General features: G+C 44.2%; 2 pseudogenes across 1 annotated transcript; both read right to left on the bottom strand.

The window, feature by feature from the left end:
* Window positions 1-25,437: 25,437 nt before the first annotated feature.
* On the bottom strand, window positions 25,438-26,947 carry LOC148007165 (sperm motility kinase Y pseudogene; annotated as a pseudogene).
* A 7,480-nt stretch (window positions 26,948-34,427) lies between these two features.
* Window positions 34,428-39,058, bottom strand: LOC148007166 (sperm motility kinase Y pseudogene; annotated as a pseudogene). Its single transcript, XR_015654592.1, has 3 exons — window positions 37,486-39,058; window positions 35,266-36,775; window positions 34,428-35,149 (listed from the first exon to the last, which is right to left on the bottom strand). The product of XR_015654592.1 is annotated as a sperm motility kinase Y pseudogene (transcript).
* Window positions 39,059-72,089: the final 33,031 nt, after the last annotated feature.

Below are 72,089 nucleotides of genomic sequence, written 5' to 3' on the forward strand. Positions count from 1 at the left end.
CCTCTGTTATACTGAGGTATAGGACTTCAATGAAAAAGAGAAAATGGGGCAAATAGAAATGCAAAATGTATAGTTTACAGAGAAAAAGACACTGGGAAGATTAATATTATAGCCAATGCCTAGGCCAGAAGAGAGCCTGCAATTACTTAGGAGATTAGAACCTTAATAAGACGCCATGTCTCCTCAGGTGATGACATCACTCAATTAACCTCGTAATCTGTGGTAGAAAGTGACTTACTTAGGGTTTTCCTGCTATTAACAGACACCATGACCAATGCAAATCTTATAAGAAGAACACTGCTTTGGGTTTGGCTTACAAGTTCAGCAGTTTGGTTCATTATCATCAAGGTGGGAGCATGGCAGCATCTAGGCAGACATGGTACAGGAGTTGCTGGGTGTTCTACATCATCATCTGAAGGCCGCAACTAGAAAATTGATTTTCATGCAGCTAGGACAAGAAACATAAGGGTAACATCAACAGTGACACACTTCCTCAATCAAGGCTACACCTATCCAATGAGGGCTCATCTGCAAATAGTCCCACTCCCTGGGCTCAGCATATTCAAATCAACACAGGAACATTAGGCATTTTCAGTTCCTGAAATCACCTGTGATCAGAAGCTGCTGCTACTGTGGGTCATGGGGCCCAGCGCTTTCCAGAAATCAGGCATCTTCTCATGTACTCTCATCACTCACTGGGAGTAAGGAAGCTCAGCAAAGGACTGCTGTGTGGGCTGAGACAGCTGAGAAAGTCTGCTTGGGAAGGTGTGTCAATCTTCATCTCCACATGGAGATAGCATGGGGGTTACCTGACCTTACCTGACCAGTTTCCATGTTTGGTACCCCTGGATCATATTCATTGTCAGGTAGGAAAGTGTTATTTGGCACCCAATGTCATGTTGTGCTTATCATGTACCCAAAGTTGATAGATGACTTAAGAATGTAGGCTTGAAAGGTATCCAGTTTCTAATCTGGGAAGGAGAACAGCAGGCCTGAGAGGAACAGGCCTCATGTGCAGAGGGATGTACCATCTGTACATGGTTGGGAGAAGCTCAGAGAAGGTTAGTCAAACCTGTCTATCCAGTAGAGGTTAGTTAACTGTGGAAACTATCACTAACAATAAAGGTAACTTTGAACTCTGAGGAAGAGAAGGTTTGTTGCCATTGTTTGTGGACCATGCTTCAGAGGTGATGAGACACAGAGAAGCTGTGTCTTGGGTTCATGCCAGGAAGCATGCTAGCTGAGCACTTCACATCTTAAGTTGTGTATGTCGTCAGGGCCCTTACACAAAGGTGATCTAGTGACAGTGTCTTGATTTGTTTGTAGCAATCACATGAATTTAAATTTCCTACTTGTTCTTGTTCTTAAAAACTCACTGATTAGTTTTAGCTGAGACTCCTGGGAGACTTTTCTCTCACATGCTGTAAGTTTTAAAGATTTGGTGATTAACATAAATAACTATTCATAGGTCAACACAGGGCCCACACTGACCTCACCTTGCTATCTGGAACTGTTACTCCTGAGCCAAGGGTCTCAAGGGTCTCTGCCTCAGAAAGAAATGTGGAAAAGTGATTTCATAATCTATTCACATTCCTTGTGTCATCCAGAATATCTGCTAGAATGAGAGGATCCTTCCCTGCTCAGGACAATGTAGATACTGCTTCCCCAGGAGGAAAGAAAGGGCCATGTCCTCCCTCCGTGGGACAGTCCCTGGTGTTCACTGTAATGTCACCCAACAGTCTCACCTTGAATCTGCTGTTCCACTTGAGCCTGGAGCCTCCCTTTTATTCTGGGAGATAAACAGGAATCTCCAGCTAGGAACAGTGGTCCAAACATGAGGTTAAGTGAAGGCAGTGAGAATGATGTATACACACTAAGTGTTTCTGATTGAATGATTCTGAACTTAATGTACTTCCTACTTGAGTCATCTGTAAGTGACATGTAAGCTTTGTATTAAAATGTACCTTTAGGTCCACGATTTCATGGTAGGACAATGCCCTACTTGCTTTTAAAGATATCCTAAAAACTGGATAGAAAAGAGAATATACAGAACAGAAAATGTTCCTAGGTGTACAAGACTGGTTTACATGTGCACGTCTCTGTGCTCAACGTGAAGAGCACACAATATGCCTTAGAAAGTAGATGATAAGCACTCCCTTCTCTCTCTCTCTCTCTCTCTCTCTCTCTCTCTCTCTCTCTCTCTCTCTCTCTCTCTCACTCTGTTTCTACCTCTCCCCCTCTCATGGGTGGTTGTGTCCGTGTCTGTGTGTGTGTGTGTGTGCATGTGTGTGTGTTTCTGTGTCTGTGTGTCTGTCTGTCTGTCTCTCTCTCTCTCTGTATGTGGTGTGTGTGTGTGTGTGTGTGTGTGTGTGTGTGTGTATGTGTGTGAGAAACTGAAGGTGAGCTCAGGGTCTGCATGACCCAGTTGGAACAAGGATCCCATGTTGATTGACTCCCACCTTGACAAGTATCATGTTGTTGGGATGACCAGCATGTGACTATTGGGACAAGATAGAAGTATTTACAAAGCCAACAGTTTTGACCAATTTATGTGAATTAGGGCAGATTTGAGAGTACACTTAAGAGTTTTAAACTTTGTTTGAAAAAACAAAAAACAGTGTTCTTGGAATAGTTTCTTTGGAGTAGAGCGCATAAGGCCAAATTTTATCTGATTGTTGGTGAGCACCTGTGGGTTTTTGTGTTCCTTATGTAGTATCCCTTAGGTTTGGGTCAGACAATGTAAACCTTATCATTTCCACTGTTTTTAACATCTCAAATGATGTCCCACGTCCTAGGAGCCAATCCAGAAATGCCCACTCCTACATCTTCTCCCTCCTCCCTCCATTTTGCCACTATAATGCTGCTCCTAAACTCACCCAACTTTTCGAAACCCACCACTCCAGCCTCCTCCTACGTTCGAGCATCACATCTCCACAGGACCAAGGGCCTTCCATCCCATTGGTTTCAAATAATGCCATCCTCTGATGTATATTGATTGGTGGTCTATTTTCTGGAAGCTCTGGGTCATCAGCCAGCATATATTGTTCTTCCTCTATTGCAGGACCTCCTCTGTCACAGGACATCCACTGTTTAAGCACCACCACTACCTCAGGAAGTCCACTGTCTGTGTGTCAACTCCACTGTTACAGGACCACAAGTGTCTCAGCACTTCAACTATCACAGCACTTCTACTGTTCAGGAGCTCAAGAGTCTCAGCATCTCAAGTGTCACAGGACCTCCTTTGTCCAAGAACTGGACTGTCCAAGCAACACTACTATTGCAGGACCTCCACTGTCACAGGACTTCCACTGTAGGAGCACTACAACTGTCTCAGGACACCCACTGTCCTATAACCTCCACTATCCCAGGAATTCCACTGTCGTAGCACCACCCGTAGCAACTAAAGTGTTTCAGGACATCAACTGAAGCAAGATCTCCCATGATTCTGCAACTTCACTGCCCCAGGATCTCTACAGTGACAGGAATACCCCTGTATCAGCAATTCCAATTTTGCAGGACCTCCACTGTAGCAGAACCTTCAATTGTGCAGCAGCTCCCCTGTAGGTAGATTGACCTCCACGATCTCAGTGCCTCCACTTTCAAAGGACCTTCACTGTCACAGAACCGGCGCTATTTCAGTGCCTCCACTGTCGCAGGACCTACCTCTTCACAGGATCTGCACTGTTGCAGCAACTGTAATTTCAATTTTTCAAAGTCATTGCTGGTTTTTAGATTTCAGGCTGAATGAAATGAGATGTTGCTTTTGAAAGCATAAGAATTTGTTCTATACCTCTTGTGATAAATGCCGTGTGTGCTAGGACCAGTAAACTATGGAAGACTTCATCAGCTCATACCACTCTCCACCTCACTTTGTGGAAGCTGGTGTTTTTAGAGTGTGATAAACTTCAGGTGAATGGATGCAGTCAGCTGCACCACGCTCTAGAGTGGGCTACACAGCAGTCATATTGAGTCCTTGCTGGGAAGAGAAGAAATCCAGAAGAGGGAGAAGGCTTGGGTTGGGGGAAGAATCATAAAATACTTAGAGGATATTAGAAGGTAAGAATTATGGGGAACTGGAAAACAGAGCCAGAGGAAGAATGATCACAGAGCAAACTGGGAAGGACAAAGTACAAAGGCACTTGGGTTTTGCCATCTGCGTGTTCTCTGGACAATCTCCCTGGGCCACATTTCTGGGAGAAAACTCTTCCCCCACCCCCTTGTAAGGTTTCATTCTTGAAGGAAAGCAGCAACACAACTTCATCAGTGAATTTCCCCATTGGAATTGGTTCATCCTTTAATGCCTCTGGGAAATACCCAGCTGGGGAATGTCCTGCTCTCTGCTGAGAGACAGCAGGAAAGTAGGTCGTCCTCTGTTTTCTCGTTGCTACAGCTCTTCTAAGTATGGCTGATTGTTGAGTGAAGACACAGGATACTTCTGGTGTGTATGTATGCTTTGTTCACTGTGGGTGTTGTCGGGAGTGTCCTGAAAAGAAGGGCATGCCCAATGGCACTTCTGCTTCCTCTTTGACTAGCCTTATGATCATAGGGAGACACTAGGCCATTGGAAGATGAGGAGAGCAATGTGTCTAAGTTGTGTTCACTTCTATTCCTATTTAGTCCTAGAGGGAAATCAGCAAGGGTGTGAGGAATGCTGCTGTGCACTGACTGTGTGCTGTGAGGAATGCTGCTGTGCACTGACTGTGTGCTGTGAGGAATGCTGCTGTGCACTGACTGTGTGCTGTGAGGAATGCTGCTGTGCACTGACTGTGTGCTGTGAGGAATGCTGCTGTGCACTGACTGTGTGCTGTGAGGAATGCTGCTGTGCACTGACTGTGTGCTGTGAGGAATGCTGCTGTGCACTGACTGTGTGCTGTGAGGAATGCTGCTGTGCACTGACTGTGTGCTGTGAGGAATGCTGTGGTGCATTGACGCTGCCTTTTTTCTTTTCTCCCTACACCTGCATCCTTCTGGTGGCTCAGGTTGGACAACTAGGTGCCCATGACCAACTCCTCATTGTGGATGGATTTAGTCTGGTTGGACTTTCTCAGGAAAGGTATGACTAATTGGTTACTTTAAAGCTGATTGGTTAGTCTTACTGTATTGAAGTGATATTTTGCTTTTTATTTTGAAATTTGAATTCAAAAAGAAGTGATGTAAAAGCTCTTTGTGTTTACTCATCTTCCCCTATAATCCTAGTTGTTAGAGCACATGAATCTCATTTGTGTTCACTCATAAGAATGTATATTCTTTAGAGTATTTCCTTAAATAATTACATAAATATGTACACTTATACTTAGAGCTTGTAAAATGTTTAAATATCTTAATGTTAATGTTATAGAATAGAATATATTTACCTGTTTTATAATTAATTATCATAAGTGATGTGGACAGGACATAATCTTCTGAAAGCCTAGTTTATTTCCCACACAGCAACCGGGTTGAGGAACCTAAGCACAAGTATTCTGAACATAGACTCTACTGTGACAGTGACCGCTGTTTCTTTTCTACCTAAGGCAGCTGAACTCATGACTAGTACCAGTTCCACGGTTACCCTGGAAGTTGCAAATCAAGACATCCTCTCTCACTGCCTGTCCACCTTTCTTACCCACCCATTGTCCTCCATGGTGCAGAGAGGTAAGAGCTAGTGACTCAAGCCAGGTTAGCCAATATATAGTAATCCTGTATTGAGATATGGCTCCTCCTAAAAGTTATCAAAATCTGGGGCTGGAAAGATGGTTCAGTATTTTACAACACCAGTGTTAGCTCACAATTGCCCCTAATTTCAGGGGATTTGAAACCTTCTTCTAAGTTCTTTGGACACCAGTCAAACATTCATGTGCACACATGCTGGGCAAACACTCATACACATAAATTATATTTATAAAGAGAGGCCCTAAAAGTCCCATGTAGTAGCTCCTACCACAGCTCTTGCTCAGCTCTTCAAGGAAGAAGTTAGTTGAGACTGAGTGCATGATGCTGAGAAATACTTCTGGATCATGATCCAGATCAGATCTGATGGTACAGTTTCCTAGATACATTCACAGTCTGTTAAGTGCAGTATTGTGAACTCTCTTCTGACCCTGACTCAGCTGTGGAACCTGCACACCCTAGCCCTGACCTTTGTAGCTGGAGTATCAACAACAGTATCAGCATCTGACAGCCTAGAATCCTGTTTACTAAAGCGTAGGACAGGAAACAATCCTGGCTAGACCATGTGTTGGCATGTTAAAGCAGAACACCATTTACTAACTCAAAGAGGGACGTGGGTAACAAATGAGTCCCAGGTGAGCAGACAGGAAGACTAAACTGTGAACAGGTGTGGATAATCACACCAGGTGACAGCACCATGTGATGCTGTCATTCTGATGGATAATAATATGTGTGTTATCAGGTGAGAGAAGAGAAGTTGAGTGCTTTTTAAAAAATACTCTAAAAAAGGTTACTTTGTTATTTACAAATTACAATTCAGGTGTTGAGAAAAAAAATAAGGTCAGTTTCCCCCATAGATACTTATTAAGTAAATGAAATGTTTTTCTAGACACAATATATGTAAAAGCTTTTGAAAATGTTCATATAAAGCTATTTGTGGTGGCATGTACCTTTAATGCCAGCTCTAAGAATGCAGAAAGAGGCAGATTTCTGTTAGTTTCCGGTGCCCCTGTCTGTGTAGTGAATTCCAGGCCAGCCTCAAATATATAGTGAGACCCTAGGCTATGGTTTCTTCTGATTGCTTGGTTGGTTTTGCATTTTTACGCTAGTCAAAGAATGTATATAAAGATCACCCTATTGTACCAAGAGCAGTTATTAAATATAAGAATTTTAGACGCATACTTTGAAGCTCTTCAAGTCTTAGAACCAGTAAGAGGGAGAGAATGAATGAATTGGCTTTGGTTTCAGTTTCAGATCGTTATGGCTCAGGTAAACCCAGAGCACAGAGTGAAGTTTTTATGAGTTTTATTTTTCTTGGATATTTTATGTATTCACATTTCAAACGTTATCCCCTTCCCATGCTCTCCCAACCCCCTGCCTCTGCTTCTATGTGGATGCTCCCGCTCCCACACACCCATTCCCATCTCAGTGCTCTGGAATAAGGATGCTTGCATGTAACCATTGCACTGAATAGGGGGACCCCAATGGAGGAGTTAGAGAAAGGACTGAAGGTGCTGAAGGGGTTTGCAACCCCACAGGAAGAACAACAATATCAACCAACCACAACCCACCAGAACTACCAGGTAGCAAACTATCAACTAATGAGTACACATGGAGGGATCCATGGCTCCAGCCACATGTGTAGCAGACGATGGCATTGTCCATCATCGATAGGTGGAAGAGTAAAGGTTTTGAGCTCTATAATAATTCAGCTCAAAACGGCTCCCCAGAGAGTCCTCAAAAGCCTTGGACAGAGCACAGTGATCCAACGAAACTGCCTGGTAAAGACAGGCTGATGAAAAACAGAGCAGATCACCTTTTCAGCCCCAATGTGACAAGAGGAGGCACTCTCTAAGTCACCTTGTAACCCAGAAGCCAGTGAGGCACATTGTACTTCGATCATTGTTGTTTTCATAGAGGTCTCAAATTAGTCCAAAATTAGGATTTTACTTGAAAAACCCTTGACCTTATAGATCAAAATGCACTGTAAATGTGTCTTCAAAAAAGTGTCAGGTTTCCAAGGTAGTGGAGATCATTTTTACACTTAAAAGGCTGGCTAACAAAGTAGTGAGGATGGAGTATCCTGAATAGGGACCCCAACCTCCAAAAGGCTTCAACCTCCAAAAGGCTTCACGTATTTACTCTCATGTCTCTAGCACAGATCTCATCTGGTCCTGGAGAAAGTCCTTATCCTGGTCTGTGGTGTCAGGAGACTTGTAGGGGTGCGTGAAGCCGACTTCTGGTACATCTTTGTCTCTGGCTCAGTGCTAAACATCCTGCCCTCAGTGTATGATGGGTATGACATGGCTCCTGCATTTAAAGGAACATTGTTATGTTTATTTTACTTGTCATTTAATGTGACACTTGGGTTTTTAACACTATTTCTAATAGATCAGCCTCCTATTCCTGGAGAGAAGTGTGCATATACCACTAGAACAGCAGCTAACATCTGTCTCCACTGGAGACCTCTGCACTGAGGTCTGAGATGAGCTGGAACACTTTCTTACTTGTGAAATATCTGACTTCTTTGATACAGTTCTCAACAAATTACATTAACTATCATTCCTTAATTTTGTTCACTGAAGTTTTATTTTTATTACGCTACTCAAGTAAACTAATACTAAATTATTGAATCTGGGAAAATGAGAATTAGTGTAAATGAGTAAATAAGAAAATGTGAAATGTTTTTTATTGAAAGCATAGGGTCAACACTACATTTTTAGCACAGCATTTAAAATACATGCTTTTTAGAAAACCGTTTATTTATTTCCTTTATAATCCAATATTAGCCCTTCCTGTCTTCCCAGTAACCCACCATACAAATCTTCCCTCCATCGCCCTTTCCTGAAATGGCAAAGCCCCTTTCGGGGTTTCAACCCCCTTGAATGCTTTTTAAAAGATCCCTGAGGAAAAAGTATGCCTTTTATGCAGTTTCAAGCATCTGATTGTTTATTTCTTTACATTTCACAAGAACAGACCCCTCAACCTAGACCTGGTTAGGAGTTAAATTGCAGGAGTGACAGTGCCACAAACAGCATGCATCAGTGTATAGAAAAATCTTTTTATTCCTTCATAGACACAGGAACAGCTGGCTACTTGGCGGGTGAGCCATAAAGCAGTGTCAGGTCTGGTTATTCACCCATTCCCCAGTTTTTGTTACCTCCTCTGTGAGGAAGAAACATGCATGAAATTTTGCTAACATCTCTGATGAGTCCCTGAAGTAGTAGAGCTTCCTCTTTTCTTTTCTCAGCCTCTTACCTCTTCCAAGGAAGAACTTCAGGAAGAGTTTTACCTACTTGAGCTCCATTGAGTAGAGGCTGGCAAGGGTCTCTAGTGTGACAGTAATATGTGGATCCAGAGCTCCTCATTGGAATCTATGACATCCAGACAGGAGCACCTGAACCCTTCCTCCAAGTCAGTTACCCCTGCTTCCACTCTGACTAAGAGTGTTCCTGGCCATTGGGAAACCCCAGCAGAGGTGCTGCCCACCACTGTCACTGTCTCCCAGCCCATATGAACAGACCTCCCTCCACCACCTCCTCTACCACAGGTCCACTACACCAGATTTTGGCGGCATTTTAGTGGATTTGCCCCTCCCACCACCTTCTGCAAACAAGGCAGGATCCCAGTCTGTTCAGGTGGATGCTGGCTAGCAAAAAAGAGTGAGGAGCAGCAGCGGTGGTCTGAGATATAGAAGGCCTGCCTGGACAAGGAAGCAGAGAGGAAGCACAGGGAGCAGGAGAGGAATGGGTGACAGATGCACTCTCATTCCCTGAACCTGCTTCCTTCTCTTCTTTGACCACACCGACCAAACCAGGAAAACCTTCCACACTGCAGAGGCCCCAAGAAACAGTCATTCTGGTGTTGTAGTCCCCGCAGCAGCCCCCCACTATTGAGCACAGGGATCTGCAGTTCATAACTATCAGTAAAGAGGAGTTGTCCTCTGGGGAGTCTGTCTCCAGACCCATGGAAACAAGATGCCAGGGAGAAGCTGGAGAAGCAACAGCAAATGCACCTTGTGGATATGCTAAGCAAGGAGATCCATGAGCTGCAAAACAAGGGGGGCGGTAGTGCAGAGGAGAGTGACTGCCTGTGGAAGAATATGCTGGAGTGGCAGTTCCAGAAGAGACTTCAGACCATATTTCTTGTGTTTCTCCCAGGTTCATTTCAGAATACTGTTCAAGAAGCTCAACATTTGACGTTTACATAGTAGAAATTTATAACAACAATGTTTTTGCCCTTCTGGCCTTAGACAGTTCTACAGTGGTGTCTATGGTTAAGTGCCAGGCAGTGAGAACCCAGGAGTGACATTCAGAGGTACAAAGGATGACCTGCAGGTAAGGTGCTCCTGGGGCCCAGTGTCCTAAATGCAGGTCCTCAACCTTACAGCTGCCCACTCCAGCTGTGCCTGGGATGGAGCCAGTGCTACAGACCTAGGAGGCATCTCAGGGAGTGTGCTTAGTATGTGCCCCATTGCTTCAGTGCATGACAAGGTTAATCTGCAAGACCAGCAAGGATTTTAGCCAGCTTGCGTTCTGTATCTGAGAAAGAACATGTCTTTAAGAACATCAATATGCTCACCTCTAGCACATATCAGCTTTATATGTCAAAGATATCATAATAAAGCTGTTTAAAACATAAAGAGTTATAGGGTAGCTCAAGTGTAGGATGTACTGACCCTGAGTATTATATCTAATTACATACACATACCCACACACACACACACACACACAGAGAGAGAGAGAGAGAGAGAGAGAGAGAGCGCTAAAAAAAGTTGGAAAAATAAACAAATCTTAAAAATATATAAATAACTGTGTAATTTTTAAAAGTCTGTATGAGAGTCAATGTTTTTCGCCTCGCATTGAGGAAGGGGCTTAGAGAAATGAATTATCCCCCTCCAACCTCCAAAAACATATGCACACACACAATCAATGACATGTGTAATTGTACCAGGAAATACCCGTATTTTATAGAATGCCATAATGGAAAGTAAGAACCATCTTTTTCATTAAGGGTTGCCAAAATATTCTTTTTTCAAGGTGTGTGCAGCCGTGCCAGTCTTGTTCACCATGGGATGGAAGAGGTCCCTGACCTGTGAGCCTAGAGGTGACCAGGTGCTCCATTCTGAGACTGAGAAAGGCAGGATGCCCACTCAAGGGTCCATAGCAGGGAAGGTTTTCAAGCTATGTACAGTGCTGGAAAAGCCTACACAGGGCATACAGTTAGCAGTGATGTGTTTGCAGGGAGTCCAAGGAACCAGCTTTGTACTGATGCAGGTGGGCAAGCATTTATCATCCACCTGCCACTCTGACAGCAATAAGAGTATTGCTTAAGTTTTATTTCATAGATTTGATCCCTGACCAAAATACCAAAAACTGCACCCTTAACGATGTAGCAAATAGAATAGTGGATACTAGGCCAAGAACCTTTGACTCTTCTAATACCATTGTGTATTTCAGAGCAAGGAAGGAGAGGTATCAATGGACAGCAGTCTGCTTTCCCCACGAGTGCTCTACCATTGAGTTAGTAGCCTTAGCCCTTCTCACCTTTAGAAAAAGGGTGTGACTAAGTTGTCCATGGTGACCTTGAACTCATGCTGTAGACCAGGCTAGCCTTGAACTTCTGATCCCCCTTCCTACTGTGTGTCTTGATTGTCTGGTATTACAGGCCCATTTCTCTACAGCTGACCAGCTTGCTTGCTTCCTCCTTTCTTTTCTTCTCCTTTCTATCTCTCTCTCTCTTTCTTTCATTCTTCCTTTCTCTCTCTCTCTCTCTCTCTCTCTGCCTTTCTTGATTTTTCGTTCTTTCTTTCGTTCGTTCTTTCATACTTTCCTTCCTTTCTTTCATTCTTTAACTTTCTTTTCTTCCTTCTTTCATTCCTTTGTTCCTTTCTTTTAAGATTCAATTATTTGAGTGGTCTATCTGCATGTACGTCTGTGTGTCCAAAGAGGGCATCAGATCTGATTATAGTTAGTTAGTATCCAGAATATGGTGACTGGAATCAAACTCAGAACCTTTGAAAGTGCAGCCAGGCTCTGAACCACTGAGCCTGCTCTCCAGCCCCAGCCCATTTTCTTAAACTTAGCACACTTGGTTCACATGAGAATTGTCTGTCCATGAGCAAGATAAGGTTAATCATAGCAAAGAGTGCTTATCCCTTGCCAGATCAACCTGGGGTCTCCTGTGACTTATGCTGTCCTTTTCCAGGCCTGTCATCAGTGCCTTGGCGTTTGTGGGACTCATCCACAGAGGCATGCAACTCAGAGAACTGCACCCCAACTTGGTGCACAGGAACTCTTTCAGGTGTCACTTGATTGTCACAGGTTTCTGCTCGGTCAGCAAGGAAGGGAAGCCTAGCCCTGTGCCAGGTCAGTTCCCAGTACAGAAGTTCATTCATGGCAAACCCAAGTGATCATTGCAGTGAGCGTTGGCAGTCTAGAGCCCACATCAAGGAGGCCTTCCAGACTTTGGAAGTGGAGAGGGAGGGAAGAAAACAAAAGTATGGTACACTCACACTTTGGAAGGACACACATCCATCCTAAGTGAAACACAAGTTCTGTTTTCCAGTTGACAAGTATATAACATGGCTCTTAAGGCTACACCCACATTGTAAAAGCCGGTGATGTCAATCACAGCAGGTAAGATGTCAGCCACCTGAGTCATGCAGAGTTTGACCACATGAGACTCACCCCAGGACTTAAATGCACTGAGTTCAAGGACTCACATGCTATGCTGCGTGGGCTCCTCCTTATGCCACACCTTGACCCCATTGCACCCTGGGCCTCCACACCATAAGCCAGAGTGCAGATCCCTGGGCACAGTAGGACACACCTAGGCTAGTTTCCACTCCCATGGATGTTCTTGTGGCCTTGTCAGAGCACTGTGACCATATCCCACATCTGAACAGCAAGCTAATCAACAGGATGCTCTAGGAGTCCATCCGTTTGTCTTCTTCAGAGACCCCATAATAGAGGGGGAAGAAATCCAGGCTTTAGGGAGTTACCACAGCCACGATTGTTCATTTGTCCCAGCCACTCCACCTTTGGCCAAGTTACAGCTCTGCCAGGCCCTGCCATGTTGTCTTCAACATGTTTGTGTGTCAGTGATACTTGTATGAACTATGCTACACGTTGGCCTAGAGGCTGGGCTTTCCTCTTGCATTTCCAGCAAGACTACAGAGTTCCCGGGGGAGACTCTCATGGCTCTTCATGTTCTGACAGCACAGTCTGCAGATGTCTCTAAGGTATTGGACATCAGACCCCACTGAGGAGTGAGAGGCTTTCAGTGGCTTATAGACCCAGGGCTTGGGCATGATGGCCTTTATTGTGTGTTTGATAGCATGTATGCTCTGCTCCAAGTGTAGACAGACACTCCCCATGCCTGTAGTCTGTGCTTGGAGTGTGGGTACACACTCTCCATGCAAACAGCTGTCTACGCACACACAGATGCCATTTTCATGATTTACACCTGTTATCTTTGATGTTTCTTTTAAAAGACAATCATATAAAGTTACTGTGATTTTGTGCTGGCTTTCTTTACCCATCCCACAGATGAATATTGGAAGGAGACTCTGGGATCTGCATGGGCTCCTCCTTATGCCCATACCCTGACCCCATTGCACACTTTTAGGCAGAGGCATGGCAGAGCGTGGCCTGTAATTGTCCTGTCCATTCCCTATGGATTGTGACCACAGTCTGCAGTTCTGCACAGCCTGGCATCCAAGGAAATTGGTATAGTTCCCTACAATGTCTCCACAGGCCCAGAGGAAGGACATAAATAGAATCTTTATGAGACCCAAGTGGCTTCTCAGGGTCAGCCAATGCTCTTGGCTCCTTCTTGTCTCTGAAGACACAGGGCACAGGTCCTGACCTGCATGCACCTGTAGCTGCTGCACACACTAAGGATGACTTGTGCTGGCCTCTGATGCTTCTGGGAGTCCTGAAAACCACAATCCCTGGGCCAAGGGGACTAGTGAGGGACAAGTGAGCACAAGGCCCCTGCCTGCTCCCTGGAGACCAGAAACCCCAGCAGGGTTCTCACTGCTGTGTTCCCCAAGATAATCACAAGCACCTGTTACAGCAGGTCATGCTCTGGTGGGAAAGGCAGACAGGCACATCCAAGGCTGTTCTGTGGCCATGCTGGGCCTGCCTGCTCTTCAGGGGCATACTCTGCCATGCCACTCAGCATATCCCAAGCTGTGTCTGGAGTGCTTTGGTCTCACAGGAATGCTGTGTTCATGGAGACACTGACAAACTAAGGACCAAGACCCTGTCAAGTACCCATCCACACATGACTCCTGCCAGGAATCAGCAGTATGGGCAACCACGTAAACATGGAGACATGGATTATTTCTTCCTTGGGAGCACTTGTGAACCAGAGGGTCAGGTGACAAGCTCTAGACCAGGAAAGGATCAGGAGGAGCAGAGTGACCTCACCTGAACTTGAGGAATAGGGAACCCAGCAAGGGGAGTGACCACCCCTGGTTCACACAATTTAGGGACATATGTGGTGGGAAGAAGCTAAGTTGAGGCAGCCTGGACACATCCCAAGATAGCAGGTGATTGGGGGGGGGGCGGTGTAGGCTTGCATGAAATGATGTGTGTGTGTGTGTGTGTGTGTGTGTGTGTGTGTGTGTGTGCCTGTGTATGTCTGTGGATGGGCCTATCCTGACACCAGACCTGACCGATGCCAGGCACCCACAGTTGGCACAGACACCACTTTACAATAGGGTTTTTGTTCCCAAAGGTTTTCTAATGGAAGGTAATATGAGTCTTGTACAGGGCTAGTTCACCAGATTTTGTACGAAAGATGAAATCTGATCTTTAGAGATTGGAGTCTGAGCTAGCCTTGTGGACCCTCCTCTTCCCACTGTTCCCAGTCTGTTTCGTGTCACAATGTCCAGGGAATAGAACCCTCAGTTCTGCCAGCACCTCTGTGTGAGGCATTGCATCAGCTGACATCCAGAATGGTTGTCCCAACTCCACATGTTCTGGCCGAGGTCAAGATGCACACAAGAAGGCCTAGATGAGGAGGTACTGCCCCACCCAGCCAGACAGACTTTATCTACTCTAACAGATGTTAGGAGGAGGTGCAGATATGACTCACAAAAATGCATCCACTATTGGGCTCAACTACCAAGAACCTGTGAGCAGCAGTGACATTCAAGTCTCCTCTCATCCAAGTAAAGGGACATCAAATACTTCTTTGGACCCTGGGCAGTAAAGAAATCTTGAGGGCTCCATGAGTAGATAACATACCATGAACCATATCAGAGCCCATGGACTGTACCTGCTTGATGACCCTGGACCTCCTTGGCTAAGGTGAGGAGAGGAGACCCCAAACAGCCCTATACCAATGACTCAGAAACACTGTCAGACAGGATGGACCAGCCTCCACAACCTGAGATGTGCAGTAAGGGTTCTTTTCCATTCCGTACAAAGATGTCTGGTTTGCAGAGTCTCAAATGGATCTGAGACATACTGCAAGGGAGGCTTTGTGTTGGGTGCAGTAGTTAAAACCAGGACATGAGAAGGGTAACTGCAGAGCTGTGATCTCGGAAATTCTGCAGTACCCAGTTTGGATTATTGGAGCCTAGGCAGGCCTTGCAGTCATAGACCTCCCTCTACTGCCCATGTCCCTTCATGACACCTTCTCCAGCATGCATCAGCTCCATATCCTGCCCAACATACCTTAGGGTCCCTGATAATTCCAGATACTTTAATGTTCTCCCAGGCTGCACTGTGGGCTCTTGTGTGCCTCACATTCATCCTAGAAGTTCTTGGGAGCCTCCATGCCATGGCATAGGTTATCTTTGTGTCCACACTGAGCCGAGTGATTCCATCCAGTACAGGATTCTCTCCCTATTGTTGAATTTTGACACTTATGTCTTTAGGAATGACTCTGCATGTGGTCAACACACACTACCCTGGAAGACCCGAGAGTTCAAGGACGGCCAACTTTCACTTAAGCAAACTTGTCCACAGACTGCGTGGGTCCCATCAGCTGAGAGTAGCCTCCACATTGCAGTGATGTGCAAACTTCTGCTTTTAAGTCATGATGGACTTAGGATCTAACCTGAGGACCATACACAAGGCACAAGTAGGTGATGTGTAAATGAGGCATGTTACTGGGTCAGGTCTTCAGTGCAGTGTCTTAAGCTGACAGGCTTTTGGGAGGGCATATGCTTCTCTATTAAATGAGCTGGCTCCTCTGAAGGCCTCAACTCTGCTGTGTCTGCCGCTCATGCTCCCTCCTCCAAGAATCTAACTGTCCCTAGCTCTCTGTGACTGGCTGGTCAGTCAGCCTTCATGCCACTCCACAGCCACTCTACAACACAAAGCCCACACTGTCCTCTGCAGAAGTTTCACAGGGCTGCTGCTTTAGTCTCTCTGTTGCGCTATGGGGGTCCAAAGTCAAGTTTCTTAGGTCCCTAGGGGTCCCTGAAAAGGCTTTAGAACAAGGTAGAGGTGAAGAAATCAGGAAATAAACTCCTGCAGTACTTCATGACTACCACTGGAGGGCTCTACACCTTTCTGGTCCTAGTGTGCCACTCAGCAAGCCCTCTCACTCACTCTAAGGTTCTGAGCCTGATGGAGAGGACTCCTGCTAAACCCAGTGTTCCCAAGAAACTGGCTGTATCGGCAGGGCTAACTGTAGAGGATTCTCCACAACCCTGAGAACACAATTTGGAAATCTCAGGTAGGCAGGGTGTGTGTGGGAGCAACCAGGGCTGGATGGAGACCTTACCCAGAATTTGATCTCCAGCCCTGCATTCTGATTAGCATGAACTACACTCCTGTGAAGGTCTCTGGGTGGTTCCTGAAATTAGGTGGAGGAAGAGGAGGAGAAGGAGGAGGAGGAGGAGAAGGAGAAGGAGGAAGAAGAAGAGGAGGAGAAGAAGGAGGGGGAGGAGGAGGAGGAAGAGGAAAAAACAAGTAAGCAAGGACAAGACAGTCGCATGGCCTGTACTCACTGCAGTGGCCCATCGTATCCTAGGTGTTTTCCTGCCCTAACTGTGAAGCAGGAACCAAACACCACTCCTCATGGGACTGTCTGAGATGAGGCCAGCTGTGGGTCTGAACTGTCAGCAAGGACAGGAGCTGTCTGTGCCATACATCAAAGCATAGTGTCCCACATAAGCCCGTCTCACAAATGATGCCATCTCCTCCCCAGAGTGGCTCAAGTAAGGGTTAGGAGTGCCTCATGAATGCCAAGCTCTCCCCTACTCCTGCAGACCCATGAATGGTGCCTTCTCAGGGCCCATCAATCCTGAGCCCAGGGAGCAGCCAGAGGGCATATTCATGCGATTTCATACTCAGGTCAATCTGCTATCCTGTACCCCATGAGTCGGGACTGAACCTCAGTGCTCAAGACCACTTGTTTTTTTCTGGACAAGACTTTCAGAATGTGGTCACACACAGTGTTAGTGACACATTGCATGCCCATGACTGGCATTCATTGTAGCCCTGAGCACCCAGGGATTCAGATCAGCATTGGCCAGATCAGACTCTTTGCTACCTGGTTCTATAGCTCACCTCCACTGTAGTTCCATGTGTCCTGACTGCTGCAGCTGCTCCAGAAGCTACCAGATGTCTTCCCACAGAATCGTACTGTAATGTGGGCTCATCCACAGACATCTCACACTCTCCCTGCTGGGAGTTAGGCTGGATGCCTCCTGTGTGGGAGCTGCCTTGCCTTGTGGAGCAGAGAGAGAAGCAGTGGAGGAGATGTTGTCTGTTGCTCTTATTGTCCTCAGTGCCCGGGGCTTCCCTGTGGTTTGGGTTCAGATCCAGCTCCAGTGAATCACTGATTAATTCAGCCCATAGAAGCTGCAAACACCGCAGCAGCTCTCTGCTCCCAGACCCGGTGAGAGAGAGACCCAACCGCCTGGTCAGGTCGGCACTCCTGAGGCTTCAGAGCAGAAGAGACCACCAACACTGCTCACCCCTGCCCACATCCCTGGCCCAAGAGGAAACTGTATAAGGCCTCTGGGCTCCCGTGAGGGAGGGCCCAGGAGCGGCAGGACCCCTGCCTGAGACACCGCCGGAACCTGAAAGAAACAGACCAGATAAACAGTTCTCTGCACCCAAATCCCGTGGGAGGGAGAGCTAAACCTTCAGAGAGGCAGACAAGCCTGGGAAACCAGAAGAGACTGCTCCCTGCACACACATCTCGGACGCCAGAGGAAAAAACCAAAGACCATCTGGAACCCTGGTGCACTGAAGCTCCCGGAAGGGGAGGCACAGGTCTTCCTGGTTGCTGCCGCTGCAGAGAGCCCGTGGGCAGCACCCCACGAGCGAACTTGAGCCTCAGGACCACAGGTAAGACCAAATTTTCTGCTGCAAGAAAGCTGCCTGGTGAACTCAAGACACAGGCCCACAGGAACAGCTGAAAGACCTGTAGAGAGGAAAAACTACACGCCCGAAAGCAGAACACTCTGTCCCCATAACTGACTGAAAGAGAGGAAAACAGGTCTACAGCACTCCTGACACACAGGCTTATAGGACAGTCTAGCCACTGTCAGAAATAGCAGAACAAAGTAACACTAGAGATAATCTGATGGCGAAAGGCAAGCGCAGGAACACAAGCAACAGAAACCAAGACTACATGGCATCATCGGAGCCCAATTCTCCCACCAAAGCAAACACGGAAGATCCAAACACACCAGAAAAGCAAGATCTAGTTTCAAAATCATATTTGATCATGATGCTGGAGGACTTCAAGAAAGACATGAAGAACTCCCTTAGAGAACAAGTAGAAGCCTACAGAGAGGAATCGCAAAAATGCCTGAAAGAATCGCAAAAATCCCTGAAAGAATTCCAGGAAAACATAAATAAACAAGTAGAAGCCCATAGAGAGGAGACACAAAAATCCCTGAAAGAATTCCAGGAAAACACAATCAAACAGTTGAAGGAATTAAAAATGGAAATAAAAGCAATCAAGAAAGAACACATGGAAACAACCCTGGATATAGAAAACCAAAAGAAGAGACAAGGAGCTGTAGATACGAGCTTCACCAACAGAATACAAGAGATGGAAGAGAGAATCTCAGGAGCAGAAGATTCCATAGAAATCATTGACTCAACTGTCAAAGATAATGTAAAGCGGAAAAAGCTACTGGTCCAAAACATACAGGAAATCCAGGACTCAATGAGAAGATCAAACCTAAGGATAATAGGCATAGAAGAGAGTGAAGAATCCCAGCTCAAAGGACCAGTAAATATCTTCAACAAAATCATAGAAGAAAACTTCCCTAACCTAAAAAAAGAGATATCCATAGACATACAAGAAGCCTACAGAACTCCAAATAGATTGGACCAGAAAAGAAACACCTCCCGTCACATAATTGTCAAAACACCAAATGCACAAAATAAAGAAAGAATATTAAAAGCAGTAAGGGAAAAAGGTCAAGTAACATATAAAGTGAGACCTATCAGAATCACACCAGACTTCTCGCCAGAAACTATGAAGGCCAGAAGATCCTGGACTGATGTCATACAGACCCTAAGAGAACACAAATGCCAGCCCAGGTTACTGTATCCAGCAAAACTCTCAATTAACATTGATGGAGAAACCAAGATATTCCATGACAAAACCAAATTTACAAATATCTTTCTACAAATCCAGCACTACAAAGGATAATAAATGGTAAAGCCCAACATAAGGAGGCAAGCTATACCCTAGAAGAAGCAAGAAACTAATCGTCTTGGCAACAAAACAAAGAGAATGAAAGCACACAAACATAACCTCACATCCAAATATGAATATAAAGGGAAACAATAATCACTATTCCTTAATATCTCTCAATATCAATGGCCTCAACTCCCCAATAAAAAGACATAGATTAACAAACTGGATACGCAACGAGGACCCTGCATTCTGCTGCCTACAGGAAACACAACTCAGAGACAAAGACAGACACTACCTCAGAGTGAAAGGCTGGAAAACAACTTTCCAAGAAATGGTCAGAAGAAGCAAGCTGGAGTAGCCATTCTAATATCAAATAAAATCAATTTCCAACTAAAAGTCATCAAAAAAGATAAGGAAGGACACTTCATATTCATCAAAGGAAAAATCAACCAAGATGAACTCTCAATCCTAAATATCTATGCCCCAAATACAAGGGCACCTACATACGTAAAAGAAACCTTACTAAAGCTCAAAACACACATTGCACCTCACACAATAATAGTGGGAGATTTCAACACACCACTCTCATCAATGGACAGATCATGGAAACAGAAATTAAACAGTGATGTCGACAGACTAAGAGAAGTCATGAGCCAAATGGACTTAACGGATATTTATAGAACATTCTATCCTAAAGCAAAAGGATATACCTTCTTCTCAGCTCCTCATGGTACTTTCTCCAAAATTGACCATATAATTGGTCAAAAAACGGGCCTCAACAGGTACAGAAAGATAGAAATAATCCCATGCGTGCTATCGGACCACCACGGCCTAAAACTGGTCTTCAATAACAATAAGGGAAGAATGCCCACATATACGTGGAAATTGAACAATGCTCTACTCAATGATAACCTGGTCAAGGAAGAAATAAAGAAAGAAATTAAAAACTTTTTAGAATTTAATGAAAATGAAAGTACAACATACCCAAACTTATGGGACACAATGAAAGCTGTGCTATGAGGAAAACTCATAGCGCTGAGTGCCTGCAGAAAGAAACAGGAAAGAGCATATGTCAGCAGCTTGACAGCACACCTAAAAGCTCTAGAACAAAAAGAAGCAAATACACCCAGGAGGAGTAGAAGGCAGGAAATAATCAAACTCAGAGCTGAAATCAACCAAGTAGAAACAAAAAGGACCATAGAAAGAATCAACAGAACCAAAAGTTGGTTCTTTGAGAAAATCAACAAGATAGATAAACCCTTAGCCAGACTAATGAGAGGACACAGAGAGTGCGTCCAAATTAACAAAATCAGAAATGAAAAGGGAGACATAACTACAGATTCAGAGGAAATTCAAAAAATCATCAGATCTTACTATAAAAACCTATATTCAACAAAATTTGAAAATCTTCAGGAAATGGACAATTTCCTAGACAGATACCAGGTATCGAAGTTAAATCAGGAACAGATAAACCAGTTAAACAACCCCATAACTCCTAAGGAAATAGAAGCAGTCATTAAAGGTCTCCCAACCAAAAAGAGCCCAGGTCCAGACGGGTTTAGTGCAGAATTCTATCAAACCTTCATAGAAGACCTCATACCAATATTATCCAAACTATTCCACAAAATTGAAACAGATGGAGCCCTACCGAATTCCTTCTACGAAGCCACAATTACTCTTATACCTAAACCACACAAAGACACAACAAAGAAAGAGAACTTCAGACCAATTTCCCTTATGAATATCGACGCAAAAATACTCAATAAAATTCTCGCAAACCGAATTCAAGAGCACATCAAAACAATCATCCACCATGATCAAGTAGGCTTCACCCCAGGCATGCAGGGATGGTTTAATATATGGAAAACCATCAACGTGATCCATCATATAAACAAACTGAAAGAACAGAACCACATGATCATTTCATTAGATGCTGAGAAAGCATTTGACAAAATTCAACCCCCTTTCATGATAAAAGTCCTGGAAAGAATAGGAATTCAAGGCCCATACCTAAACATAGTAAAAGCCATATACAGCAAACCAGTTGCTAACATTAAACTAAATGGAGAGAAACTTGAAGCAATCCCACTAAAATCAGGGACTAGACAAGGCTGCCCACTCTCTCCCTACTTATTCAATATAGTTCTTGAAGTTCTAGCCAGAGCAATCAGACAACAAAAGGAGATCAAGGGGATACAGATCGGAAAAGAAGAGGTCAAAATATCACTATTTGCAGATGACATGATAGTATATTTAAGTGATCCCAAAAGTTCCACCAGAGAACTACTAAAGCTGATAAACAACTTCAGCAAAGTGGCTGGATATAAAATTAACTCAAATAAATCAGTTGCCTTCCTCTATACAAAAGAGAAACAAGCCGAGAAAGAAATTAGGGAAACGACACCCTTCATAATAGACCCAAATAATATAAAGTACCTCGGTGTGACTTTAACCAAGCAAGTAAAAGATCTGTACAATAAGAACTTCAAGACACTGAGGAAAGAAATTGAAGAAGACCTCAGAAGATGGAAAGATCTCCCATGCTCATGGATTGGCAGGATTAATATAGTAAAAATGGCCATTTTACCAAAAGCGACCTACAGATTCAATGCAATCCCCATCAAAATACCAATCCAATTCTTCAAAGAGTTAGACAGAACAATTTGCAAATTCATCTGAAATAACAAAAAACCCAGGATAGCTAAAGCTATCCTCAACAATAAAAGGACTTCAGGGGGAATCACTATCCCTGAACTCAAGCAGTATTACAGAGCAATAGTGATAAAAAACTGCATGGTATTGGTACAGAGACAGACAGATAGACCAATGGAATAGAATTGAAGACCCAGAAATGAACCCACACACCTATGGTCACTTGATTTTTGACAAAGGAGCCAAAACCATCCAATGGAAAAAAGATAGCATTTTCAGCAAATGGTGCTGGTTCAACTGGAGGGCAACATGTAGAAGAATGCAGATCGATCCATGCTTATCACCCTGTACAAAGCTTAAGATAAAGTGGATCAAGGACCTCCACATCAAACCAGACACACTCAAACTAATAGAAGAAAAACTAGGGAAGCATCTGGAACACATGGGCACTGGAAAAAATTTCCTGAACAAAACACCAATGGCTTATGCTCTAAGATCAAGAATCGACAAATGGGATCTCATAAAACTGCAAAGCTTCTGTAAGGCAAAGGACACTGTGGTTAGGACAAAACGGCAACCAACAGATTGGGAAAAGATCTTTACCAATCCTACAACAGATAGAGGCCTTATATCCAAAATATACAAAGAACTCAAGAAGTTAGACCGCAGGGAAACAAATAACCCTATTAAAAAATGGGGTTCAGAGCTAAACAAAGAATTCACAGCTGAGGAATGCCGAATGGCTGAGAAACACCTAAAGAAATGTTCAACATCTTTAGTCATAAGGGAAATGCAAATCAAAACAACCCTGAGATTTCACCTCACACCAGTGAGAATGGCTAAGATCAAAAACTCAGGTGACAGCAGATGCTGGCGAGGATGTGGAGAAAGAGGAACACTCCTCCATTGTTGGTGGGATTGCAGACTGGTAAAACCATTCTGGAAATCAGTCTGGAGGTTCCTCAGAAAATTGGACATTGAACTGCCTTAGGATCCAGCTATACCTCTCTTGGGCATATACCCAAAAGATGCCTCAACATATAAAAGAGACACGTGCTCCACTATGTTCATCGCAGCCTTATTTATAATAGCCAGAAGATGGAAAGAACCCAGATGCCCTTCAACAGAGGAATGGATACAGAAAATGTGGTACATCTACACAATGGAATATTACTCAGCTATGAAAAACAACGAGTTTATGAAATTCGTAGGCAAATGGTTGGAACTGGAAAATATCATCCTGAGTGAGCTAACCCAATCACAGAAAGACATACATGGTATGCACTCATTTATAAGTGGCTATTAGCCCAAATGCTTGAATTACCCTAGATCCCTAGAACAAACGAAACTCAAGACGGATGATCAAAATGTGAATGCTTCACTCCTTCTTTAAATGAGGAAAAAGAATACCCTTGGCAGGGAAGGGAGAGGCAAAGATTAAAACAGAGACTGAAGGAACACCCATTCAGATCCTGCCCCACATGTGGCCCATACATATACAGCCACCTAATTAGACAAGATGGATGAAGCAAAGAAGTGCAGACCGACAGGAGCCGGATGTAGATCTCTCCTGAGAGACACAGCCAGAATACAGCAAATACAGAGGCGAATGCCAGCAGCAAACCACTGAACTGAGAATAGGTCCCCTATTGAAGGAATCAGAGAAAGAACTGGAAGAGCTTGAAGGGGCTCGAGACCCCAAAAGTACAACAATGCCAAGCAACCAGAGCTTCCAGGGACTAAGCCACTACCTAAAGACTATACATGGACTGACCCTGGACTCTGACCCCATAGGTAGCAATGAATATCCTAGTAAGAGCACCAGTGGAAGGGGAAGCCCTGGGTCCTGCTAAGACTGAACCCCCAGTGAACTATACTATGGGGGGAGGGCGGCAATGGGGGGAGGGTTGGGAGGGGAACACCCATAAGGAAGGGGAGGGGGGAGGGGGATGTTTGCCTGGAAACCGGGAAAGGGAATAACACTCGAAATGTATATAAGAAATACTCAAGTTAATAAAAAAAAAAAAAAAAAGAAGAAGCTGCAAACACCATGGGGCACAGGGTAGACCAGGAATGAGGGGCAACCAAGCAATCCAGGACCCTGTGGGGATCAGGGAAGCCAATAATCCCGGTCACCTCCCTGGCAGGCTGCAAGGCCAGGAGCTCTGTGCGCCCTGACAGAGGTAGATGGGACCCTGACTCCCACAAAACGCTCCTTCAGACCTATGACATCATCAGCTTTGAGAAAGTCGTCCTCATTAAGGACTTTCCGCACAGCTTGCACTGCCATCTAACTCTGTCTTCCAGGGGTGATCCTCTTCAGGAATATTGACATGTCTTCTATGAATGGTTAATATTCTGATAATTTGTTTCATAAACATTGCTCAGCATAGTATCTGTCTCCAAAAGAAGTCATTCAGCAATTATCCCAGGACAGGGAAGCAAAGTCCTCCTTCTCTTCCTCCTCCTCCTACCCCTCCTCCTCCTTCTCCTCCTCCTTCTTCTCCTCCTATTCCACTTCTCCTATTCCTTCTCCTCCAGATTTTTCTCCTCCTCCTCCTGCTCTGCCTCCTCCTCCTGCTCTGCCTCCTCCTCCTCCTCCTCCTCCTCTTCCTCTTCTCCTCTTCCTCCTTCTGCTACTGCTAATGCTGCTGGTGCTATTGCTGTTACTCCTGTTGGTGCTGTAGCTTCTGCTGGTGTCTTTTCATTGGCCATGTGTCTGAAATCACCACCTGTTTATACACAGGTTATGACAGAATTTCAAGATGGCACTGTGAAAGAAAAAAAGAATTTATTCTAAGCAAAAAAAATATGAGGTAGAATACTTAGATAACCATTTGGAGCTTTGATTGCTTTATTATTTTATTACTTCTTCTCTTCTACTTCTCACTTAAGATTTTTGAAAGAAATCATTTAGAAATGTTACCAATCAGTAGGCCTTAGGAACAAAAAAAATCAGTATGCAAAAAACTATGCATGCATCCAGGATTCTGACCATCAACAATAACCCACAAACAGGTTGTTGATACTTATTCAATGACAAACCTTGTTATTAATTTTAAGGCTTAATGGAATGGGACGTCACATTTGAAAAGATAAGACTCTGTTCTGCAGCACTTGGAATTGATGCCCACATGTGCTAGGACCAGTAGCCCATGGAAGAGTCCAAGATCCCATGAACCTCTAGTCCTCACCCTGTGGGAGCTATTGGCCTAAGGGGGGGATGGAGTCCATCTGAAGGGATGGGTCAACAAGACAATTCTGTAGAGTGGGGAACTCATCAATCCTATTGGGTCCCTGCTGGGAAGAGGAGAAATCAAGAAGAGGCAGGAGGCTTGGTGTTGGGGAAACCTCATAAAGAACTTAGAGAAGATACAAGGTAAGAATTGTGGGGAAAATGGAAACCAGAGACAAGAGGAAGGAGGAGCATAGAGCAAACTGGAAAGGACAAAGCACAAAGGTACCTGGGCTATGCCTGCTGCTTGTTCTCTGGACTCTCCCTGTGGCTCATTTCTCGGGTGAGATGCTGTTCTGCCCCAGGCGAGGTTTCTTTCTCCTTGGCAAGCAGCAACAAAGATTAATCAGGGCATTTGCTATATTCATGGTCCACACCTTAAAACCTCTGTGCCGGACCCTGCTGGAGATGGGCTTATCCTCTAATGGGGCTCTGTGGGAGAGTAGATTATCTTCTTTTATTTCCTTGTTGCTACTCTTCTCACTGAAGAGGCTTGTTGTTTGAATGCATGGGACACTCATGGCACATTTGTGATAGTGGTAGTGCCCTGAGAGGACCAGGCACAGTTGACCTTCTTCCTCCTTTTGGATGAGCCTTCTGGCCATACTGAGATACTTGACCGTGGGAGAATGACACCTGCAAGGTGCCAAGGACTGGCAGGCTTCCACTCCTCTTTCTTTGTAATCTAAAAGCACCTGCAGGATTAAGGCTAGGAAATGGGGCTGCAATGGGACGCACTTGCTGTGCCTGGGCTGTGCAGCCATACCCCGGGAGGGCCTGCTGTTGTAGGAAGTAATAAGTTGCCATTTCCTCATTATATTTTCTTTTTATTAGGGAGTATTTTATTACAGAGGCTTGAAATCCCATGCATTTCATCGCACCCAAAATTTCAGGGTCTGGCCTGAGGGGAAGCAGTTCTTCACAACGACCTGTGAACCCCTTCCCGTGTTCTTTGAACCAGGCGTGTTTCATCACCTGGCTGGCTGTTGGTCTATACATTGGATTTACTGTTAGTAATTGACTAAGAAGGTTCTTCAGTTCTTCTGAAACCCCACAGGGGGCAGGATACACGCCTGCAACAACTTGTATTTGTAATTCTTGGATGATCACAGAATCAAATGGGAGCTTTCCCACTACCATATAATACAAGACCACTCCTATTGTCCACATGTCATTCTTCATCCCGTCATACAGAAGTCCAAGGAAGAGTTCCGGGGAACCAAAAGAGTACGCACCGCAGTGCTGGTTTAGCATATGTCCAGGTTGTGTTTCGGTGCTAAGGCGAAAGTCGATGACTTTGACCTTTTTGTTTTTATCGATCATTATATTGTCCACTTTCAGGTCTCGGTGAACAATCCCCTTTCCATGGCAGTAGCTCACTGCTGACAATCTCTGTTCAAATATTTGCCGGGCCTCATCCTCCTCTATGTGCCCTGACTCTCTGATGTACTGGTGGAGTTGTTGGCCTTCCACCAGCTCCATTATGAGGTATATTCTAGTTTTGTTTTCAATGACTTGTAAGAGAGAAACAATGTTGGGGTGGTTGATCTTTCTCATTATGTTTGCTTCTGTCATGGCTGGCCGGAACCACTGCTTGTTCTTTCGGAGAACTTTGACCGCCACTGGGGTTCCTGTGAGCTGGTGGTGGGCCAGGAGGACCTTGGCATGGCTTCCTTTTCCAATAGTCTTCAGTACTTTATATTGGGAATGAAAGGTTCCCTCCTGAGAGATACTGGGATCGGGCGTAGGAGGGGCTAACTCCTTCTCAATCTCTGTAGGCATTTTATCAGTACTAATGCTACCTAAAAATAAAAAAAAAATGGAATCAAATAATGAAAAAGATGGAGCAATTCAGGAACTAAAATTACACATGTGGAACCTAAAAGAAACAAACAAAACAAAAAGAAAAAAAATAAAAATAAAGAAAAGACTAGACTAGAAAAATAGAATAAAATTATGAAAAGGGGGAAAATATGAAGAATCATAAGTAAAAGCCACCCAAATAACCAACCCCAAAAGAGAAAGCCAAGAGCACACACATACTAAATGCAATGATGAAAATAAAAATCGTCATACTACAATAGGATTGGGCAGCCAAATCAATACTGTGAATGGATGTAGTTTGAAGAAAAAGGTCAGATGAAAGAAACGAGAGGAGAAACAATTAGTATAAGACAAAACAAAGAAATGTAAAAAGCCACCACTTAAGGGAAACTCCATTGAATTTCAGGACCTAGTGATCCACAAAAATCCACAACTCTCCAGAGCAAAATACTGAAAATTAAAATTAACCAACCACAAGGAATAAGGCTGTTAAATATCAGTGAACAGTAAACCTTAAACAAAGGCCGAAGAGTCAAAGTGTCACAAAGGGCAAATTTGTATAAAGACTAAGCCAATGATTGCTTGTACTCAATAGAGAAACAGGAATAATGTAAAAGGATGAAACCGCAGGACATTGAAAATGGAGATAGAGTGAATCATCCGACTGCACAAATGTATATGATCAAAGCAATAATATAGCATGTGAGAACATAAAAACCACCACCAAAAAATGAAACCAGCAATCCATAAGAAAGAAAGAAAGAAAGAAAGAAAGAAAGAAAGAAAGAAAGAAAGAAAGAAAGAAAGAAAGATCAAAACCACAATAAGGAAATAGCCAGTGGTCTTGAGAATATATGGCCTAATTCTATCTCTTAAACACAGAAAAAAAAAATCAAACCATAAATGAGCAGGCAGCCGTCTACGTAGGCCTTTAACCTGATATTATGGGGTTGGCATATCAAAATCCTGGGAGCCACTGGTCAGCCAACACAGGTACTTGGGCAGCTGCAGGCCAGTGAGAGATCCTGTCTTGAAAATGAGGTTGATGACCTAACTTAGGAACAGGAGCCCGGGCTGACTTCTGGCCTCTACACTCTCTTGCACTGAGGTGAAGGTAATATAGATACAAGAAGGGGCAAAAGGGGATGGGAACGTGTGTACACACACACACACACACACACACACACACACACACACACACACATAGGCACACACAGAAGCACACACAGAAATACACAAAAGTGTACTTATACTCACACAGACAAACTCTTACAAACACCCAGATTCACACAAAACCCAATCACATATGAACAGGTACACACATACTTACACACAAGCACACCAATAAAAACGCACATCACAGACACACACAAACATACACACAGGGACACACACATGCACAAGAAAACGTACACACATACAAACACATACACACAAACAAACCTGTAAACTCACACACTCCTACATATACTGACAAACACGGGCGAAAGTGTACACACAGTCACACACAAGCAAATCTGTCAACACACATCATCCTACACACATAGACACATACACATATACACAGTACAGTAAAATCCGATACAACCACACACAGCTCACTAGATACAACCAAGTCGCAGAGGGCTCCACTCCACACCTCCTCTCAAAGCACCCAAAGAAATCCAGGCCTGGCTACAGCTTAACATCTGTTGGCTGGACCTCCTCACAGTCGCTCCTCATGAGGTCACAATAGGACCTGTCATGACATGGTTGGGAAGCGCTTCAAGGCTCTGGCTTCTGTGGGCTATGGAGAGACTTTAGGCTTTTAGAAATCAAAGCCTGTAAGATGTTTACCTCTCCTCAGTTCTCTGTTTTGAATATTTGCTGTGCCTCCTGCTTTAAAGTCCTCATGTCTATGCTCGCTGTGTCACTTTTTCTTTGAATTCTGAATGATTAGCCTCAAACTGATGGTACAGATTTTAAAAAATGAAAAAGGCAAAGCTGTGTTTCTAAACTGACCCATCAAGATGACACTGTTCTCATAAATCCTCAGAAAGGCTCTAGGTTATCATCAGACACCTGAGACAAAGCTGCAGGGATAGGCAGAGCACTTGCCTCCCAAGGGTGAGGACTTGAGTTTGAATCCCCAAAACCCCCATCAATGTTGGATGCATCAGCAAAGCCCACAAGCTCAGCATCTGTGGAGTGGGGAGGGGTTGGGGCTTGAAGACAGGTAGTCTGACATGCAGGCGTGAGGACCTGTCAGAGGATGGCCTCTGACAGGACATGGGGTAGTGGTATGCATGGACACCTAGGCACATAAGGGGGTATGCATACACATGCAGACACTTCCTCTCACACAGAGGTTGGCATGATGTATAGAAAACCAAGTCCATCCTGAGTGTAGGGCTCACTTTAAATATTAAGGTCCAGTGATGGAACAGGCGTGTATGAGAACAAGGAGCTCTGTGCAACTTGGGACCAGAAGGAACAGAGTGGCTGTGCTGACACAGTTGAAATAAATTCTCAATCACAGTCTGTGACAGCCAGGCCACAGGACCCAGGCAGCTGAGTTATTTGTGAGCAGCCAGTGCAGCCAGAAGCTAACTATTGAGCACTGACTGGCCCAAGCCCAGAAAGGGTCTCTGTTTTTCAGAGTGCTGGGGGCAGAGCAGTGTGTAGCGCTTTCCTTCTGAAGACTCTTCTGGGGTTTTGAATCCCCTGGAGAGGACCCTCATGGCTGCAGACAACAGCCTGGGAGGAAAGATCCTCATCTGTGGAGTTCATTGAAAGACCTGAGAGCAGAAAAGGAAAGAAACAGCAAAATGTGCCACCTCTGCTCACTGTGGTTCAGCTTCTGCCTTTGCAGCTGAGCTCAGGTGCCCTGGAGTCCTCCCTAGCCTGAGTCAGTGATCTCAAGTTCAAGTCCCTACTTCCTGGTTTGTAGTATCAAACAAAGCACAGTTTCAGGCAAGAAAAGCTGTGAACACCATCTAGACATTGTTGTCTACATTTGAGGGGGACTGTTGAGCCCCAAAGGGAGCAAGGGTTACAAGGTCAGGTATTACAATAATGGCCAAGGTTGGAATCCAAGTCCCAATCTCCCTTTGCTCTGGGCAGAGGGTAGGCCTGGCAATTGGTTCTTGCTGTGTACATGGGGAGAATCAAAGGGACTTATGGGATCGCTGGCACAGACCGGCCCAAGCATGGCTTAGGGAGCCTCACACCAACTCAATATTTGATGTGTTCCCAGCTTTGTCTACCACCCTCAGCTGTGTGCCATTTTCCCTGCCTCGTGCAAGGGACTCTAAATATCTTCCTATAGAAGGCGATCAAGGAGGAGTTGCACAAGGAGAGGTGGCGCTCTGTGGGGAGGTTCACATGGGCTAACATATTAGAGGGCCACAGTCCCAGGACTGATACTGGGTGGACACTCTCCTCTGACATCCAACACAGAGATCTTTGACAGTGATCAAGAGAAGGCTTCTCTGAATAGCTGTGCAGAGCACCTCCGATTCATGGACTCAGGACTGACACCCATAGGATGCTTTTGAGGAGCCGATTGTGATTCAAGGGCTCATCTGCCTGGGTCCATGTGCCTCTAGAGATGAGCCCAGGACTTGGCTGTGGATGGTTATGGGGTCAGATCAGAGGATGGGAGGGGGCTTGTCCTTGGCTCCTGGGAGTAGTGCAATTTTTCTTTCCGTGCTCCTGCTTTTTTTGATTTTCTTTCCCTTGGCATAAGGAGGGACTGGAAGAAGTCTGTCTATGGGGAGTGAGGCTGTCTGGGAAACTGCTCGCTATTCTACATTGTCAAGCAGCTGGGGGCTTGGGGTTGTTGGCAGGATAACCTCTGCACCATTCCAGTCTGCTTCTCTCCACTTTATCCATGCATCCCTGTCCCAGGGCTGGGAGACCTGGATACAAATGTCCCACCTGTAGCTTCCAGTCCAGGGATGGAGTCCCTCAGTGAATGGATTCCAGATGGTTCTGTGTAAAGCAGCATCGAACAGGGTAGTTACTGAACATGTAGGTACATGCAGGAGGATACTGCACTGCACCCACCCACATTTCATATAAAACCAATCCTCATGCTCAGGTACTAATTGGTTCTATTTACACCTTTCACCATTTTTGCTACTCACTGTACTGTGAATGGTGAATTTTTATTGTTTCACTTCTGCAAAGAGACAGAGTTTAGCATTGGAGACTCCCTATAGCCTGGCTGGAAGGGAGGCCTTAACACCCATGTGTCCTTCTAGGAAAAAGCTCTTTCATAGGATGCCTCCCTGAGTCCCAGGATGTGTGGAGGGCTCTGGGCCCTATCCAGGGTTGACCTCAGTATATTAACGGGAGCAGAGGCTTCTCTCTGATAGAACAGTACCACCCTCCTGCAAGATGTCTATGATGGTTTGTATATGCTTAGCTCAGGGAGTGGCAATATTAGGAGGCGTGGTCTTGTTAAAGTAGGTGTGTCACTGTGGGCATGGGCTTTAAAACCCTTTTCCTATCCACATGCAAGCCAATCTTCCCCAAGCAGCCTTCACATCAACATGTAGACCTCTCACTTACTCTGGCACCATGACTGCCTGGATGCTGCCATGCTCCCAGCTTGATGATACTGGTCTGAGTCTCTGAACCTGCAATCCTGTGTCCATTAATGTTGTCCTCATAAGAGCTGCATTGGTCATGGTGTGTCTGTTCTCAGCAGTAAACCCCTAACTGAGACAATGTCAATGTTCCCTGCTCCAGCTTCCTGGCTATAGAAGCTTCACACATGACCGGTATTCTCTTGGGATATGGGCCTAATAGGCTCTAGGCTGTCTTCTTGATCTGAGAGTGCTAGGACATCCTGCTCCAAAGGGCATTGTTACTGTTCCCATGCAATACTGTGAAAACAGCAGCAGGCTCCTGCTTTCTTACCCCCTGAACACAATGCTGCCTTTTCCAGGATTGGATCCAACAGCTCTCAGAACCTCCTCAGGAACTATGTGTTTCCCAAGGATTACCTGCACTTGCTTACACAGCCCTATCCTGTGTTCTGAAAACTTTTCAAAGTCCATTCTTCTGAGACTGGTGAGTTCAGGACAGTAGTCCCAAGTGTCTTGTCCTATGCTGACAGTTCATTCTCATGAGGCATCACTTACCCTTGACAGAGGATTTTTCCAAGGGGCATTGGATGTGCAGGAGAATTGTGTGTGCTGACTCCTGTCAGATCAGCACAGGATACCATCAAGGCCCCATTTGCTCTTGATTTTGGAACTCATGGTCTTGGCACTGTCTTGTTGTTATTTAGGTCCCTGTCAGTCCCTAATTGAATTTTAGCATGGGAACCCAGGGCAGCTGCCTTCAAAGATATTCCTAGTATGGACCACATCTTCACCGTGCCAGACGTAAAGCACAACAAAACACCAGGCAGGCAGAGAACCCTCAGGGGCTGGAACTGGCATGTTCAAACACTCTGGCTTGACCTTGGCCAGCACAGATTCAGAGCACAGCTTCTATGTAGGAAGATCTCCTTCCTCCTCTCAGAGTTTAGGACATCTAGAGTTAGGCTACGGTGCTGGCACACATGTGAGCAGGGTCAGCACTCTGGGCTTGTTCAGTGTCAAAGCCTGCCTGCCACCCCTGTGTCACAGTCACAGCAGCCCATCTCATGAGAATTCTAGGGGTGCTGATATCCTGGGTGACTACTCCATGTTCTGCTGCTAGTTTCTTTGCTTCCACATGGACAACTGAGAGAAGGGATTGATTAAGTGTAGGTGAGGAAGCCCTGCTAATATCTACTTGGTGTTACCAAAGACAATGGGTTCTGACTGGCAAGATCTTTGAATTAGATTTTGAAAAATGCCACCTCGGGACAGTTAGTAGGTACTCTCAGGAAGGTGCAGCATGGTGGGCACAATGGGACAGGATCCCTGAGGCTGGTGCAGTGGGACAGGGTCGTTGGGGCAGGTAAAACTGAGTAGGAAACGTGAGCCAGGAACAACAGGGCAGGGACCCAGGTTCAGTTACAACAGAGCAGGGATCCTGGGGGAGATGCAATGGGGCAGGAGTCCTGGGGAAGGGATCTTGTAGTAGTGGCCCTGTGGCATGTGCAACTGGCAGGGACCCTGGGGCAGGTGCACTGTGACGTGCACCCAAGCTGGAATGTTCAGACGGGTGTGTGTTTGCTTCATGCAGCTGCTGTCTGAAGTAGAGAACACTGGCAACTGCCCCAGAGGGGATTTTGGGAAGTCCTTCCAAGAATGCCTCAGCTCCTAACTGAGAAGCTATACATTCCACAGATGTGCCTTTATTGAGATGAGCAGATTCTAAGGGGGGCTGCCTTGAATGAACAGCCGAAGAAAGCAGAAATGAAGAACAAGCAATTGCAGCAGACATGTCCGAGGTGTTTAGCTCAGAAAAGTAGGACTGGAAGAAACTGATTAAGTCAAATCACTTCTCTGTCTATCTATCCATCCATCCATCCATCCATCCATTTCCCTGAGGGAAGTCAGCTTTTCTTTCTGAGAAGGTCAAAGCAGCGCTCCCTTGTGGTGACAATGAGGATTGCAGGCAGTGAGATAAGTGGGTATTTATTTATTTATTTATTTATTTATTTATTTATTTATTTATTTATTTATTTCATGATCTGCGATAGACTGCCACTTGTGGCCAGTCCCCATCTGCATCAGCTGTACCATAAACCCAGTCTCAGTGTGACACAGAAAAGGCCTAATTGGAAAGTATGTCCTCTCTCTAAGCGACACTGTATAATAACATACTCGGGACTGCAGGTCAGTCAAGGCCTGTGTTTAGGAGACTTGTGGACAGATGAATGTCTGTGAGTCTGGACTTAGACTCTGTGGAGGGCTCAGGTCACCTGACTGTCCTGAAGCTTCCCACTGTGATTTACTTCCCTCCTACAGAGCCAGACACCTGAGCAACTGCATTTCCTGGTTATCCCCTAATCCTCTTACACTGTGTAGTGTGTTCAATCTCAGGGAGGGCCTGGGAATCTGAGAGACACCACTGAGCCCCCTGGGCCTGGCTGACTCAACCTGAGGCTACTCTGTGTGTCTTCATTTTGCTCACCCTCCAGAGACCTCAAAAGTCAGCAGTGAGCTTGCTGAGAGGTCAGGAACCTCCATATTGGCCCAAGAGCAACTGTCCTCTTTTACAGGTTCATCCACAGAGCTTGTAATTCTGATTGGTGCAACAGTCAGGAAGAGTGAAAGATGTCATCTCCCAAGGACAAGTGCTGTGCTAGTGGACACTGAGGAACTTCAGGGATCAAACCTTTCCCCATTCTTCTCCAGCCTCTCTTGTTCTTCCTTGAGATGTTTCCTGAAGATCTAAAAGATCCAGGCAATCCATGACATGGGTTTGAACATAATCTCGACATTTTATTCATTGCCTGATAACTAAGACAGGGTAAAATTTATTTATTTATTTATTTATTTATTCATTCATTCATTCATTCATTCAATCATTCGTTATACATACGTACAGGGTAGCTGTATTTAGAAAGACGAGAGAGGGCATCAGATGTCATTAGAGACATTTGTGAGCCTCCATGTGTTTGCTGGGATTTGAACGCAGGACCTCTGGAAGAGCATTCAGTGCTCTTAGCCACTTATCAATCTTTCCATTTTCCAGGCTAACTTTTTTACTTCCAATAATTTCTTCTTTATTCAGGTTACATCCTGATCCCAGTCACTCTCCCTCTTCCCTTCCCAGTCCCACCTTACAAATCCTTTCTACCATAATGCTCTCCCTTCTCTTTGGACAAGGGGAGACACCCTGGGTACCACACCACCCTGGGACATCTAGTCCCAGGTGGCCCGAGCACATTCTGCCCCACAGATTTACAATCAGGCAGTCCGGGTATGGGGAACAGATCCAATGGCAGGCAACACAGACTGAGACAGTCCTGGATCTACTTGTCAGATGACCCACATGGAGACCAACGGCAGATAGCTAACCCGGCTCTGGAGTTGGTTGCACAGGCTCTAGCATACTCCATGGTCCAAGGTATCTGACGGTAGGGGACTTCTTGTAGTGTTTTAACCCAACCAGTTTCCTTGTCACTCTCCCCCCACTCTTCCACAAGACTTCCCAAGCTCCATCTGAGGATTGGCTGTGGCTTTCAGCTGCTGAGTGAAGCCTCTGGAGACAGGTGTGCTACTTTTCTGTCTGCAAGTAAATCAGAAAGAATATCATAAATAGCGTCAGAGGTTGTGTCTGTCACATGAGACAGATCTCACTTTGTGTCAGTCATTGATTGGTTGGTCCCTCAATATCTGCTTTACCTTTATCCCTGCACACTTATTGGCAAGACAGATTTCGAGTTGAAGATTTTGTGAATGTATTGATGTCTCCTTCCTCTTCTAGAAGTGTTTCTTGTTACAGGAGGTGGCCATTTCATTTTCATGCTCTGGTAAGCCTGCAAGGGAGGCTTTGTGTTGGGTCCAGTAGTTAAAAGCAAGACCTGGGAAGAGGAACTGCAGAGTTGTGATCTAGGACTTCCTGCAGCAGCCAGCTCTGGGTTTTTGGAGCCTAGGCAGGCTTTGCAGTCATAGAGCTCCATCCACTGCCCAAGTCCCATCCTGACACCTTCTCCATCTCTATTACAGACCATTGTAATTCTGGCATGGTCGCTCTGTCCTGGGCCCCATAGGCCATCCTACCCTGGAAGAACAGAGAGTTCAAGGACGGCCAAATTTCACTTAAGCAAACTTGTTCTCAGACTGTGTGGTTGCTCTGTCTTAGCTCTCATAACACACTTTCCTCTACGTTGCCTTAGGCTGTATCCTCCAAGCATCCCACCATACATCAGCTCCATATCCTGACGAACCTACCTTAGGGTCCCTGATAATTCCAGATACTTTAATGTTCTCCCAGGATGGACTGTGGGCTCTTGTGTGGCTCATATTGATCGTAGAAGTTCTTGGGAGCCTCCATGCCATGGCATAGGATGTCTCTGATGAACCTACCTCAGGAACATCTACATAGGCTTGTGGAGCAGAGTCAGAAGCAGCGGAGGAGATGTTGTCTGCTGCTCTTAATGTCCTCAGTGCCCAGGGCTTGCCTGTGGTGTGGTTGTGGTCCAGCTCCAGTTAATCACTGATATAAATTCAGCCCGTAGAAGCTGCGGACCCCATGGGGCACAGGGAGGACCATGATTGAGGGGGAACCAAGCAATCCAGGACCCTGTGGGGATCAGGGAATATTCCAGGTCCCCTCTCACGCAGGATGCAAGGCTAGGAGCTCTGTGTGCCCTGACACAGGGGCATGGGACCGTGACTCCCATGAAATGCTCCTTCATGCCTATTACATCATCAGCTTTGAGAAGGTCTTCCTCAGTAAGAACATTCCACACTGCTTGCCTCAGCCATCTGGCTCTCTTTTCCAGGGCTGCATGCCCTCAGGAACATTGACATGTCTTCTATGAAAATTAATATTCTGTTAAATCATTTTGATAAACAGTTCTCAGCATGATATCTGTGTCCAGAAGTAGTCATCAGCAATTCTCACGGGGACAGGGAATCAAAATCTTCCCCCTGCTGTTCATCCTCCTCTTTCTCCTCCTCTTCCTTCTCTTCCTCCTCCTCCTCTTCTTTCTCCTCCTCTCTTCCTCTTCCTCCTCCTCCTCCTACCCTCCTCGTTCTCCTCCTCCTGCTGCTGCTGTGCCTAATGCTGCTTCTGCTATTGTTGCTACTCCTGTTGCTGCTGTAGTTTCTGCTGTTGTCTTTTCCATTGCCATGTGTCTGAAATCACCTACTGTTTATACTGAGGACATGAAAGAATTTCCAGATGACACTGTGAAAGAGACAAGACAATTTATTCCAAGCAAAAAAGACAGTGAGGTAGAATTCTTAGCTTACCATTTGGGGCTTTGATTTGCCTTACTATATTATAACTTCTTTTTTCTACTTCTCAGTTGAGGTCTTTGAAAGAAACCATTTAGAACTACTACCTATAAAATTCAATAGATCACTAGGTCTTAGGAACAAAAAAAACCAGTATGCAAAACAATATGCATGCATGCAGGATTCTGACCATCAACTATAACCCACAAATTAGGTTGTTGATACTTATTCAATGAAAAACCTTGTTAATTAGTTTTGAGGCTTAATGGAATGGGATGTTATATTTGAAAACATAAGACTCTGTTCTGCAGCACTTGTGATTGATGACCACATGTGAAAAGATCAGTAGCCCCTGGAGGAGTCCATGAGCCCATGAACCTCTTGTCCTCACCTTGTGGGAGCTATTGGCCTAAGGGGGAGCTGGAGTCCATCTGAAGGGATGGGCCAACTAGAAAACTCTGTAGAGTGTGGAACTCATCAATCCTATTGGGTCCCTGCTGGGAAGAGGAGAAATCAAGAAGAGGGAGAAGGCTTGGTGTTGGGGAAACCTCATAAAGAACTTAGAGCAGATACAAGGTAAGAATTGTGGGGAAAATGGAAACCAGAGACAGAGGAAGGACCAGCATAGAGCAAACTGAAAAGGACAAAGCACAAAGGTACCTGGGCTATGCCTGCTGCTTGTTCTCTGGACTCTCCCTGTGGCTCATTTCTGGGGGGAGATTCTGTTCTGCCCCAGGCGAGGTTTCTTTCTCCTTGGCATGCAGCAACACAGCTTTATCAGGGCATTTGCTATATTCCTGGTCCACCCCTTAAAACCTCTGTGCCGGACCCTGCTGGGGATGGGCTTATCCTCTAATGGGGCTCTGTGGGAGAGTGGGTTGTCTTCTTTGATTTCCTTATTGCTACTCTTCTCAGTGAAGATGCTTGTTGTTTGAATGCATGGGACACTCACGGCACATTTGTGATAGTGGTCCTGTGTAGGTGTCATCGGTAGAGGCCTGAGACGACCAGCCACAGTGGATCTTTTGCCTCCTTTTGGATGAGCATTCTGGCCATAGTGAGATACGTGACCATGGGAGGATGACACCCGCAAGGTGCCAAGGACTGGCAGGCTTCCACTCCTCTTTGGTTCTAATCTAAAAGCAGCAGCAGGATCAAGGCTAGGAAATGGGGCTACAACGGGACTCACTTGCTGTGCCTGGGCTGTGCAGCCATCCCCCTGGAGAGCCTGCTTTTGTAGAAAGAAATAAGTTGCCATTTCCTCATTATATTTTCTTTGTTTTAAAGAGTGTTTTACTACAGAGGCTTGGAATCCAATGCTTTTCATGGCATCCAAAATGGCCGGGTCTGGTGTGAGGGGAAGCATTTCTTCATAGGGACCTATCAATCCGTTCCAGTGTTCTTTGAACCAAGGGTGTTTCATCGCCTTTCTTGCTGTTGGTCTAAAGTTGGGATTTACCCTCAGTAATTTACTAAGGAGGTCCTCCAGTTCTTTTGAAACCCCACAGGGAGCAGGATATACCCCTGCCACTACTTGTCTCTGCAGTTCTTGGATGATCACTGAATCAAATGGGAGCTTTCCCACTACCATACAGTACAAGACCACTCCTATAATCCACATATCATTCTTCGGCCCGTCATACCGATGGCCAAGGAGGAGTTCAGGGGAACCAAAAGAGTACGTGCCGCAGTGGTGGTTTAGCATTTTTCCAGGTTGAAATTGGGTGCTAAGCCCAAAGTCGATGACTTTGACCTTTTTGTTTTTATCAATCATTATATTGTCCAGTTTGAGGTCTCGGTGAACAATCCCCTTTCCATGGCAGTAGCTCACTGCTGACAATATCTGTTCAAATATTTGCCGGGCCTCATCCTCCTCTATGTGCCCTGACTCTCTGATGTACTGGTAGAGTTCTTGGCCTTCCACCAGCTCCATTATGAGGTATATTCTCGTTTCCTTTTCAATAACTTGTATGAGAGACACTATGTTGGGGTGGTTGATCTTTCTCATTATGTTTGCTTCCATCATGGCTGGCTGGAACCACTGCTTGTCCTTTCGCAGAACTTTGACAGCCACCGGGGTTCCTGTGAGCCGGTGGTGGGCCAGGAGGACTTTGGCGTTGCCCCCTTGCCCAATTGTCCCCAATACTTGGTATTGGGAATGGAAGTTGCCCTCCTCAGAGATACTGGGCTCGGGTGTAGGGGTTGGTAACTCCTCCTCAGTCTCTGTAGGCATTTTATCAGTACTAATGCTACCTAAAAATAACAAAAATGGAATCAAATAATGAAAAAGATGGAGCAATATAGGAGCTAAAATTACACTTGTGGTACCTAAAAGAAACAAACAAAAGAAAAAGAAAAAAAAACAAACAAAGACAAAGTAAAAACTAGACTAGAAAAATAGAGCAAAATTATGAAAAAGTTAAGGGGAAAATATGAAGAGTCATAAGTAAAAGCCACCCAAATAACCAACCCCAAAAGAGAAAGCCAAGAGCACACACATACTAAATGCAATGATGAAAATAAAAATCGTCATACTACAATAGGATTGGGCGGCCAAAGATGGTCAATACTATGAATAGATGTTCATTGAAGAAAAAAAAAAACAGATGAAAGAAACGAGAGGAGAAAGAATTAGTAAAAGACAAAACAAACAAATATAAAAAGCCAACACTTAAGGGAAAACTCCATTGAATTTCAGGACCTAGTGATCCACAAAAATCCACAACTCTCCAGAGCAAAATACTGAAAATTAAAATTAACCAACCACAAGGAATAAGGCAGTTAATTATCAGTGAACAGTAAACCTTAAACAAAGGCCGAAGAGTCAAAGTGTCACAAAGGGCAAATTTGTATCAAGTCTAAGCCAATGATTGCTTGTACTCAATAAATAGAGAAACAGGAATAATGTAAAAGGATGAAACCGCAGGACATTGAAAATGGAGATAGAGTTAATCATCCGACTGCAGAACCGTAAATAATCAAAGCAGTAATATAGCATGTGAGAACATAAAAACCACCACCAAAATGAATCCAGCAATCCATAAAAAATAAATAAATAAATAAAACAAAAAACAAAACCCCAATAAGGAAATAGCCAGTGGCGTGGCAATATGTGACCTAATTCTTTCTCTTGAAGTCATCCAAAAATCAATCAATCAAGAAATAGGCAGCCAGCCATCTACATAGGCCTTTAAACTGATATTATGGGGTTGGCATACCAAATGCCTGGGAGCGACTGGTCAGCCAACCCAGATACTTGGGCAGCTGCAGGCCAGTGAGAGAGCCTGTCTTGAAAATAAGGTTGAGAACCTACCTCAGGAACAGCAGCCGGGGTGACTTCTGGCCTCTACACTCTCTTGCACTGAGGTGCAGGTAATATAGATACAAGGGGCAAAAGGGGATGGGCACGTGCACACACAGACGCACACAGACACACACACACACACACACACACGCACACACACACACACAGGCACTCACACAGGCACAGGCACACACACAGGAACACACACAGAAATACACAGAAGTGAACTTATACTCACACAAACTCTTACAAACACCCAGATTCACACAAAGCACGCATACTTACACACAAGCAAAGCTGAAAAAACACACGTCAGACACATACACACATACACACAGGGATACACATACGCACAAGAAGACATACACACATACAAACACATACACACATACAAACCTGTAAACTCACACACTCCTACATATACTGACAAACACACAGGCAAAAGTGTACACGCACTCACACACAGGCCAATCTGTCAACACACACTCTCTTACACACACTGATACATACACATATACACAGTACAGTAAAATTCGATACAACCACACACAGCTCACTAGATACAACCAAGTCGCAGAGGGCTCCACTCCACACCTCCTCTCAAAGCACTCAAAGAATTCCAGGCCTGGCAACAGCTTAATATGTGTTTGCTGGGCCGCCTCACAATCACTCCTCATGAGGTCACAATAGGACCTGTCATGACATGGTTGGGAAGGACTCTGAGACCGTGGCTTCTATGGGCTATGGAAAGACTTTAGGCTGTTAGAAATAAAACCCTGTAAGATGTTTAGCTGTCCATAGTTCTCTGTTTTGAATGCTTACTCTGCATCCTGCTAAAAAGTCCTCATGTTTACACTCAGGGTGTCACGTTATCTTTGAATTCTGAAGGATTAGCCTCAAACTGATGGTATAGTTTTCTTTTTTTAAAGACAAAGCTGTTTCTAAACTGACCCATCAAGAGGACACTGTTCTCATAAGTCCTCAGAAAGGCTCTAGGTTATCATCAAACACCTGAGACAAAGCTGCAGGACTAGGCAGAGACTTGAGTTTGAATCCCCCAAACGCCTAATGGATGCATCAGCAAAGCTCATAAGCTTTCTCTGTGGAGAAGTTAACATGGACCAACAGATTAGAGGGCCAGAGCCCCAACCCATGCTGGGTGGACACTCTCCTCTGACATCCAACACAGAGATCTTTGTACAGAGATCAGGAGAAGGCTTCTCTGAATAGCTGTGCAGAGCACCTCAGGCTCAGGGACTCAGGACTGACACCCATAGAATGCTGTAGTGGAACCCTTTGTGATTCAAGGGCTCATCTGCCTGGGTCCCTGAGCCTCTAGAGATGATCCCAGGACTGGGCTGTGGCTGCTTATGGGCTCAGACAGGGAGGTGCCAGGGGGTTTGCCCTTGGCTCCTGGGAGTAGAGCAGTTTTTCTTTCCCTGTCCCTGCTTTTTGAACTTTTCTTTCCTTGGGAAAATGGAAGGACTGGAAGAAGTCTGTCTATGGAGAGTGAGGCTGGCTGGGAAACTGCTCGCTGTTCTCCATTGTCATCCTGCTGGGGGTTTGGAGTTGTTGGCAGGTTAGCCTCTCCACCATTCCAATCTGCTTCTCTCCATTTAATCCATGCATCTCTGTCTCTTCGCTTCGTGACATGGTTGCACAAGTCCTACCTGTAGCTGCCACTCCAGGGCATAAGTCCCTCAGTGAGTGAATTCCAGATGGTTCTGTCTAGAGAGAAATTGTACAGGGTCGTTGCTCAGTATGTAGGTACATGGAAGAGGATACTGCACGGCATCCAAACACATTTCATATAACATCAATCCACATACTCTGGTACTCATCAGTTCTATTTACACCTTTCGCGATTACTGCTATTCACTGTACTGTGAAGTGTGAATTTTTATTATGTTTCACTTCTTCAAAGGAAGAGACAGTGTTTAGCACTGGAGATTCCAAAGGCCTAGCTGGAAGGGAGGCCTTGACACACAGGTGTGCTCCTGGGAAAGAGCTCTTTCATAAAACACCCCGTTGAATCCCATCATGTATGGATTGCTCTATGCCCTATCTAGGGTTGACCTCAGTGTATATATATATATATATATATATATATATATATATATATATATATATATATACATATATGTATATATATATGTATATTGACTTGAGTAATTTTTATATACATTTCCAGTATTCCCTTTCCCAGTTTCCGTGCAAACATCCCCTTCCCTCCTCCCCATCCTGCCCCCCTTGTCGCCCTCCTCCCAACAATCTAGTTCACTGGGGGTTCAGTCTTAGCAGGACCCAGGGCTTCTTCTTCCAATGGTGATCTTACTAGGATATTAATTCTCCATGTTCCCTTCCCCAGCTTCCAGACTTTAGATGACTGGATGCCCTGACTGATTTTTACACAGGATAAAAGTCGGCTACATTTGTGTTTGATTATTAACAGTGCCTCTGGAACTAAACTCAGATCATCAGCTATTCCTTTCACCTCTGAACCATCTCAAAAGCTCACACTATATATTCTGTTCTGTCCTCAGTGTACCATGTATTGCTATAATCACCAGCATTGTTAAAGCAAGCCAAAGGAGATTTATAAAATCTTCAGATTTTGAAATTTACATTCACACATAGCTTGTGCTACACATCATTAATCCCCCTTTCATGAGAGAGAAGGTCTCTATACTGTCCAAACCACCCTTGTGTACAGGGTGAGTTTTAGGACAGCTTCAGTTTGTGGTAACACTCTGTCTCAAATTAAGCACACAACAGCAACAACCCAACCACACTCACACAGAAACACATGCATGGAACATACACACACACACACACACACACACACACACGCACACGCACACACACACACACACACACACACACACACACACAGAGCACTTTCCAGTTTCTACCCTTCTGATTCGTCAAGTGAGCAATTAGTGTAACTGTACTTTAATCTCACCTACCTCAGTCCTTCCAGTCTGTAGGCTTCTCTTAAACCCTCAGGAATTGGCAACTGACATCAGGCCGGTTTCTGCTTGCTGGTGGGGAAATTGGGTTGTGTTGCTTTGTTAATCTGCACTCCCTCAGCCAACCTCCACAGGCCCTGAGAAGATTCCATTAACCTCCTTCAGAGTACTTTAGTGTTTTAAAGTCATACTCAACAAAGTAAGAAACCATTTGGTTTGATTGCAGCATTTAGGATTGTGTTGAGTAGGCACCAGCAGAATGTACACTGTTTATGAAGTAGGTCTGTGAGTAAGGGCTAGGTGTAATTTTATCTGCTGAGTGAGTGAGCGTTTGCTCCATATCGTTACCCATTTTGGCTTCTGTGGTATTTTTATTCCTATAGACTAAACGGTTTGAGTTTGTGTTGGCTTCTTCTGTGATTTCAGTATCCAGCACCTCTGGACTTATCCTATAAGTATGACCAGATTAACAGGGCTGTTGATTTTCCATGGAGATGCTTGTTTACATTTTTACTTAATCCACATCTTATGTTCAAGAGGAGGGAGAGCAGCTTGCTGGCTTTGCAGCAACACACATTGACCCAGAGTGAAGGTTCTCTCTGTTACTGATTCGAATTCCTGAATCATCATGACATTTTGCATGAGCTATCCTCCACTGTCTCGGGCATTTGAGTACTCCTTTCCCAGTTGCTGACTCTGTTTGGGAAGACTCAGGAGGTGTGCCCTTGCTGGAGAAAGAATGCCAGTGGGGCTGGGCTTTGAGGTTTTAGTGCTCTGCACCACTCCCTGTGCACTCTCTGCTTTGTACTTGTGATTCCAGATGTGAGTCCTCTGCTTCCTGCTCCTTCCACCGTTTAGGTGGTAACAGGTGGTCTGTGAAATAGGATCACTAATCGCCTACATGTTTTATAGTTTGCTGTGCTCATGGCATTTCTGTCACAGAAATACAAATGTAACTAATGCAGAAGGGGATGTGATAGAGCGGACTCTTGCTCCGTGATACCTGACCATGCCAGTTTGTGCTTGTTACTTGTTTTGGAAAATATGCAAGAATTCAGAACTTTGAACTAGAAGTGGCCCAGTGCCACTTCTAGTTTAATGGGGTATACTGGCAGGAGCTTGGGAGTCAGGAGTGCCAAGACCTATCCAGAATGTGGAAGCACAGGACAAGGAGATTCAGAAGGCAATAATATTTGTAACTGGCCTGGGATAATTTGTATGATGCTTTTACAAAAATGTGGCTTCCTTCAGCCCACATCGTAAAAACCTACCTGAGGCTAAATTAAAAAGTAATAAACAAATTTCTTCGATGAAAATTTGAAGAGAGCCCAGTATGGCCTCTGTTATACTGAGGTTATAGGACTTCAATGAAAAAGAGTAAATGGGGCAAATAGAAATGCAAAATGTATAGTTTACAGAGAAAAAGACACTGGGAAGATTAATATTTTAGCCAATGCCTAGGCCAGAAGAGAGCCTGCAATTACTTAGGAGATTAGAACCTTAATAAGAGGCCATGTCTCCTCAGGTGAAGACATCACTCAATTAACCTCGTAATCTGTGGTAGAAAGTGACTTACTTAGGGTTTACCTGCTATTAACAGACACCATGACCAATGCAAATCTTATAAGAAGAACACTGCTTTGGGTTTGGTTTACAAGTTCAGCAGTTTGGTTCATTATCATCAAGGTGGGAGCATGGCAGCATCTAGGCAGATATGGTACAGGAGGAGCTGAGTGTTCTACATCATCATCTGAACGCTGCTACTAGAAAACTGATTTTCATGCAGCTAGGACAAGGAACGTAAGGGTCACATCTACAGTGACACACTTCCTCAATCAAGGCTACACCTATCCAATGAGGGCTCATCTGCAAATAGTCCCACTCCCTGGGCTGAGCATATTCAAATCAACACAGGAACATTAGGCATTTTCAGTTCCTGAAATCACCTGTGATCAGAAGCTGCTGCTACTGTGGGTCATGGGGCCCAGGGTTTTCCAGAACTCAGGCATCTTCTCATGTACTCTCATCAGTCACTGGGAGTAAGGAAGCTCAGCAAAGGACTGCTGTGTGGGCTGAGACAGCTGAGAAAGTGTGCTTGGGAAGGTGTGTCAATCTTCATCTCCACATGGAGATAGCATGGGGGTTAACTGACCTTACCTGACCAGTTTCCATGTTTGGTACCCCTGGACCATATTCATTGTCAGGTAGGAAAGTGTTATTTGGCACCCAATGTCATGTTGTGCTTATCATGTACCCAAAGTTGATAGATGACTTAAGAATGTAGGCTTGAAAGGTATCCAGTTTCTATTCTGGGAAGGAGACCAGCAGGCCTGAGAGGAACAGGCCTCATGTGCAGAGGGATGTACCATCTGTACATGGTTGGGAGAAGCTCAGAGAAGGTTAGTCAAAGCTGTCTATCCAGTAGAGGTTAGTTAACTGTGAAACTATCACTAACAGTAAAGGTAACTTTGAACTCTGAGGAAGAGAAGGTTTGTTGCCATTGTTTGTGGACCATGCTTCAGAGGTGATGAGACACAGAGAAACTGTGTCTTGGGTTCATGCCACGAAGCTTGCTAGCTGAGCACTTCACATCTTAAGTTGTGTATGTCGTCAGGGCCCTTACACAAAGGTGATCTAGTGACAGTGTCTTGCTTTATTTGTAGCAATCACATGAATTTAAATTTCCTACTTGTTCTTGTTCTTAAAAACTCACTGATTAGTTTTAGCTGAGACTCCTGGGACACTTTTCTCTCACATGCTGTAAGTTTCAAAGATTTGGTGATTAACATAAATAACTATTCATAGGTGAACACAGGGCCCACACTGACCTCACCTTGCTATCTGGAACTGTTATTCCTGAGCCAAGGGTCTCAAGGGTCTCTGCCTCAGAAAGAAATGTGGAAAAGTGATCTCATAATCTATTCACATTCCTTGTGTCATCCAGAATATCTGCTAGAATGAGAGGATCCTTCCCTTCTCAGGACAATGTAGAAAATGATTCCCCAGGAGGAAAGAAAGGGCCACTACCCGCCTCTGTGGCGCAGTCCCTGGTGTTCACTGTAATGTCACCCAACAGTCCCACCTTGAATCTCCTGTTCCACTTAAGCATGGAGCCACCCTTTTATTCTGGGAGATAAACAGGAATCTCCAGCTAGGAACAGTGGTCCAAACATGAGGTTAAGTGAAGGCAGTGAGAATGGGGTATATACATTAAGGGTCTCTGATTGAATGATTCTGAACTTAATGTACTTCCTACTAGAGTCATCTGTAAGTGATATGTAAGCTTTGTATTAAAATGTACCTTTACGTCCAAGATTTCATGGTAGGTCAATGCCCTACACTCTCTTAAAGATAATTTAAGAACTGCATGAAGAAGAGAAAATACTGATCAGAAAATATTCCTCGGTGTACAAGACTGGTTTACATGCGCAAGTCTCTGTGCTCAACTCAAAGAGCACACAATATGCATTAGAAAGTAGATGATAAGAACTCTCTCTCTCTCTCTCTCTCTCTCTCTCTCTCTCTCTCTCTCTCTCTCTACCTCACTTTCGATCTATCACTCTCTCATGGGTGTGTGTGTCTCTGTGTGTGTGTGCATGTGTTTGTGAATCTTTGTCTGTGTGTCTGTCTGTCTGTCTGTCTGTCACTCTCTCTCTCCTGTGTGTGTGTGTGTGTGTGTGTGTGTGTGTGTGTGTGTGTGTGTGAGAGAGAGAAGGTGAGCTGAGGGTCTGCATGCCGAGTTGGAACAAGGATCCCATGTTGATTGACTCCCACCTTGACAAGTATCATGTTGTTGGGATGACCAGCATGTGACTATTGGGACAAGATAGAAGTGTTTACAAAGCCAACAGTTTTGACCGATTTATGCAAATTAGGGCAGATTTGAGAGTACACTTAGGAGTTTTAAACTTTGTTTGAAAAAACAAAAAACAGTGATCTTGGAATAGTTTCTTTGGAGTATACCGCCAAAGGCCAAATTTTATCTGATTGTTGGTGAGCACCTGTAGGTTTTTGTGTTCCTCATGTAATATCCCTTAGGTTTGGGTCAGACAATGTAAACCTTATCATTTCCACTGTTTTTAACATCTCAAATGATGTCCCACGTTCTAGGTGCCAATCCACAAATGCCCACTCCTACATCTCCTCCCTCCTCCCTCCATTGTGCCACTATGATGCTGCTCCTCAACTCACCCAACTTTTCAAAACCCACCACCCCAGCCTCCTCCTACGTTCGAGCATCACATCTCCACAGGACCAAGGGCCTTCCACCCCTTTGGTTTCAAATAATGCCATCCTCTGATATATATTGGTTGGTGGTCTATTTTCTGGAAGCTCTGGGTCATCAGCCAGCATATATTGTTCTTCCTCTATTGCAGGACCTCCTCTGTCACAGGACATCCACTGTTTAAGCACCACCACTACCTCAGGAAGTCCACTGTCTGTGTGTCAACTCCACTGTTACAGGACCACAAGTGTCTCAACACTTCAACTATCACAGCACTTCTACTGTTCAGGAGCTCAAGAGTCTCAGCATCTCAAGTGTCACAGGACCTCCTTTGTCCAAGAACTGGACTGTCCAAGCAACACTACTATTGCGGGACCTCCACTGTCACAGGACTTCCACTGTAGGAGCACTACAACTGTCTCAGGACACCCACTGTCCTATCACCTCCACTATCCCAGGAATTCCACTGTCGTAGCACCTCCCATAGCAACTACAGTGTTTCAGGACATCAACTGAAGCAAGATCTCCCATGATGCTGCAACTTCACTGCCACAGGATCTCTACAGTGACAGGAATACCCCTGTATCAGCAATTCCAATTTTGCAGGACCTCCACTGTAGCAGAACCTTCAATTGTGCAGCAGCTCCCCTGTAGGTAGATTGACCTCCACGATCTCAGTGCCTCCACTTTCAAAGGACCTTCACTGTCACAGAACCGGCGCCATTTCAGTGTCTCCACTGTTGCAGGACCTACCTCTTCACAGGATCTGCACTGTTGCAGCAACTGTAATTTCAATTTTTCAAAGTCATTGCTGGTTATTATATTTGAGGCTGAATGAAATGTGATGCTACTTTTGAAAGCATAAGAATTTGTTCTATAGCTCTTGTGATAAATGCCGTGTGTGCTAGGACCACTAACCTATGGAAGATTTCATGAGCTCATACCACTCTCCACCTCACTTTGTGGAAGCTGGTGTTTTTAGAGTGTGATAAACTTCAGGTGAATGGATGCATTCAGCTGCACCACGCTCTAGAGTGGGCTACACAGCAGTCATATTGAGTCCTTGCTGGGAAGAGAAGAAATCCAGAAGAGGGAGAAGGCTTGGGTTGGGGGAAGAATCATAAAATACTTAGAGGATATAAGAAGGTAAGAATTATGGGGAACAGGAAAACAGAGCCAGAGGAAGAATGAGCACAGAGCAAACTGGGAAGGACAAAGTACAAAGGCACGTGGGTTTTGCCATCTGCGTGTTCTCTGGACAATCTCCCTTGGCCTCATTTCTGGGAGAAAACTCTTCCTCCACCCCCTTGTAAGGTTTTATTCTTGAAGGAAAGCAGCCACACAACTTCATCAGTGAATTTCCCCATTGTAATTGGTTCATCCTTTAATGCCTCTGGGAAATCCCCAGCTGGGGAATGTCCTGCTCTCTGCTGAGAGACAGCAGGAAAGTAGGTTGTCTTCTGTTTTCTCGTTGCTACAGCTCTTCTAAGTGTGGCTAATGGTTGAGTGAAGACACAGGACACTTCTGGTGTGTATGTATGCTTTGTTCACTGTGGGTGTTGTCGGGAGTGTCCTGAAAAGAAGAAGGGCATGCCCAATGGCTCTTTGCTTCCTCTTTGACTAGCCTTATGATCATAGGGAGACACTAGGTCATTGGAAGATGAGTCTATGTTGTGTTCACTTCTGTTCCTATTTAGTCCTAGAGGGAAATCAGCAAGGGTAGAGAATGGGACCGTAACTGGACAAAGCTGCTGAGCCTGTGTTGTGAAGCAATTCCTGTGTATAACTTGCTGTTACATTAAGCAATAGGATGCCATATTCTGGTTATACCTTTTTGATGCAATGAATCTATAAAATTTTACCTCAAACCTCAATATATTACGTTTCTTCCTCTTTTGGAGTATCTGGCATGAGAGGGATCACTTCTTCATAAGGATTTGTGAACCTCTTCCAGTTTTCATTGACCAGGGGTACATCATCACCTCTGTGACTGTCAGCCCATAGTTCGGATTGACTTTTATTAAGAGGCTAAGCTGCCTCTTCTGACACCCCACAGTGAACAGGGTACACACCTGCTACAACCTGTCTTCTGAACTGTTGTATGACAACAGAGTCAAATACAACAGTGAAATATAAGCCTACTCCTAAGATCCATACGTTGTTTTTTTTTTTTTTTTGCACCATCATAAAGTTGTCCTAGGAAGAGATCAGGTGCATCAATAGGGTAAGCAACATGCTGCCAGTTCAGCATTTGCCCAGGTTTGTCTTGAGTTGAAGGCCAAAGTCGATGCTTTTGACTTTTCCGTTCTTCTCTAACAAAATATAATCTGGTTTCGGGTCACTGTGAACTTATACAGTGCCCATAGCCATAGATAAAGCCTGCTAACATTTGCCTAAATATTTCCTTGGCTCCTTCCTCCTCTCGGTGGAAAGATTTTCAGATGTATTTGTAAAGCTCTAAAATTTCAACCAGTTTCACGATAAGTTATTAGAATTGTCTCAGACTCAATTGGAGAAGCAAGATGATGTTGGGGTGGATGAAAAACTTCATTATATTTGCCATGGTCATGTTTGGCTGGCACCATTGCTTCTTCTTTGCATGCACTTTGATAACCCCTGTAGCAGAACTTCCACTGTCCCAGCACCTGAACTATCCCAAGACCTCCACAGTCAAAGGACCAATATTGTGGTAGGGCGTCTGTGGTCAGGCAACTCCTCTGTCTCAGACCCTCCAAATTGCAAGACCTTTATGGGCACTGGAAGTCACTGTCCCTAAACTTCCACTGTTGGAGTACCTCAACTATAACAAGGACCTCTACTATTGTACAACCCCCTTGTCATAGCACGTCTATTGTTACAAAGTAGTCCACTGTCAAAGGACCTCCAGGGTCTCAGCCTCTCCACTGTTACAGGATCTCTACTGTCTTAGGACCGCTGCTGTTGGAGGACCTCCTGTCTCTCAGCAACTTCAGTTTGTTGGAGCTCTCCTATCAGAGGACATTTACATTTTCTGTACTTCCAGTGTCACAGCTGTTATAAGAACCTCCGTTCTCACAGGACCTCCAGTGCGTCAGTACCTCCACTGTCCAAGGACTTTTATATTGTAGGACCTCTACTGTCCTACAGAATGTCCACTGTCGCTAGATTTCCACTGTCACAACACCGCAACCATTACAAGAACTGCAATTTTGGCATGACCTCCAGTGTTCCAGCCCCTCCAGTGTCATAGGACCTCCACTATCACAGGACGTCCACTGTCTCACCAAGGTCAATTTAAAGGACCTCTACTATAACAGGATATCCACTGTAGCTGGACTTACACTTTTGCAGTACCTCAACTGTTGCAGGACCAACAAGGTTGCAGGACATAGACCCTCTCAGCAGCTAGAATTTGCAGGACCTCTACTGGCACAAAAATTCCACAGTTGCTGGAGCTCCACTGTCACTGCAAATGCACTGTCTCATGATATTCACTGTTGCTGGACCAGTAGTGTGGCAGCACATCCATTTTTGCCAAGCCCCTCCACTGACGCAAGACTTCCACTTTTGTAGCACCTTCACGGTCCAAACAAACCAACTCCTGCAGGATCTCCATTGTCTCAGGGCATTCACTAATGCCAGCTCTCCAATGTTGTAGGATATCCACTTTCACAACAGCTAGAATCTTGCAGGACCTCTACTGGCAAAGACAGTCCACTGCTGCTGGCTCTCTACGGTCAGTGCCAATGCATCGATTCATGACCTCCATTGTCACAGGACCTCCACTTTTGTAGGACCTTCACTGTCCAGGCAAACTGCAGGATCTCCAGTGTCTCAGGACATTTACTGGTGCAGAGCCTCCCTTTATTCCAGACTTCAACTATTCCAAGGTCATCTACACTGTCTTAGGACCTCCAATATTGCAGGACCTCAAATGTCCCAGGACCTCAGGTGACATAGCACCTCCATTGTCCCAACACCCTTACTGTCTCAGAACCTCAATTTTCCCACGACCTGTTCAGTTGCATGACCTCCAATGTTGGAAGAACTGCACGGTATGAGAGCCTCAACTGTTGCAGGACCTCCAATGTTGTAGGAACACAATATTCCTACACTGGACCTACACTGTCCATCACCTTCACTTTCCTAGCACCTCCACTCTCACAGGACCTACACTGTTGCAGGAACTCCATTGTCTGAGCACCTGCATGTCTCAGGACCTCGAATGATCCAGAACCTCTAATGGTGCAGGACCTCCACTGTCACCAGACTTCCACTGTCTCAGGACATCCACTCTATCACCAACTAGACTTTTGCAGAACTTCTACTGGAACAGGATCTCCATTGTGGCTGGTCTTACATTGTCTAAGGCCTCCACTATCACAGACTTTCAGATGAATTTGTAAAGCTGTAGAACTTCAAAGAGCTCCATGAGAAGGTAGACGTGTCTCAGACTCAATTCCTTGGTGAAGCAATATGAATTTGGGGTGGATTAATATCTTCATTATATTTGCCATGGTCTGGTCTGGGTGGCATCCTTGCTGCTTCTTTCCATGCATTTTGATAACCATTGTAGCAGTACTTCCACTGTCCCAGAACCTGCACTACCCTAAGAACTCCCTTGTCACAGGACATCCACTGTGGTAGTACCTCGGCTGTCAGGAAACTCCACAGACTCAGTACCTCCAAACTGCAAGATCTCTACTGGCACAGGAATTCTACTGTCCCTGAACATCCACTGTCACAGCACTTCAACTGTTTCAAGGACCTCTATTGTCGCAAGACCTCCTATATCATGGTTATAAGGACCTGCATTGTCAAAAGACCTCCATTGTCTCAGCCCTTCCACTTTCTCAGGACCTCCAAGCAGCAGGAACTCTACTGGCACAGGTTATCCATTGACACTGCTTTTCCACTGTTGCAGGACCTCAACTGTTATAAGGACCTCCACTGTGGCAGGACCTTCAGTGTCTCATCAACTTCACGGTGAGCAACACCAATGTGCAAGACCTCTACTAGCACAGTATATGCACAGTATCTATACTTAGACTGTTGCAGTACCTTAACTGTTGCAGGACCTCCAATTTAGAACATGCACTCTTTTAGCAGCCAGACTTTTGCAGGACCTCTACTGGCACAGTAATTCCTCTGTTGTTGGACCTCCACCGTCAGTTCAATGGCACTGACTCATGACATCCACTGTTGCGGGACCTCCAATGTTGAAGGATGTTCACTGTTGCAGGGCATTCCCTGTCAAAGGACCTCTGTTGATGCAGGATCTCCACTTTCACTGTTCTAGCAAACCAACTATTGCAGAACCTACAGTGTTGGAACAACTGCATTGTATCAGGACATTTACTGTTGCATGACCTGTAGTGTGGAAACACCCCCATTTTTACCAGATCTCAGCTGTCCCAGGCCCATCTCCACTGACTGAGGACCTCCAATAATGCAGGACATCCAATATTTCAGGACCTCAAATGTGCCAGGACCTCAACTGATGAAGGATCTCCAATATCGCAGCACCAAAACAGTCACAGGACCTCCATTGTCCCATCACCTTTACTGTCCCAGCACCTCCACTCTCACATGACCTACAATGGTGCATAAACTCCAATGTCCGAGCAACTGCACTGTCTCAGGACCTCGATTGTTCCAGAACCTCCAATAGTGCAGGACCTCCACTGTCACCAGATCTCCACTGTCTTAGAACATCCACTCTATCACCAACTCGACTTGTGTAGAACCTCTCCTGGCACAGCATCTCCATTGTGCCTGGTCTGACATTGTCTCAAAACTTCAGCTATCACAGGAATTCCACTGTAGCAGGACCTCCTCTGTCTAAAGACAACCCCTATTGCAGGACCTTTACTGTGCAAGGAACTCCACTGTTGCAGGACATCCATTCTTGCAACACCTGCATTGTCTCAGGACCTCCACTGTACCAATCCCATCTCCAATGTCTCAGGACGCCCACTCTTTCAGGACCTCCACTATTGCATGATCTTGAATGTAAAAGGACCTTCGCTATCTCAGTGCCTCCACTGTTGCACGAACTACAATGTCTCTCAGTGCCTCCACTGTTGAAGGACCTACAATGTCACGGGTGCTGCACTGCTTTATCAACACCACTATCACTTATTACAAGGCTTTGCTGGTTATTTTGAAGCTTAATGGAGAATGATGTTACTTTTGACAAAATAAGAATTTGTTCCAAATCGCTTGTGATTAATTGCCATATGTGCAAGGATCAGTTGCCCCTAGAAGATTGCATGAATCCATAGGCCTCTAGACCTCACCTTGTGGGAACTGTTTCCTTTTGGTGGTGATACCGTCCTGGTAAAGGCATGGGGTAACAGGACAACTCTGAAGTCTGGGGTACACATCAGTCATATTGAGTCCTTGTTCGGAAGAGGAGAAATCTAGAAGAGGGAGAAGAATTGGCGGAAGAATGATACAGTACTTAAAAAGTTAAGACAGAAACGATTTTGCAGAAATGGATACCAGAGACAGAGCTAAGCAACACAGAGCAAACTGGGTAGAACAAAGCACAAAGGTACCTGTCCTTGCCTGCCTGCCGCTTATTTTTTGGATGCTGTCTCCAGCCCTCATTTCTCAGGAGAGACACTGTCCTGCCCAGGAGAGTTTTCTTGCTTGATTGAGCACAGGAACACTGCTTCATTTGGATATTCCTAATTTCTTGGACCATCCCTTGAATCCTCTTAGCCAGCCACTGATGGGGACAGATTCGCCCTCTCCTCATGCACAGAGAGATAATAGGTTGTCTTCTGTGTTCTCATTGATGCTTCTGTTCGGCCTGAGGCTGCTTGTTGAATGAAGGAAGAAGACACTCTGGCATGTATGTTTTGTCCAGGTCATCTGTAGTGGCCTGTGAAGAAAGCCAGTCCCAGTGGTTCTTCTGAAAGCTCTATGACTAGAATATAGACAAAGGCATAAATGAGGCCATGGGGTTGACAAGTCCAATGTGTCAATGGTGGGTTGGCTTCCACTCCTCTGCAGTCCAGTCCTAGAGGGACAGCAGCATAATCATTAAGGGTAGGGAATGGAGCCATTACTAGACTCACTGTCTGAGCCTGGGTATGAAGCCAGGCATCAGAATAGCCTGTCCTTCCAGTAAGCAGTTGGATGCCATGATCCGCTTAGACTTTCTTTGATGTAAAGAATCTTTATGTCTTGTGTTTTGAATGGAACATGTTGCACTACTTCCAAAATTCCAGGGTGTGGCCTGAGAGGTATCATTTCTTCATAGGGATTTGGGAAACGCTCCCAATCTTCTTTGAAGCAGGGGTGCATTATCATGTCTATGACTGATATTTCTGGGTTTGACTGTTATTAAATGCTAAGCAGGTCATCTAGCTCTCTTGACACCCCACAGTGGTCAAGATGCACACCTGCCACAACCTGTCTTTTCAGCTCTTATATGAAAACAGAGGTAAATTTTTCAGGTACCATAAAATGTAAGACTAACATTCATATGTGGTTCTTTGGACCATCATAAGTATAACCCAGGAAGAGTTCAGGGGCATCAAAAGTGTTAGCACCGTAGTACAGGTTCAGCATTTGCTCTGGTTTGTCTTGGGTACTAAGGCCAGTGTCGATGATTTTGACTTTATTGTTCTTATCCACCATTTTATTTGTTTTGAAGTCCTGTATTTATTCTGTGCCCCTGACAGTAGATCCAGGCTGCTAATATCTGCATAAGTATTTCCCATGCCTTGTCTTTCACTATGTAACCATACTTTCAGATACATTAATGAAGACATTGAACCTCACACAGCTCCATGACAAGGTATCTACTTGTTTTCGTCTCAATTATTGAAGATGATGTTGGAGTGGTTAACCACAATTGTCATCATTGCCGTGGTCATTATTGGATGGCATAAGTGCTTCTTCCTCTTAAGGACTTGGAGGCCACTGTAGCAGGACATCCACTGTCTTAGCACCTGCTTTTTCCCCACACCTCCACTGTGCTGACTGTCCAAGCCTATTTTGTGCTGTCTTGCCTGTGAACTTCCTGCCTTTGCAGAAGGAAGTAGGATGCCATGGTCTGGTTATAATTTTGTTCAGTTGAAGTGTCCTTAGTTTCCAGCACTTGGAATCCTATATATTCCATTGCTCTTATACTTACAGGGTCTGGCCTGAGGGGGATCAGTTGCTCATAGGGATTTGGGAACTGCGTCTAGCCTTAGTTGAACTAGGGTTGCATCATGACCACAGTGACTTTTGGCCTATATCTAGGGTTGACTGTCATTAGGAGGCTAAGTAGGTCCTTCTGACACCACACCAGAGGCACCACACACTCCTGCTACAACCTGTCTTCTCAACTCTAGAATGAAGAGAGAGTCAAATGGAAACTTTCTGACTGCCATGAAATATAAAACTCCACCTAAGCGTCAAATTTAGTTCTTTGGAACGTCATAAAATTTGCCAAAGAAGAGTTCAGGAACACAAAAAGTATAAGTACTGCAGTGCTGGTTCATCATTTACCCTGATTGGAATGGGATACTAAGGCCAAAGTTGGTAATTTTGACTTTCCCATTGATGTACAACACAATATTCTTTGGCTTTAGGTGCCTGTGAAATATTGTGTGCCCATAGCAGTAGCTCATCACAGCTATTATTTACACAATATTTTGCTGGCCTTGCCTTGCTCTAGGTAGCCATACTTTTGGGTGTATTTGTAAAGCTGTTGCCCTTCAACCAGCTCCATGAATAGATGTATTGTTTTGGTCTAAATTACTTGAAGAATCGAGATGATGTTGGGGTGATCAACCATCATCATCACTGCCATGGTCATTGCTGGCTGGCATTATTTCTTCTCTAATACAAGGACTTTGTTGGACACTGTCACAGGAACACCAGTGTGGTAGAAACTCTGTTGTCAAATCAACTCCACATTCTCAGGGCCTCCAAATTGCAGGGCCTCTCCTGGCACAGGACATACACTTTCCCTGTACTTCTACTCTCACAGAGTCTCAACTTTTCAGGACCTGAACTATTGTAGGACCTTCACTGTTGCAGAAAATTGATTCTCTCAGCAACTAGTATGTTGCAGGACCTCAGCTCGCAGAGAAATTCCACTGCTGCAGGACCTGCAATGTCAATGTAAATCTAGAGTCTCAAGACCTCCACTGTTGCAGGAGCTCCAGTGTTGTAGGATGTCCAATTTTGCAGGGCCATCACTGTCAAAGGACCTCCTCTGTCACAGCCTAGACCTTCAGACTTAACTGTAAAACTAGTGGCATTCAAGTAGCACCATGACAAGGTATTATCTTGTCTCAGACTCAATTACTTGCGTAGTGAAATGAAGTTAGAGTGGTCAAAAATCATCATCGTTACAAGCACTTTGATGTGCACTGTAGCAGGACATCCACTGTTCCAGTGTGGCTTCTGTCCCAGTACCTCCACTATCACTGGACCTCCAGTGTCATAGGACCTTCTCACTAACAGCGGCTGCATTTTCAGGACCCTCAATTTTCAGGACATCTACTGTCACAGTATGTGTACTGTTGCTGGACTTTCATTGTCACTGCACCTAAACTGTCACAAGGTCATCCAATGTCACAGAGCAGTGTCTCAGCACCTCTACTCTCCCAGGACCCCACAGTCACAGGACCTCCAATAACTCAGGAAATCCAAGTTCCATTACCTCAACTGGCACAGCATGTCCACCCACTGATGTTGGACTTTCACTGTGGTAACACCTCAACTGTCACACGAAGCCCACTATTGAACGACCTCCACTTTTCAGGACATCTATTTCCTCTGAAACTAGAATTGGCAGGACCTCCTCTGTCACAGTACGTCTACTGTCGAAGCACTTCCACTATCACAGGACCTCTAGTGCTGCAAGGCTTTCACTATTATAGCATTTCTATTGTCGCCACACCTCTACTGGCTCTCCTACACCTGTACTGTCCCATCACCTCCTAGGTCAAAGATCCTGACTCGTGCATCAATTGAAGTTTTTCAAGACCTCCACTGTAGCAGCATATCCACTGTCCCAGCTGCTACTCCACTGTCAAAGGACCTGAAATGTCTTAGGAACTCCACTGTTACAGGACCTCAACTGATGAAGCACCTCAACTGTCACAGTACCTCCACTCTTGCAGTACCTCCAAAAACTCAGCCACTCCACTGTCACAAGTCTTCCAATTTGAAGGAACTCGACTGTTGCAGCACCTCCACAGTTGTCGAAGCACCATTGATATGGCACTTCCCCTGTCCTGGGACCTCCATAGCTTCTACTCTATATTCTGAGGACCTCAACTGTTGAAGCACATCCACTGTCCCAGGACCTCCATTGACAATGGACCTCATTGTGTCAGGAACACCACTTTTGCTTGGTCTGTCCCTATAACCTCTGGGCTGGCACTAGCTGAGGACAGACTTTCTCCCTACTGAGGCATACCAGGAGAGTAGATTGGCTTCTGTGTTCTTATTGCCATTGTTCTTCTCAGTGAGGCTGATTATTTAGTGTATTTAGGCGACACTGGAGGCATGGATGCATGTTTCTCCAGTGTGGGTGTCATCTGGAGTGGCCTGAAGAGAGAAGGGCAGCACCAGGGGCTCTTATGCCTAATCATGGACCAGTTTATGGCCGCAGGGAAACAGAAAGCCATTGGAGGATGATGAGACCAGTGTGCTTAGGGTGGGGTAGCTTCCACTTTTCCTTGAGCCCAAAGGGAATGAATCATTATCATCAAGGGTAGGGAATAACTGAACTCAATGTGTGAGCCTCTGTTGTTCAGCCTTGCACCTGGAGAACTTGCCAGGACAGTAAGCAACATGATCCCATGGGTTGATTATACATTGTAATATCTTAGGCTCTGGACTCAATGTGTTCCATGTCGTCCACAATTACAGGGTCCTGTGTGATGGAGCTCAGTCCTCATAGGGATTTGAGAAAGCCTTCCGGTCTTCCTTTAACCAGCGGTACATCATCACATCAGTGACTGTCATCCTATATTTCATGTTGAGTATCATTAAGAGGCTAAGCAGGTTATCCATCTCTTCTAACACCCAACAGGTGGCAGAATACAATTGCCACAACAAGTCTTTTCAAATCTAGTATGAATACAGAGTAAAGATCTTAACTTAATAAGTACCATGTAAAACTAAGGTCCAAATGTCATTTTGTGGACTATCATAAAGTTTGCTGGGCAAGAGTTGAGGAGTTCCAAAAGACAAAGCACCACAGAGCCAGTTCAGCATTGCCCTGGTTCAACTTGTGTTCTAAGGCGAAAGAAATTCTACGATTTTAACTTATCCATTTATGTCCAACATAATCTTATATGGTTTGAGTTCCCTGTGTACTATACCATGCTCATGGCATTAGCTCACAGTTGCTCTAATTTGCCTAAATATTTGCCTGACTTTATCCTCCTCTACCTTACCCCCATTTTCTGGTGTTTTCATAAAACTGTTGTCCTTCAATGAGCTCTTACTTGGGGAAATAAGATGCTGTTCAGGTGGTCGACCATCATCATTGTCTCTGCCTTGGTCATGAGTGGCTGGCACCATTGCATCTTTAGAAGCAGTTTGATGGTCATGGGGCTGCCAGGGAGCTGATGGTGTGGTATTGGGACCTTGGCGTTGCTCCTGTGTCCCATGGTCCTTAAGTCTTTGTATTGACAGTGGAAGTATACCTCCTCAGAGATTCTGCTCAGGTCTAGGGTGTTGTAACTCCTCCTTACTATGTGTAAGCATTGTAGTTAAAAACTACAAATATTCCCTAGAAATAACTTAATAAGAATAGAATAAAAATGATGAAAAAGATGTAGTGAAATTACTATATGTGTTAACTCAAAATGAGCAAAATGTCTTGTGGATTGCTCTTTGTATTTTTGCTTTCCCAACAGGGTGGACCTGTAGTGCAATAGATCACATATTCAGATGATGTCAGGTGAAATAGTAATTAGCCAAATAAAGGTTACTTCCTCTGATTGGACAATGGAAGGAAAAGGTAGAGCAGAATGCATTGGAAAAGGGAGAGAAAGAAAAATAGAGATGGAGGATGTGGGCAAGAAGTAGATGGAGGAGGAAGAGGTTGAAAAAGGAGCAGACCCCTGTGGCCTGGAGGAGCCACAAGTAGCTAGAGATTTCATAATGGGCAATAGAGTGGTGTAGAGGTGTATTTGTCCAATCTAATCGCACATTTTGTCGTTATATTATTGAGTTTTCTGTTCCTTGCATGGGCGTTTTTGGTTTGGAGATTTACCCATGTAAATCTGGTTAGTATAAACCTCTGGTATTTTCATTTCAAATGACTAAGGCAAGTCCTGTGAGAGGAACTTTACCCAGCCTTCTGCAGGCCAGCCAGAGGGTGTGGGTGGGATGAGAAATGCAACAGCACTCCAGGCACTTCAGTTAAAATTTGTTTGGTTAAAGTAGCAGACTAACAGCAGGAACCAAGACAAGATGGCTGCATAGAACTAGCCATGTAGGGTGAACCTAACCACTGATACCAGAGCATAGAATGAATTAGCATGGGTTTAATTTAAAACTACATGCAATAGATGACGTCGAGTGTGGTAGTCAACAATCCACTAGGGAGTTAGGATTCTTGTCCTAGGGATGAGAGAATTAGATTCCTGAATGAGCAGAGATGAGTCAAGGGACTCCAGCACATGGGAATCTAAACACAGGGATAGACAGACCCAAATCAGGCTCTGAGTTCTCCTCCTGTAAAAAGAATCAGTATAATGAATGGCTCCAGGCAGAGAGGGAAAGTAAAGGGTGCCTGCTTTTAATAAAGTTTGGTTTAGTTGTTGCTAATTTGGTTTAATTGGATAGAAGAGGACACAATTTTGGCCTCAGTCACCTGGGGAATTCCTCCTGAGGTTCAGAGCTAACTCAGGGAAAATGGGCCCAGATTATCTGGGAGCTCCTGCTGTGCAGGGAGAAGCTGAACTAACAGAAAAACTACAACCTGCAAAGCAGACAACAGAGATTGGATGAGGATAAAATCCTCTAGGAAAGTCTCAGTGTCTCACAGGATGCTCCTGTTCTCTCAAAAGTGGGTTCAATATCCTGGCCTGGCAGATTAGAAAAGGCCGGAAAGAAAGGTTTCTACTGTGCTTGTTTGGTTTAGTTACTTTGTTGAGAATTTAATTTTCAAAATGTGTGTGATTTTGAATTTTCTGGTTATTTTACTATTTTTCTGGGAAAGATGTCAAGCTAAAAATCTTTCTGGTTACTGGCTAAAGGACATGCTAGTTTGGGAGAAAGACCTTATGTTTCTGCTTATAGGAAAAGTAATTAGGCCCTGGACTCCTTCCAGAGTTCTCTGGATCAGAAAGGGCAGAGGGAGCCACCCTGAAGAACTAGAAAATTCTAGAGAACCAAACAAGAAAGGTAAAGATTCCTTATGCCATCCTTCACAAGGCATGAGCAAAGACTTAGGATTGGTTATTATTAAATTTGGCTCATAAAAAGACTATCTTTTCACATGCTCAAACAAAGAGCAATTTCATCTTCAGTAGTCAAGGTATTTTATGTTAAACTGGTTCACAATCGGCTTAGCAATCGAGCCTTAGGATGCAGAGTAACAAGTGCATAGAAGTAGCCATGCAGGCTGCGTGAAACTCTGATGCCTGTGTTTAGCCAGACTTAGTGCTGGGTTATTTTAAAATTGCATGTAGCATAATGTGCTTGAAATGAACTAAAATCAAAGTTAGAAAAATAGAATATATATCATGGAAAGATATCAGGGAAAAGGCTAAAAACAAAAATCCCAAGTAAAATCCAAACAAATAACCAACTTTATATTCTGTTCAGCAGAGTCATGAAGCTCTCTAGAAGGAGACAAGAGAGGATGCAGCTGTTGGGCTATCTCAGGCAAACTCTGCACCAGAGCACCTGTTCAAAGAGATTGGGGCATCATTCCTGTATCATGGATGTTTACTGGGAGAATTGAATGAATTAACAGCTGAGTTGTGGAATTCTATAGATCTATAAAATAATCCGCAGTGGATAATACAAAGTTATGAAATATCTTCCAGCTTCTAATCAGAACTATAAATTTTCAATGTAGCCCATGGATGCTGAGGGTAACTGTGATTTCAAGGTCATTTCCAATCATCTATGTTAAGTGTTTTGACTCAAGGAAAGTGGCATTGCCATAGATGAAATCAGTTAAAGGCATATTTATTTCTGCTTTGCCAAGTAACTGGACAAAAGTCAGTTCAAAAAGTTGCCATTATTGAGTGTACTTTTTTCCTCTCAGTTACTTCATTATTTTCTCACTTATTTAAATTTCCATACATCTATACAGTAAAATATGGTCTTATCAACCCTAACTTCTCTCCTCCAAATTCTAAAAGATTCCTCTCAGAATCCCCCTTTTGACTCTATAGCCCTGGTTAGTTTGGGACTGGCTGTGTAAATCAGATTAGTCTAGAACTCACAGAGGTCCACCTGAATCAGATCCTGGGTTAAAAGTCAGCACCACTAAACCACCCCTCTGTGTGTGTGTGTGTGTGTGTGTGTGTGTGTGTGTGTGTGTGTGTGTACAGAAATACACATAAACACATTTTTTGTATCTCATTAAGCCCTGTTAGACCTGGTCAGGCTTGCATACTGTGTGTACAGCTGTTCAATGGGAGTCGTACCAATGGCCTTCCCCCAAGGAAGAATGAATTTCTATCAGCTGCTGTTAACTGCAGCTCCTCATTTGATGCAAGGGCTTATAATTTCTTCTCCCACTCATGCATGATGTGCAGACAAATGCCACATCTGTCATTTTACTCGGTTAATATATACTAATAAAATGTTGTGGTGTTTTCAAATTTATATGTATATATATATATGTATATATATTGTGCATGTATAATGACACATCGTATATACTCGTAGTGGCTATTCCTGGTTGTGAACTTGACTATAAGTGGAATGAACTACAACCCAGAATTGTAAAGCTCACCTTTGATCCTGATGTTGAGGCTGGGAGATACAAGTTTCTGAACTGCATCTTGGCATGGAGATCATGAGGCAAAGTGGCTAGGAATCTCAGGAGCTTAAGGCAAGGAGGTCTCTGAGTTCAAGGTCACCTGGGACAAAGCAAGTCCCAGATCCAGCTGTGGTTGTATGCACCTTTAACCTGGGACACACCTTCTGCTGGGGATTTACATGAGGACATTGGAAGAAGGAAGAGTCTCTCTTTTTCACCTGCCTGTCTGCCTGCCTTGTGGGACTGAGCCACTGCTAGATCCTTGGACTCCCATTCATACCTGCTGCTGATCATGGTTGGGGAGTTGGACTACAGACTGCAAGTCATCAACAAATTGTCTCTCTGTACAGAGATTACCCATAAGTTCTGTGACTCTAAAGAACCCTATATAAGACAATTCTCTTTTATAATATATAATTTCTATTTATATACTAATGTACAATGTAATTTATTATTTTATTCATAATTTTATTACATACATCCATATATATATATGTAAATAAAACACAGGTTGTATGCCTATGAAACAGTAACACACTGCATACTTGATGACTGCTGCCTTGTCCCTACTCCCTACTGCAGGGGAGAAAATGGACCAGTCTCACCAATGAAAAAGGTAAACTAAAATGTTAACTACTGGGTGGAAATACAGATGGTGTGCATATAAAATAACATCTTCTTGATTCCTTCTTTAGAAATTTTTCTTCATTTCTTGAAGTCACTTTTTATGATACATTATTATATGATATACTATCTCACAGTTATTATGGTAAGTTATTTTTATTGTTAGTACAAAAGTATACACATAATGTTGTGCTAATTCCAGTAATGTCCGGGTAAGGCTTCATGCACATGACTGCATTGTATAATATTTCCCTATGTGATCCAAAACTCTTTTGTTGTTATATTATGATCTCTAAGCAGAATATTGATGATCCTGAAATTATATACCATACCTAAGTTTTTTCTCAAACATTTCATTAGCTTTCCATAGAATGCTATTGTAAGTGCATTTGACTGTTCAGCTCCAGGGTATGAATTCCAGTAGAGTACTTTCTGGATAATAGTTCCTTACAAAATGCTGTTAACTGCTTCCTCCAAGAAGTTAATTTCTTGTTTTAAAATTTATAAATTATGTTTAAATGGAAGATAGAGAAGGCAGATGCTGGATTATTTAGTACCAAGCTGGTTTTCTGTCCTGATGTGGGTAAGGGCTGGTCACTTGTTATGTTTCTCATTCCTTTAGATTTGTAGCTGTTTTAGACTTTATAAATAATCATTTTGAGTATTCCAAGTCCATAGGCATTTTCTGACCCAATTGTCCATTTTACAGGAGTATTTTTCTTAGAAGTTTGGAACCATAAAATAGAAATTTTACTAACTAGTCAAGATTCCAGGGTATATGTGGGTAGGATTTTGCTCATTTCCTGCTGTGTGATTACATTGTGCTGTTCTGACCTTGTTTTTGCATAGGGTGCTGGCCGGTATAAACTGGAAATGTATGTTAAGTCGTTGTCCAAGGCAGTGTTGCAGATGTGGCCAGTATTTGTTTTAAAGGAATCAGTGAAGGGCATTCTGCACTCGAGCTTTGTGAAAAAGTGTGCAGATGCTCATGGCTGTGGATGCTGTGTGGTGTGAAGAAAACTGCAGTTCATTGAATATGGTGTGAGGAATGCTGCTGTGCACTGACTGTGTGGTGTGAGGAATGCTGCTGTGCACTGACTGTGTGGTGTGAGGAATGCTGCTGTGCACTGACTGTGTGGTGTGAGGAATGCTGCTGTGCACTGACTGTGTGGTGTGAGGAATGCTGCTGTGCACTGACTGTGTGGTGTGAGGAATGCTGCTGTGTACTGACTGTGTGGTGTGAGGGATGCTGCTGTGCACTGACTGTGTGGTGTGAGGAATGCTGCTGTGCATTGATGCTGCCTTTTTTCCCCACTGTTTTTTTTTTATTAACTTGAGTATTCCTTATTTACATTTCGAGTGTTATTCCCTTTCCCGGTTTCCGGGCAAACATCCCCCTCCCTCCTCCCCTTCTTTATTGGTGTTCCCCTCCCCATCCTCCCCACATTGCCACCCTCCCCCAACAATCTACTTCACTGGGCGTTCAGTCTTAGCAGGACCCAGGGCTTCCCCTTCCACTGGTGCTCTTACTAGGATATTCATTGCTACCTATGAGGTCAGAGTCCAGGGTCAGTCCATGTATAGTATTTAGGTAGTGGCTTAGTCCCTGGAAGCTCTAGTTGCTTGGCATTGTTGTTCATATGGGGTCTAGAGCCACTTAAAGCTATTCCAATTCTTTCTCTGATTCCTTCAACGGGGGTCCTATACTCAGTTCAGTGGTTTGCTGCTGGCATTCGGCTCTGTGTTTGCTGTATTCTGGCTGTGTCTCTCAGGAGCGATCTACATCCGGCTCCTGTCAGTCTGCACTTCTTTGCTTCATCCATCTTGTCTAATTGGATGGCTGTATATGTATGGGCCACATGTGGGGCAGGCTCTGAATGGGTGTTCCTTCTGTGTCTGTTTTAATCTTTGTCTCTCTATTCCCTGTCAAGTGTATTCTTGTTCCCCTTTAAAGAAGGAGTGAAGCATTCACATTTTGATCATCTGTCTTGAGTTTCATTTGTTCTAGGCATCTAGGGTAATTCAAGCATTTGGGCTAATAGCCACTTATCAGTGAGTGCATACCATGTGTGTTTTTCTGTGATTGGGTTACCTCACTCAGGATGATATTTTCCAGTTCCAACCATTTGCCTACGAATTTCATAAAGTCATTGTTTTTGATAGCTGAGTGATATTCCATTGTGTAGATGTACCACATTTTCTGTATCCATTCCTCTGTTGAAGGGCATCTGGGTTCTTTCCAGCTTCTGGCTATTATAAATAAAGGCTGCGATGAACATAGTGGAGCACGTGTCTTTTTTATATGTTGGGGCATTTTTGGGGTATATGCCCAAGAGAGGTATAGCTGGATCCTCAGGCAGTTCAATGTCCAATTTTCTGAGGAACCTCCAGACTGATTTCCAGAATGGTTTTACCAGTCTGCAATCCCACCAACAATGGAGGAGTGTTCCTCTTTCTCCACATCCTCGCCAGCATCTGCTGTCACCTGAGATTTTGATCTTAGCCATTCTCACTGGTGTGAGGTGAAATCTCGGGGTTGTTTTGATTTGCATTTCCCTTATGACTAAAATGTTGAACATTTCTTTAGGTGTTTCTCAGCCATTCGGCATTCCTCAACTGTGAATTCTTTGTTTAGCTCTGAACCCCATTTTTAATAGGGTTATTTGTCTCCCTGCGGTCTAATTTCTTGAGTTCTTTGTATATTTTGGATATAAGGCCTCTATCTGTTGTAGGAATGGTAAAGATCTTTTCCCAATCTGTTGGTTGCCGTTTTGTCCTAACCACAGTGTCCTTTGCCTTACAGAAGCTTTGCAGTTTTATGAGATCCCATTTGTCGATTCTTGATCTTAGAACATAAGCCATTGGTGTTTTGTTCAGGAAATTTTTTCCAGTGCCCATGTGTTCCAGATGCTTCCCTAGTTTTTCTTCTATTAGTTTGAGTGTGTCTGGTTTGATATGGAGGTCCTTGATCCACTTGGACTTAAGCTTTGTACAGGGTGATACGCATGGATCGATCTGCATTCTTCTACATGTTGACCTCCAGTTGAACCAGCACCATTTGCTGGAAATGCTATCTTTTTTCCATTTGACGGTTTTGGCTCCCTTGTCAAAAATCAAGTGCCCATAGGTGTGTGGGTTTTTTTCTGGGTCTTCAAATCTGTTCCATTGGTGTATCTGTCTGTCTCTGTACCAATACCATGCAGTTTTTATCACTATTGCTCTGTAATACTGCTTGAGTTCAGGGATAGTGATTCCCCCTGAAGTCCTTTTATTGTTGAGGATAGCTTTAGCTATCCTGGGTTTTTTGTTATTCCAGATGAATTTGCAAATTGTTCTGTCTAACTCTTTGAAGAATTGTATTGGTATTTTGATGGGGTTTGCATTGAATCTGTAGATCGCTTTTGGTAAAATGGCAATTTTTACTATATTAATCCTGCCAATCCGTGAGCATGGGAGATCTTTCCATCTTCTGTGGTCTTCTTCAATTTCTTTCTTCAGAGTCTTGAAGTTCTTATTGTACAAATCTTTTACTTGCTTGGTTAAAGTCACACCGAGGTACTTTGTTATTTGGGTCTATTAAGAAGTGTGGTGTTTCCCTAATTTCTTTCTCAGCTTGTTTCTCTTTTGTGTAGAGGAAGGCTACTGATTTATTTGAGTTAATTTTATACCCAGCCACTTTGCTGAAGTTGTTTATCAGCTTTAGTAGTTCTCTGGTGGAACTTTTGGGATCACTTAAATATACTATCATATCATCTGCAAATAGTGATATTTTGACTTCTTCTTTTCCGACCTGTTTCCCCTTGACCTCCTTTTGTTGTCTGATTGCTCTGGCTAGAACTTCAAGAACTATATTGAATAAATAGGGAGAGAGTGGGCAGCCTTGTCTAGTCCCTGATTTTAGTGGGATTGCTTCAAGTTTCTCTCCATTTAGTTTAATGTTAGCAACTGGTTTGCTGTATATGGCTTTTACTATGTTTAGGTATGGGCCTTGAATTCCTACTCTTTCCAGGACTTTTATCATGAAGGGGTGTTGAATTTTGTCAAATGCTTTCTCAGCATCTAATGAAATGATCATGTGGTTTTGTTCTTTCAGTTTGTTTATATAATGGATCACGTTGATGGTTTTCCGTATATTAAACCATCCCTGCATGCCTGGGATGAAGCCTACTTGATCATGGTGGATGATTGTTTTAATGTGCTCTTGGATTCGGTTTGCCAGAATTTTATTGAGTATTTTTGCGTCGATATTCATAAGGGAAATTGGTCTGAAGTTCTCTTTCTTTGTTGGGACTTTGTGTGGTTTAGGTATAAGAGTAATTGTGGATTCATAGAAGGAATTCGGTAGTGATCCATCTGTTTCAATTTTGTGGAATAGTTTGGATAATATTGGTATGAGGTCTTCTATGAAAGTCTGACAGAATTCTGCACTAAACCCATCTGGACCTGGGCTCTTTTTGGTTGGGAGACCTTTAATGACTGCTTCTATTTCCTTAGGCGTTATGGGGTAGTTTAACTGGTTTATCTGTTCCTGATTTAACTTCGGTACCTTGTATCTGTCTAGGAAATTGTCCATTTCCTGCAGATTTTCAAGTTTTGTTGAATATAGGCTTTTATAATAAGATCTGATGATTTTTAGAATTTCCTCTGAATCTGTAGTTATGTCTCCCTTTTCATTTCTGATTTTGTTAATTTGGACACACTCTCTGTGTCCTCTCGTTAGTCTGGCTAAGGGTTTATCTATCTTGCTGATTTTCTCAAAGAACCAACTTTTGGTTCTGATGATTCTTTCTATGGTCCTTTTTGTTTCTATTTGGTTGATTTCAGCTCTGAGCTTGATTATTTCCTGCCTTCTACTCCTCCTGGGTGTATTTGCATCTTTTTGTTCTAGAGCTTTTAGGTGTGCTGTCAAGCTGCTGACATATGCTCTTTCCTGTTTCTTTCTGCAGGCACTCAGCACTATGAGTTTCCTCTATAGCACAGGTTTCATTGTGTCCCATAAGTTTGGGTATGTTGTACCTTCATTTTCATTAAATTCTAAAAAGTCTTTAATTTCTTTCTTTATTTCTTCCTTGACCAGGTTATCATTGAGTAGAACATTGTTCAATTTCCACGTATATGTGGGCATTCTTCCCTTATTGTTATTGAAGACCAGTTTTAGGCCGTGGTGGTCCGATAGCACGCATGGTATTATTTCTATCTTTCTGTACCTCTTGAGGCCCGTTTTTTGACCAATTATATGGTCAGTTTTGGAGGAAGTGCCATGAGGAGCTGAGAAGAAGGTATATCCTTTTGCTTTAGGATAGAATGTTCTATAAATATCTGTTAAGTCCATTTGGCTCATGACTTCTCTTAGTCTGTCTACGTCTCTGTTTAATTTCTGTTTCCATGATCTGTCCATTGATGAGAGTGGGGGTGTTGAAATCTCCTATTATTGTGTGAGGTGCAATGTGTGTTTTGAGCTTTAGTAAGGTTTCTTTTACGTATGTAGGTGCCCTTGTATTTGGGGCCCAGATATTTAGGATTGAGAGTTCATCTTGGTGGATTTTTCCTTTGATGAATATGAAGTGTACTTCCTTATCTTTTTTGATGACTTTTAGTTGAAAATTGATTGTATGTGATATTAGAATGGCTACGCCAGCTTGCTTCTTCTGACCATTTGCTTGGAAAGTTGTTTTCCAGCCTTTCACTCTGAGGTAGTGTCTGTCTTTGTCTCTGAGGTGTGTTTCCTGTAGGCAGCAGAATGCAAGGTCCTCGTTGCGTATCCAGTTTGTTAATCTATGCCTTTTTATTGGGGAGTTGAGGCCACTGATGTTGAGAGATATTAGTGACTAGTGATTATTGCTTCCTGTTATATTTATATTTGGATATGAGGTTATGTTTTTGTGCTATTCTTCTCTTTGTTTTGTTGCCAAGACGATTAGTTTCTTGCTTCTTCTAGGGTATAGCTTGCCTCCTTACATTGGGCTTTACCATTTCTTATCCTTTGTAGTGCTGGATTTGTAGAAAGATATTGTGTAAATTTGTTTTTGTCCTGGAATATCTTGGTTTCTCCATCTATGTTAAGTGGGAGTTTTGCAGGATACAGTAACCTGGGCTGACATTTGTGTTCTCTTAGGGTCTGTATGACATCTGTCCAGGATCTTCTGGCTTTCATAGTTTCTGGTGAAAAGTCTGGTGTGATTCTGATAGGTCTGCCTTTATATGTTACTTGACCTTTTTCCCTTACTGCTTTTAATATTCTTTCTTTATTTTGTGCGTTTGGTGTTTTGACTATTATGTGACGGGAGGTGTTTCTTTTCTGGTCCAATCCATTTGGAGTTCTGTAGGCTTCTTGTATGCCTATGGGTATCTCTTTGTTTAGGTTAGGGAAGTTTTCTTCTATGATTTTGTTGAAGATATTTACTGGTCCTTTGTGCTGGGAGTCTTCACTCTCTTCTATACCTATTGTCCTTAGGTTTGATCTTCTCATTGAGTCCTGGACCAATGTTTTGGACCAGTAGCTTTTTCCGCTTTACATTATCTTTGACAGTTGAGTCAATGATTTCTATGGAATCTTCTGCTCCTGAGATTCTCTCTTCCATCTCTTGTATTCTGTTGGTGAAGCTCGTATCTACAGCTCCTTGTCTCTTCTTTTGGTTTTCTATATCCAGGGTTGTTTCCATGTGTTGTTTCTTGATTGCGTCTATTTCCATTTTTAATTCCTTCAACTGATTGATTGTGTTTTCCTAGAATTCTTTCAGGGATTTTTGTGACTCCTCTCTATGGGTTTCTACTTGTTTATTTATGTTTTCCTGGAATTCTTTCAGGGATTTTTGCGATTCCTCTCTGTAGGCTTCTACTTGTTTATTAATGTTTTCCTGTGTTTCTCTAAGGGAGTTCTTCACGTCTTTCTTGAAGTCCTCCAGCATCATGATCAAATATGATTTTGAAACTAGATCTTGCTTTTCTGGTGTGTTTGGATATTCCATGTTTGTTTTGATGGGAGAATTGGGCTCCGATGGTGCCATGTAGTCTTGGTTTCTGTTGCTTGGGTTCCTGTGCTTGCCTCTCGCCATCAGATTATCTCTAGTGTTACTTTGTTCTGCTATTTCTGACAGTAGCTAGACTGTCCTATAAGCCTGTGTGTCAGGAGTGCTGTAGACCTGTTTTCCTGTTTTCTTTCAGCCAGTTATGGGGACAGAGTGTTCTGCCTTCGGGCGTGTAGTTTTTCCTATCTATAGGTCTTCAGCTGTTCCTGTGGGCCTCTGTCTGGAGTTCACCAGGCAGGTCACTTGCAGCAGAAAAGTTGGTTTTACCTGTGGTCCTGGGGCTCAAGTTTGCTCGTGGGGTGTTGCTTATGAGCTCTCTGCGGCGGCAGCAACCAGGAAGATCTGCGCTGCCCTTTCCGGGAGCTTCCGTGCACCACGGTTCCAGATGGAGTTTGGTGTTTTCCTCTGGCGTCAGAGATATGTGCAGAGTGCAGTCTCTTCTGGTTTCCCAGGAATGTCTGCCTCTATGAAGGTTTAGCTCTCCCTCCCACGGGATTTGGGTGCAGAGAACTGTTTATCCCGTCTGTCCCTTCAGGTTCTGGTCGTGTCTCAGACGCAGCGGTCGTGCTGCACCTGGGCCCTCCTCTGCGGGAACCCAGAGGCCTTAAACAGTTTCCTATTGGGCCAGGGATGTGGGCAAGGGTGAGCAGTGTTGGTGGTCTCTTCTGCTCTGCAGCCTCAGGTGTGCCCACCTGACCAGGCAGTGAGGTCTCTCTCCCACGGGGTTTGGGAGCAGAGAGCTGCTGCGGGCCGGGATCCGCGGGTTTGGGACTCCCGGTAAACCCCGGAAGTGCCCAGTCCTAGAGGAATTTTTGCCTCTCTGTGTCCTGAGTTCACCAGGCAGGTCTCTTGCAGCAGAAAAGTTGGTCTTACCTGTGGTCCCGAGGCTCAAGTTTGCTCGTGGGGTGCTGCCTATGAGCTCTCCGCAGCGGCAGCAACCAGTGACCCTGCCTTTTTTCTTTTCTCCCTACACCCTTCTGGTGGCTCAGGTTGGACAACTAGGTGCCCATGCCCAACTCCTCATTGTGGATGAATTTAGTCTGGTTGGACTTTCTCAGGAAAGGTATGACTAATTGGTCACTTAAACGCGTCAACTAATTGGTTAGTTTTAGTGTACTGAAGTGATAGTTTGCATTTAATTTTGAAATTTGAATTCAAAAAGAAGTGATGTAAAAGCTCTTTGTGTTTACTCACATTCACTATAACCCTAGTTCTTAGAGCACATGAATCTCATTTTGGGTTCACTCATAAGAATGTATATTAGTATAGAACATTTCATTAAATAATTATATAAATATGTACACATATACTTAGAGCTTGTAAAATCTTTAAATATCTTAATGTTTATGTTATAGAATAGAATATATTTACCTGTTTTATAATTAATTATCATAAGTGATGTGGACAGGACATAATCTTCTGAAAGTCTGGTTTATTTCCCCAAACAGCAACCAGGCTGAGGAACCTAAGCACAAGTATTCTGAACATAGACTCCTCTATGACAGTGAGCACTGTTTCTTTATATTTTCTTCCTAGGGCAGCAGAACTCATGACTACAACCAGTTCCATGGTTACACTGGAAGTTGCAAATCAAGGCATCCTCTCTCACTGCCTGTCCACCTGTCTTACCCAGCCATTGTCCTCCATGGTGCAGAGAGGTAAGAGCTAGTGACTCAAGCCAGGTTAGCCAACATATAGTAATCCTGTATTGAGATATGGCTCCTCCTAAAAGTTATCAAAATCTGGGGCTGGAAAGATGGTTCAGTATTTTACAACACCAGTGTTAGCTCACAACTGCCTAAAACTCTAATTTCAGGGGATTTGAAACCTTCTTTTAAGTTCTTTGGACACCAGTCAAGCATTCATGTGCACACATGCTGGGCAAACACTCATACACATAAATTATTTTTATAAAGTGAGACCCTAAAAGTCCCATGTAGTAGCTCCTACCACAGCTCTTGCTCAGCTTTTCAAGGAAGAAGTTAGTTGAGACTGAGTGCATGATGCTGAGAAATACTTCTGGATCATGATACAGATCAGATCTGATGGTACGGTTTACTAGATATATTCACAGTCTGTTAGGTGCAGTATTGTGAATCCTCTTCTGACCCTGACTCAGCTTTTATTTTTACTTTTTATTTTTTCAGTTTTATTTTTATTACGC

This window comes from Rattus norvegicus, chromosome 1 (genome assembly GCF_021556685.1).
Source record: "Rattus norvegicus strain SHRSP/BbbUtx chromosome 1, alternate assembly SHRSP_T2T, whole genome shotgun sequence".
NCBI classification, from domain to species: Eukaryota; Metazoa; Chordata; class Mammalia; order Rodentia; family Muridae; genus Rattus; species Rattus norvegicus.